Source organism: Protobothrops mucrosquamatus, unplaced genomic scaffold (assembly GCF_001527695.2).
Source record: "Protobothrops mucrosquamatus isolate PMUCROS unplaced genomic scaffold, P.Mucros_1.0 scaffold1676, whole genome shotgun sequence".
NCBI classification, from domain to species: domain Eukaryota; kingdom Metazoa; phylum Chordata; class Lepidosauria; order Squamata; family Viperidae; genus Protobothrops; species Protobothrops mucrosquamatus.
Genome location: NW_015387832.1, coordinates 1 through 72,089, shown reverse-complemented (window position 1 = coordinate 72,089; position 72,089 = coordinate 1). Strand labels below are relative to the sequence as shown.

At 41.6% G+C, this 72,089-nt stretch overlaps 2 protein-coding genes across 2 annotated transcripts; both read right to left on the bottom strand.

Moving 5' to 3' along the window:
* Positions 1-5,254: 5,254 nt before the first annotated feature.
* On the bottom strand, positions 5,255-19,914 carry CARNS1 (carnosine synthase 1). The gene is made up of 9 exons (XM_015822787.1): positions 19,894-19,914; positions 19,250-19,502; positions 18,528-18,617; positions 16,187-16,674; positions 15,476-15,677; positions 14,418-14,509; positions 13,108-13,339; positions 9,905-10,176; positions 5,255-8,111 (listed from the first exon to the last, which is right to left on the bottom strand). Exons 1-9 carry the CDS (start codon positions 19,894-19,896, stop codon positions 6,879-6,881), a joined length of 2,865 nt encoding a protein of 954 aa, XP_015678273.1. The 5' UTR covers positions 19,897-19,914; the 3' UTR covers positions 5,255-6,878.
* Positions 19,915-62,163: 42,249 nt separating this feature from the next.
* On the bottom strand, positions 62,164-71,185 carry LOC107293624 (carabin). Its single transcript, XM_029285432.1, has 6 exons — positions 71,040-71,185; positions 69,029-69,143; positions 68,359-68,424; positions 66,237-66,426; positions 64,811-64,965; positions 62,164-62,973 (listed from the first exon to the last, which is right to left on the bottom strand). Exons 1-6 carry the CDS (start codon positions 71,183-71,185, stop codon positions 62,560-62,562), a joined length of 1,086 nt encoding a protein of 361 aa, XP_029141265.1. The 3' UTR covers positions 62,164-62,559.
* Positions 71,186-72,089: the final 904 nt, after the last annotated feature.

The window sequence follows — 72,089 nt, the reverse complement described above, 5'->3', positions numbered from 1 at the left end:
AACCTCAGGTCAAAGTTCATGCCACAGAAACAGGAAACAACCTCAAAAGCCCAAGAAGGTATAAAAACCCACCACTCCCTGCTACATGTGGTCAGCTTTCTCAGAGCCCTCTGTCTGTTTCTGCTCTTCAATAAACTACAACCTTCTTTCTAAAGCAGTCTCCATTTTGTTTATTCCTGGCTTAGACTGGACCCTGATGAAGATTTTTCTTTCAAAACTCCTAAGGCTTATTAGAAGTATAATTAGGAGGTGATTTTTTTTTTAAGATTCTTTGCTGCAACTTAAACATCTGTTACAATTAAAAAAAAAAACCAAGAGGATCAATTCGTGAATTGTTACAGGTAGTCCTCAGTTAATAGCCTCTCATTCAGGGACAGATCAAAGTTACAATAGTCCTGAACAAGGGGTACTTACAATGAGTCCTCAAAGTTTGGCTGTCCATTGCCCCTATGGTCAGGTGATTGCAGTCTGGGTGCTTGGCAACCAGCTTGCACTTATGACAGTTGCAGCATCCTGTGCTTACATGATCAATCTTTCCTGCTGGCTTCCCACAAGCAAAGCCACTGGGGAAACTGGCATGAAAGGGTACAAATCACTCTAATAAGTCTCTGCAACCCGGCAGCTACCATCACTGGCTCTGCTGTACTCACGCTGCACCTCACTGGCCTCCCTCACCCAGCAGCCCTCATTTCTAGCCCTATGAAACTCACACTGCAGTGGCCACTTGCATACCCACCCAGCAGTAACTACTTACTTGCCTGCCAACCTGTTTGCAAGCCTCATGGGACTTGCAACTTCTTGCCAGCTTCCCCGCTGACTTTGCTTGTCAGAAGTTGGCAGGAAGTGGTGAGGAGGTCCTTGTTTATTGGCCTTCAATCCTTGCTTAATGACAGCAATGGGAAGTGCTGGTGCTGCCATCCATAAGCAATATCGTCATGAGACATCAGCCTTTACAACTGCATTGCTCAGTGATGGAAATTCCCATCTCAATTACTATAGTTAAGCGAGGAGTATTTGCAATCCTAACAGGGCCACATAATGACCATTACAGATACTGTAAGAATAATAAGAGATAGAAAGAATTCTTAAAATTGATGTTTAGATCAGAAGTATAGTTTATTGTCCAACCTACTTGAGCCAAAAAAGATGTAAGAGTAATATGAAGCACTGTTCCTGAATCATTTTTGTCCCCCTGCCCCTCAGCCCTCACAGCTGTAGCTTTGCCCTTTAATTCCTCTCTCCCCTTTTGGTAATACAACAACAAAAAAATTCTGATGGCTAAATTAATAAAAAAAATCAGGGATGGTGAAAAGCAATAAAACTTGGGGAATGAGGATAACACTAGGAAAAGCATAAAAGTACTGTTGACTCCCGTGGATTTTGTTCTTTAAATAGATGCAAATGTTTGAGTAACTCAATGCAAATCCTGAACCAAATTATTATCTCAACAGGAGGGGATGTTTTTTAGCATGCAAGGTTATGCTACAGGTCGTTCTCGTTTAGAAACCGCTTTGGACAGTGACTGTCATTACAGTCAAGTTAATATGGCATCGCGTATAATCTGCTCTTATTTTCACTTGCTTATTTACCCCACACCAAGATGTCTTCAAAGAGCAAGAGACAGAACCCCAGTTCAGCTGAAGGAAATAGCAAGAAGCAAAGGAAAGCTGAAGTAAAACCGCAAACACAATTGTGGTCACATTATCTTCACTTAGAGTTAGGACTACTGGTACTTGTTTAGAAATAGGTAAGAAACAGAACCCTGTCAATTACATTGTGATACATTCATTTAGTAGTAGTAGCAGCAGCAGAAGAAATTATTTTCTTTTCCTCTCAATTTAAATAAAGTTAAGAAATGAATAGTTGGTTAAAACAAACCTGAAAAACATTTTCATGAGGCCTTTTTACTATTTTTTTTTTTTGTTTAAGAATGCTTTTGTAATAAATGTTTTTTTTTTCAGAATAGACATGCTTTATTCAGGAGCTTTTTACAGGGCACACACATGGCGCTATGATCCAGACTTTATTTTCTTATAACTTCTCAATTCTGTTTTTCTTTTCTCAGGCTATACAAAATCCTACTTTTTAAAAAAATGGTGCGTGGGTATCTGTGTGGTGGTAATATAATATGGTCTTCACTAGATAGATTATGCTCCCAGTTTTTTGAAAAGGCATGGCTTTGCAATACTGTAACATTTTGAATGGAAGAACTAACACAATGTACAATATCTTATTTTGTCACAGGGTCCTTAGTATCTTTTTCCAGTGCCATAAAATACTTTATAAAGTTTGTAAGTGCACATTTATGCACATTTGTGCATATTTGTGCACATATAGCAATTGATTAAAATATGAGAAAATGGTTTTCATATGACATACTTATGAATTTCCCCCTTTCTTATGACATGCATACTACTTTACCTCATCAAACAGAAAATGACCCAAACTATAGTTACAGCTGATGGGGTAATGCTTGAAACTGCTAACTCTGGAAGGACCCAAGTCTTCTTGAATTTAATAGAATTTACTCTTTAGTTAGTGCGCCTTACAATCACAGGTTTTGTAATAGGGTCTTTTTTTAAAATCTGGTTAGGGGTTTCATTTTTTTTTCAAGCATTAAAGCTTGTTTGTTACACAAGCAAACAAAAACTCCCATTCCAGAATTTCTGATCAAGAGACGTGGACCTTTTGAATGTCAGCAGACAAGCCCCACCCTTCCTACTGTATTTTAAAGAAACCTTTTTTTCTCCTTAGTCCATTGCAGAAAAGGGGGTGGGATTGCCTTTAGCCCATGGAACCTTGAGAAGTTCAGTTCCAACCTCTGGTTCCATAGAACACAGTTTGAAAAATCCTAGTCTAGTAGTTCTTATAGAAAGAATTCTGTATTCCTTCAGGCTTCAGCTTACCAAATGATTGTTGCTTGGGTGCTTCTAAATTATGAACCAAGAATAACTATTTATTCAGAATTTTCCCTTGCAGCATCACCAGAGGGATAGTATCAAGATCACATGAAGTGATAGTGCTGCTTTACAATGCCCTGGTGAGACCACGTCTGGAATACTGTGTCCAGTTCTGGTAACCTTGATACAAAGATGCTGAGATCTTAGAAGGAGTACAGAGAGAAACAACAAAAATAATAAGGGGCTGAAGGCTAATCTGTATGATGAATGGTTGACAGAACGGTTGATAGACTAGTCTAATGAAGAGAAGGACTAGGGGTAACATGATAGTGGCCTGCTAGTACTTGAAGGACTCTCACAGAGAAGAGGGGGTTGACGTATTCTCCAAAACATCTAAAGGCAGGACAAGAAGTAATGGGTAGAACATCATTAAAGAGAGATACAACCTAGAACTAAGGAGAAATTTCCTGACAGTGAGAACAATTAATCAGTGGAATGGCTTGTCTTCAGAAATTGTGGGTGCTCCAGCAGTGGAGGTTTTCAAGAAGATATTGCACAACCATTTGTCTGGAATGGTAAGGTCTCCTGCTCAAGCAGGGGATTCGAGAAGACCTTCAAGGCCTCTTCAATCTTGTTGTTCTAATTAGTTCCCAGCTAATCTTTTTAGATCCATAGAGTTTTTGTTACTTTAATTGATACCATCATCCTTAAACTTTGTTCTCATGAGCTATTTTATTTTTGGTTTCCTTGTAGATAGAGGAGGTCGCTGGTGGTCTATCAGAGAAGTTAGTGCTCTTGTTAGTGTTACTGAAGTTTTATGCAAAGCCACCAAGGAGTTTTGACTTAGCATTTTGTATAATTCCCTAGAGCAGCAAAACTCCCAAGGAAACAGTTTATTTTTTTTTCTTATTCCTCTTATATGTGATTTCAGACTCTGAATGGAGAGAATTTAATTTCACCATCCCTGAACTTATTGACCCAGAGCCATATTTTGCAACTAAAAATGCTATCTGGGAAAGGACTATGATTGTGATGTGTCTTCTTTGCATGCATAAGATTCCTGTTTTAATCCCTGGCATCTCCCATCAGTACAGAAACAGAATGTTGCCTGAAACCCAAAGTATTGCTACTTGGTGTAGCAATGATGAGGTAGGCGATGGCTTGACTCCATACAGAATAGCGGCCCATGGCATCTAAAGAATAGGGCAAGATATGTTAAATTTTGACATCCAGTTTGTAAACACTGTTTCTGCCCACAATCTCAGCAAATAACCAATGACTGACATTCTGGAAAGAGTATTGTAGGACCCCATGCAGTTTAAATTTCCAAAGATTTCTGGAGGAAATTACTGAGGATGTAAAGTTCAGTCATTTTTCATGAATAAACAGAAATTGCTTGGCTCTTACTTTTTTTCTCCACAGCCATTCCCAGTGCCAACATATCCCTTTTTGGTTTAAGACTGCCATTCTATTGCCTTCCAACAACTCATTGCTCAAGTGCTTTTCTCACACTACTTAGCAACCCCAGACACTGACAAAATTTTACAAATCCCTGGCAACATGGAGTTCTTCCTTGAGAACAAAACTTGATGCAAATTAAGAAAGTTTGCCTAATTTCTTTCAATCTGCCTTGTCACCTAACCTGATTTACTTCATAATGCAATTTGTATCTTCAGAATTAATAAACACTCTGGTGGAACCAATAAGAAGAAATGGGAAATATTTAGCATAGATCCTGTGAATGAAGCTTGCTTCAGATGGTAAGGCTTGAAAATGTCATATTTCATCCAAATTTGAAAAGATTGAATCTTAAGGTCTATTTAGGTCAGAATTGAAATTGGTGCTTATAAATGACAATTTTCTGTTTGCTTTTAGCTTCTTACAGAATACCTTGCCTGTAATTCAGTCCTGTCATGAATAGTTGAAACAGATGCATCTGCCTGAACATGCAGAACAGGTAAGACAAAGATTCAAAAAGGAAGAACTGTTCTTCCTTTTGGGGACTGAGGGGAAGAGATAAAATCCAGTCCAGATCAAATTTCCTATATAGGTCAGTGCCAAAGGCAGTAGAGTTGGAAGAGAACAACTGATAGGAAGACTTGGAGTCAATGTTAGATTTTCGTAGATGGTGGTCAATCCAAAATCTGGAACATTCTGTCTCGTTTATGGAAACAGGTCACCTGGAAGTCTCTTTGAAACTAACAAGATTGTGAAGGTCATCTCTATATAATTGAAGTCTTCTCCCCCCACCACTCATTAGTTTGTAGGTGAGTCTTCACCAGCTTTTCATGTGTCCACTTCTAAGTGGGAAATGAGGTGTGGTGCAGCTATAAAGAACACTACAGGAGTCTTGATAGTTTTGCATGGCATTTTATTGGGGAGAAACTATTATACCTGCTTGATTACAGAAGTTATGGAAAAATAGGCAGGTAGAGTCACCAACCAGTTAAGAGGACATGCTTAACTAATGCTCCCACTGATAGCCAATTCTGACTACTTTAAAACTCCCAATTCCCAATTCTTTGATCCAAATAGGATCAAGCTGTTAGCTATTTTAAGTTTTATAGGTTCTCAATATTTTCTCAGTTGCCAACTGAGTTTTCCATTTGTTGTGAAAGTAGTAAAAAAAAAACCATGAAAAAAGACAGAAATGCTTTTCAGTTGCACAGATTTACACTATTTTTACATTGTTCTTTACTCTGGTTAGAAGTATGCTTAAGTGTATTATTAGTGTACTAAAGGAACATTACATATTTGGGGATGTTTGGATTATGCATAAAGCATAATGAGTTCACAATTCAGCTTGGTAGCAAAATTATGGCTTGTTACTGCAGAAACCCTATAATGCTAGCATTATGGCTGCTTGGTATTGTAGGAACTTAAGGTCATTAGAGTTCCATTGAAAGGTTGATTATTGGAAGTTAGGGATGCAATCGTTCACTGGAAAATGTTACAATTATAATAGATTATTGTCATGTGCTTGGAAATATTGTTATAGTAATATTCTTTTGTGGAATTCTTGGCACATTACAGAGGTAAGGGGATGTTTATACCCCTTACAAGCACAAATAATATATAGAATAGGTTTTCCCAGCATCAGTTATGAATATGAAGACTCACCACAGCATGTTCTGTTGCCCTCTTACTATTTTATGGTCATTTGATTAGAACAGAGTTGTCCTTGTTAGCTTCTAAAAAGGATCAGAAGGCACTAAACTATTAATTGCAAAGTTTACAAGTGTGGAGCCAGCAGATCTTGTTGAATCTTACATACTATTGCTAAACATCTGTTACTGTATGTTTGCACATGATCCTTTTTTTTTTTTGAGTAGGTTGGTTTGGTTTTTAGATGCTCACCTGTATATGGATGGAGTTTGCATACAACAGTTCCTTTCAGGAAAAAAAACCTGTGCTTTCAGAAATATCACTTACTCGTTCATTGTAGTATGTTGCTGGTGAAATATTGGATGGTACAGCCTCTAAAGATTTGACCCAAGCTTTCTCTTCCATTGATTCTGGAAGTATGCGATAGGTTCTCTCCGGGGCTATCTGAAAAGAACTTCCCCTTTTTCGATGGAAGAAAGAGAAAAGTGAAGAGCCTGGAACTTCACTTTATCTATGGTCAGGAGCATGAGTAATTTGGAAACCAAGGGCTGGGACCAGGAAGATTAATCAAGTACAAATAAAATAGAAGAAAATTGCCTCACACAGAGGGTAGAAAGAAGGGGAGGATTTCAGTTATTAAAATCCTTTCCTAAAAGAAGTGAGCCCTTTCAAAGGGTGAGCACTTCCCAGAGATGGCTCCAAAGAGACTAATAAGTAGGAAGTTTGTGTAATGCAAACTCCAGTGGTGATAACTTAGGAATAAGGAGAGGATAATTTAGAAGGAATAGACAAGTTTCTCTCTCATACACACTCACTCTCTTTCTCACACACATGCAAGTTCAGCTCCAACCTGAGGGAGCTGAATCTCCAAGGCTATTTGAAGTGAGAAAGGAAGTAAGCAACAGGGTAATGCAGGGAGTCAATGCCCAGCACCTGGCAGATGCCTAGTAGCTTGACACAGGCCTCATGGCGACTAGAACTGGCACAAGCCACATTGCAATAAGGCTCCTCATATTCTTTAGACACGATCTCATCTTCAAGCAAGTTGAGGCGGATGACACCACGCTCATGTAGGGCCTGAAGTATCTCTAGGCTAGCTGTGGATTTGAGAGCCTGAAGATGCTGTGACACTAAGCACATCACTCCCACAAGCTTTGTACGGGGATGGGAGGGTGTGGGCAGGACTGGGGCCACTCCACAGGCAACCATGACAGAAGCTAGCATGATGTCTACTCCATAGATCTCCCGAATCCAGTCACGGAGGTAGAAGCCACCCATGCGAGGATTGATTTCAATAAGTTTGGGGCCTGCAGCTGTCAACTTGAGCTCCACATTGAAGACACCATCAGTGAGACCACAACCTAAACAGCACTGATAAGCAGCATGGATAAGTTGTGCTTCACTCTCAGGGGGCAGGCAGGTGGGCATGCAGGCTGCCGTTTCTGTAAAGTTGGGCACCCTGGTGGGCCCATTATCAGACACAAATGCCCCTAGCATCCGTCCCTCATATATCACCAGATCCACGTCATGCTCAGTGCCTGAGACATATTCCATCAATAGCATGTTATTGCCCCAACCCAACCCAATGCCGAAATAATCCGAGTCGTCCTTCAGATCTTGTGTGATCTTGTCAAAGTGCAGATGACATTGCTGGGCATCTTCCACCAGCTTTACCCCTACTGCTCCGGCCCCATACTCAAGCTTCATGACACCTGGGAAATTAATGTGGCTGGCAGCACGCTCCACATCAGCATGGCTCTCCAGGTGACAGCATGGCACAGCATAGAGTGCTGCAGAGGACCAGCGGGACCCCTCCTTGCACCGCCGCAATAAGTGCTGGTGAGTGCGGCTTTTCTGCTTGGCCACTCGCATGGCATTTGAGGAGCTGCAACGCAGACCCAGTCCTTCACATATCAGCGCTGTCAGGACCATGCAGTCATCCCAGTAGGACAGGCAGCCATCCAGATGCAGGCCCCTCTCCTGAATAAGCCCCAGCAGTTTCCGGGCATGCTCTTCATCCCTCGTATGGTCTGTGGTGTCATAGTGGATGAAGGTGTGCACCAGTTGGGAGGCAAAATGGTTGGGATCGGTCTCCACCAGGTGGATCTGGGGATGGGAAAGATGAGAGAAAAAGAGAAGGAAAAGGGAGTAGAAACAGGGTGGGGAAGTGGGAAAGGCAGAGATGCAGAGAAGGAGGGGGGGAAAATCAGAGATGCATCACTATAGGCAGTATCAGAGAAAGCCAATTCCTTGGGGTCAGGGACCATACAGTAATCCCTTAAGAAGAAGGCACTATCAATAGGCAGCTGCTTCCCCAATGAACTGACCATTCCATTCCATCAAGCTGGTTGAGCTTTCTGAGCTTTCTCTAGATCCCCGTTTCTGCAGCAGCAGGGTTTAGAAGGAAGAGCTCCATTGTCCTCTAAGTTTGGGAGGAGGAATTAATGCTGAGGCAATACCCATGTTGGTAGGCAGGCTGGCTAAAAAGCGTTCACAGTCTTGAGAAATCAAAGATGACCCTGTTGCTTGCGTGGGAAGGGCTGTGTGAACAAGGGAACCACATTTTCATTTTCCACTCTTTACTAGACTCTGACTAGATCAGGGAAGTACCAGCACTAGGTTTTGTGAGTTAAGAGCAAGGGTGTGGGGATGGGTCAACATTATTTCTTTCACTGCAGGTGTTTTTTTTATCAGTGAACTCCAGGGACCTGGAGGCTGTTAAGCCTTTAGATAACTTCAGAGCCAAGCCATTTTTCCAGGAGGAACTTGGATAAAGCATAGGATATAGACCATCCCACTTTGAAGGCTGCAGTTGTAGATATAAGACTGTGACACATGTACCCATTGTGCTCAATTCAGGGTCTGAACTGGAGAATGGATCAAGGCTCCAAGAGGGGCAAATTCATCCTTCAGTCGCAGAGGAATAAGCGGACACTAAAGCACTTGAAACCTTCAGGGACAATAGAATGAGCTTTCGGAAACTAAATCTGGACTCTGGCTGAGTTGTCTGTATCCTTCTACACTTGCAGTTAGTTTTCATTTCATTCCAGTCATCTTCCCACCCCGACCTATTTTATACATCCCCTCATCTAATTTCCATACAACATCCAACTTATTTGGAGGGGCCTTCTTTCTGGTTCTAAACAGGCAGTTGCACAAGTGATAAGTAGGCCTCAGAAATAGGGCCTTGAGACTAGCAAACCCAAGATGGCTTCTTCTTGAAATAGTAACAGTACTGTACTGCATTTCTACCTCTTCTAAGGGTGGAAAGCACCAGTGTCTGATAAGACTGTAGGGAACAGTACTTATATCCTGAATTTGGAAAAATCAGGAAAAAGATATTTGGAAAGATGGGGGGGGGGCAGGCCTGCCTGATATTCTGGGAATTCTCAGTGATGAAAAAAAGTTTCAGTTTTTGCCTCTTATGCTGCTACTGAAGACTAGGAACCATCCCAAAATAACAATGGGAGTGGATGGTTCTTGAGAAAAGTGGGAATACACAATCTCCACAGCTAGCTCATTTGTCCTGCCCCATATTTGCATCCTAACATTATTACATGGAGACAGGAAGTGGTGGAAGGCAGCTCTGAAGTCCGCAGAACTTGTTTCCATCCCCAGTGACTCTTCCAACAGGACCTTGCTTCTGGATTGGGCCCTCCAATGCCCCACTTGAAGTACTCCTGAGAGATGGCAAGGCTGGAAATGGGACAGGCCAACTCCTCAGCTTTACGGGCAAAGAGCAAGCCCTTCTGATGGGTAACGTGGTTTACTCCCCTCTCTGTTTAGGTGATGCCCATGACATTGATGGGATACAGATAGGGACTGTGGGGTGGTGCTGCTCTAGCTAGTCCATCCTGCAGCTTGGAAGGGCTGCACAAGTCTGTGTTTCCGCATCTTACTTTTAGCCCGTAGTCCCTGGCAGCCTCCCAGACGAACTTTTTGCTGAATCCGCCGGCCCCAATCACTAGCACATGCTTGCCCTCCATCAGGTGGCACTGTGCACGACGCAGCATTGTCTCCACCAAGGCGCATGCTGTCTCGCCTCCTGGGACCCCCACCATCCGGCCCATGAATTCAAGGGCTGAGCAAGTCTCCAGGCACAACTGTGAGTTCATCTCCAGGGCTACCAATTGCAACACCTGGTCCTTTGAGCTCAGAAGAAAATCCACCCCTGTGAAAAGAAGATGCCAAAGAAAAGTGAACATTTTTAACAAGGCCTTGATGAACACCCATAGAATGGCCACAAAGGCCATCTTTGATCCTAGATATAGTCCCTAACACAAGAGTAAAGGAACAAAGGCATCCCTCTGGTGCAGCAGAATGCTGGATAGGGAATTCTGGAAGTTGAAGTCCACATATCTTAAAATTTCCAACGGTGAGAAACACTGCTCTAGAGGATAGGCACTATGACAAAGAATGCTTGCTTGCTGGGCCCCATCAGGTGACAATGTTCAATCAATGGAACCTAGAGCATGGTGACTCTGCCTAATCACTCACCAAGGCATGTCCATAATTGCCAAAATGCTGCATTCTGGACTAGCTGCAGCTTCTCATTGGTCTACAAGGGCAGCCTCCTGTATAGGGCATTGCAATAATCCAAACATGAGGTGACCAAAGTATGGGTAACTTTCCTTAGAACCTCCCAGTGTAGGAATGAACTCAACTGGCACACAAAATGAATTAGAGCAAAGGCATTCCTGATCATGGCTGCCATCTGGTCTTTCAGCAAGGAGCTGTGAGTGCAAGGAGACCCTCAAATTATACAGTTGTCCTGAAGGGGGAAGTACAGCTCTATTTAGGATTTAAAATGGACCATTTTGAGACCTGAATGGTCCAAATACCCACAGCCAGTCATTCTTGTCAGGGTTAGCTTCTGTTCCTCTCTATCCAGATCTGTGCTTCCTCCAGACACTGAGACATCCCAGGATCACCTGGTCAGCTTGGGGTCAGGATATATAAGTGGGTATCGTCAGCATACTGAAGATATCCAACTGCAAATTAATGGGTGACCTTATCAAGCAGCCTCATGTAGCTATTAAAAAGGGGAGTGAGAGTATTGAGATCTGAAGCACTTCCCCTTTCAATGATCTTGAGATTGATCTCTTCCTCACCCTTCACTGCCAACTGGAATCAACCACAGAGAAAGGAGGAAAACCATTTAGGAGTGGGAGAACCATTTTCTCTCACTCCTAATCCTCACCGAAGGATACCATGATGGCATTAAAAGCTGCTGATGGATCAAGGAAAAACTAGGACATTCCCTCCTTGGCCCTGCCAGAGATCATCAACAAGTCATTCTACTTTTAATTTCATTTCTTTTTTTAATAGTATCTTTATTAAATTTCAACATCAACTATTATAATACAAATTATCATAAAAGAAAAAGGGAAGGGGAATAACATAACAAATTAAAAGTGACAAAAATTGTGTATCAAACTAATACAACAATAATGATCTCCAACTTTCTATTAGATACAAACATCTCAAAGTTTAAACAAATAACACCAATTTATAAAATATCTTAAAATATTAATTATTAACATACTAAAAACCCCCAATATATTTTACTTTCAGTTCTTTCACTTCTTTCATTCCTATTTCCCTCCTACTGTGTTTCCCCAAAAATAAGAGCTACCCCCCAAAAATAAGCCCTAGTTAAGACCCTGCCCACTCCATCACACCTTCTGGTTGCCCGAGATGGGGCGAGGTGCAGACATAAAAATCAAGCTAGAGCTGGGCTGGGGGGTGGAGCTGCCCCATGCGCCCCGCAACCACTTACCTCAGGGCCCCCACAGCCAGGCCTCTCATGCCCCGACACCTGCCTTGCTTCGCGGCGGCGGCACCAACAGCCCCATCCAGGAGGAACCCGCATGGCCGCCGGCAGCCAAATTCTTCTGTAGCCACTTGCCGCCGCTCATGCGCGTAGCCCCCGGCCTCCATTTTGTTGGCAGAGGCCTTCAAAAAAGGCCTCTGCAGCCCAGGAGGGAGCTCCGGGATGAAGCGCACGTCGCCCTCCGGCCTCTGTTTCGCTGGCAGAGGCCTTTTCTGTGGTGAGCAGCCACAGAAGAAGTGAGCCAGTGGCAGCCACGCAGGCTCATGCTGGATGGGGCTGTCAGTGCCACTGGAGTGTGGGAAGACAGTGGAAAAAACATTCCCCCAAAATAAGACCTAATGCCTCTTTTGGAGGCAAAAAAATATTCGACCATGTCTTATTTTGGGGGAAACACGGTTCCCCAATATCCAGCTCTACAAAAAAATGCCCTGACTCATATTCCAAGCCTCTCATAACTAATTCTCTTTCACCATAAGCAGTCACATCAGTCATGCTATTGTGGGGGGGAGGTGAACAATGAAAAAAATAGCAAACCAAGGGTGTGTTTCTGTTCCCCTATTTTTGTTATCAAGTGATAGTTGAAGTTATGTGAGGCAAAGAAGATGTCAATAATGAGTAAGGAGGCTGGGACAAGTTTGCTCAGCACATAGTAGTATAATGAAAAATAGATAATTTAGCATGAAAAATCAGACTTGTGAATTTCAGATAAAGTGAGATAGTGATATCAAGTTTAATTCACTGGTGGCAACCAAGTTTGGTTCTTTTTCTTAATTGGTTGTTTTTAAGGGAAAAATTGCACCAGAACCTACTGCTCAACTACACCCTCAGAGGCTGGAATCAATTGACATACTCAAAAAATAAACTAATCCAAATCAATACAGTGTGGTTTGAAGACCCTAATTTGCCTCTATTCCAAGAAGGCAGGCAGCAGCAATGTTTAAAATAAATGAAATATCCTGCAGTTCTTTTTTTATTAGAGACTTGTAGTCTCACTATCAGGCAAGCAGCTGCTAACATAAACATAAAAATAGACATTGTGCAAGCCTATTTCTAGAACAGAGAACCTGGAAAGGAATTTCTTTAATGCTGTGGGATGCTATTTGGTCCTGTTACTATAATCAGTAAAGCCACTTCACACTACTGCCCCATGCTTTGCTAAAAGTGCAGTTCAGCTGCTCTGACAGCCCCAGTTTCATTGTGCAATCAAACTGCAGTACCCCACAATATCTTATAAACAATAAGATATAATGACTGATGCTACAAGCTTACCAATAATGTCAGTTTGTGCTTGGTGACCACCTTTCTGCTCAACTGATAGACTAGTCTCCATATCCATGAAGGCTTTCATGGCAGCCTCTGCTTTTTGCTTAATCTGGGCATGGATTGCAGCAATTTGGATCTCATCTTTTATGCCCCAGTGCTGTAGGCTTCTTTCCAGAGTCTGAGGCACTGTGGTCTGGTGCTTCAGTGGCTTATTTGCTGGACCTACACCACATATTACCTGAAAAGAACCAAAAGGTTTAAGATCTTTTTGAACTCCCTAAAGCAAAAAGATTTTGGGTTAAAATACATTTATGGTTGGAAAAAATGACTAAAAAACAAACAGACTTTAAACCAGAATTATTTTTGTTAGGAATAATAGGAGCTAATTATAAGAAAGATTGCAGATATTTAATATTTGCCCAACATTGAAAAAATGAAAATTTACCAGATGAAGAAGTACTAATTAAGAAAATTCTAGAGTGTGCAGAAATGGATAGATTGACTTTAAAGATAAAAGAGAAAGAAGACTCAGTGTACTTTAGAACATGGGATAATTTCTACCAATGGCTAGAAAAATGAGGTAGAGAGAAAGGAATGTGATATGGAATTTTGAATATATATTAGCAAGAAGAAGGCTATTGAGTGATTAATTAACATATTGTTTATGATAATTAACTATTATCTATTATTGTTTGTTAAACACATGAACCCAGACATTATGCTGTTTGCTAAATATTGAGAATGTTATTTGGAAAAACCCCAATCCCAACCCGAACCCTAATCCTAACCCTAACCCTAACCCAAATCCCAACCCCGACCCCACCTTATTCCTAACCCTATAAAAACTAATAAAATCTATACGAAAAAAGATCTTTTTGAACTATTGTCAACTTGTCTTATTAATATCTCCATTTGAACAGTCCTAAGTGTTGGGTTCACTTTATTGGATTATGACTATTTCTGTATAATACAGAAAGGTCTCCAGTTCTGTTTGATTTATAGAGATTAGAGTATTTCTACCCAGCAGGAGGGTAAAAATTGTCAATCTGATGACTGATTATAGTAACTTAGCTTATTTCTTAACGAGACATTATTTTGGCATGAAAGGTTTGCTGTATCTGTAAGCATCAATAATTGTGAGCTCAATTATTTTTACACTGTTCCATAGAAAAGTACAAAGTGGGACACCAATATTGCTGTGAATATACTAATCACCTCTTGTGCTATATATGGCTCTTCTATGGTCTGTGGCTTTTCTACCAGTGATACGTTCCTTGTTTTCTTTTAATTTCAGTTGGGCACAGAGTCCCCTTTACCTTGCTTAGCAGAGGCTGATCTTTTCGGGATCTGCATACAACAGCACAAATTCGGATTGCCAGATTGGACTGCAGAGATATGTTGCCTGGAACTGGAGATGTAGAGCAGAAAGAAAAATAGGAAAGAGAAATGGAAGATATCAGAAAAACAAATTAATAGGATCTGAATATATGGAGGAAAATGAAAAGAACAAGACAGGTCTGATAAAAAGCTTATATTACTCTGCAGTACTATTAGTCAAGTAATTTTGGAGAATTGTGGATCTGAATATGGTAACCTTACAATCACTACTAGTATTGTGAGCTTTGCAGGTTCTACTACATCACAAATCATCATAACAAAGCTTATCTTCAAAAATGCTCAAGCCCTGGTACATACAAGAGATGCTAACAAAATGAAGCAAAGCAAGTAGAAGAAACAATAGTTTATGGAATAACTGAGTCTTCACTGTGCTGGTACTTTTAGATATGAAGGATTTACAAATCCTAGAATTCCCAATTGTTGCTATAGGTAGTTTGGGAGTTGTATTCCAGCATGTATGGGACTTGGAAGGGTAGATTAAACTATACTTTACAGCAGACATGTCAAACACAAGGCCCAGGGGCTGGATGCGGCCCGCGAAGTGGTTTCATGTGGCCCACGAAGCCATTCTGGAAACAGTGAGGGAACAACCCCCGCTGCCTTGGGCCTGGCCCAGGCCAGCCGGGAGCCAATGTACAATTTTGTGGTGGCCATCTTGGCACTTGCCCCGGTGGACCATGCCTTGGCTCTTGCCCCAGTCCCATCCCCTTCTTCCAGAGACTCTCAGATCTGTCCCACTCCTGCCCAGGCCCCCATAGGCACCCTTGACACGAATGATGTAGAACTGGCCACGCCCACCCAGTAGCCACACCCACTCCATCCACGCCCACCCAGTAGGCTGCACCCACTCTGGCCACACCCACCCAGCCCCCCCAGGGCAACTGCAATGCTGATGCGGCCCTCAGTGAAATTGAGTTTGACACCTCTGCTTTACAGGTACTGAGCTGAAGGATAATTAGCTTTGTGACAAACTTACCTGGGGAGTTGTTTGTAACTAGACGCCCAGATTGGAGGATTTGAGCAGTAGGAATGAAAGGCTCCAGCAAAATGCTCTCGTCTTCCTCTAGAGTCTCCAGCAAGGTAAGGACAACCTGCAGGACGCTTCCATGTTCTGACTTGTCATGAAACGATACAGCTTGGGCTCCATTGCAGCGCCAGCCTGAGGGCTTCACCACCACCTGTGGAAGTATAATACCTGTAGCAGCAAGGCTTAAGCATCCCAGCTCTTTTCTCAAAATTCTGTATTCTGTTTCCAACTCTCATGCTATGTTCTCATCTGAATAGAAAGAACTGCAGTGCTCTTGCTCTATAATGCCCTTGTCTTCACCTGGTATCTGTCTTGCTTTCTAACAACAGAACAGAATAACAGAGTTGGAAGGGACCTTGGAGGCTTTCTAGACCAAACCCCTGCTCAAGCAGGAGACCCTATACCATTGCAGAAAAATGACTGTCCAATCATTTCTTTAAAATCTCCAACGATGGAGCACCCACAGCTTCTGGAGGCAAGTTGTTCCACTGATTAATTGTTCTAATTGTCAGGAAATTTCTCCTTAGTTCTAGATTGGTTTCTCTCCTTGATTATTTCCATTCATTGCTTCTTGTCTTGCCTTCTGATGCTTTGGAAAATAGGTTGACCCTCTCTTCTTTGTGGCAGCCCCTCAATTCAGTTCAGTTCAGCAACTCTTACCTGTTTGTAGGACTCCATTGCACCACCTTGCAAGAAGGCTGTAATTTCCTCCTGCAGGAGGTTGTCTTGTCCTTCCCGGCCACTCAATTCAACCATGTGGATGCGTTGCTCTTCTGTCACATTGCGCAGGAGCATTGGGCGCTTGAAGGTGAAGGCCAGGGTGGGGGGCACAGCTACTTCCCCCTTCTGATCCATGAGCTGCCGGGTCAGCAACTTGTCCTCTAGAAGGCGAGTCAACTCTCCCGAACCTCCCGTGGGGCAATCAAGATCTCGGGCCAATTCTGCTGCTGACTGGCCCTGCAACTTGCAGGGCTCAAAGCTCCCTGTGAAGTAGCTGACCCGACGTGGGGAAGAAAATTCTTCCAGCACTGTGCGACCACCAAGCTCAAACGTCACAGCCTTCAGTACATATAAAGATGACTCTCCGGGATGAGTTTCTGATGGAACCTTGGAGAGCCAGGCTGGTGACAAGCACAGCAGCATGTTACCTATGGAGAGGGAAGATGGGAAATCCAGCCTGTGAATATATCTGAGAAACTAAGGAAGTTGTGAAAAATTAAACAAACCAAAATGTAGAGATGTATTGCCTGTGTAATAACCAGTAACAGAACAAAAAACAGCAAGGCAATTTGCTGGTTCCCAGGCCATTGCCAGGGCAAGTAATCAGGGATTGGTAGTACAAAACAGTGAAAAACATACTGTGTGCCACCAGCACCCTGATTACTGGCTCTGACAATGGCTCTGGAACCAGCAAATTGCCTTCCAGTTTCTGTAATGTGCTATCCTGACATATTTCCCACATGACACCACTGAACCTAGTGAGACCAAACTAGGAAAATAGAATAATCTCTCAGGATATCATTAGCACATCGTCACTCTGTTTTTTTTATTATTTTTATTATGCATTAGCCAGTCCTTCTATTATAATGGGTTGTTCACTGTTTGGGCGATAGCCTTTCAAGATTTATGAAAAATATTGTAGGAAAAAATGCCCGCCTACACTTTGGAGGAGAGTACCACAAGCCCTGACTTAATAACGTCATATCCAACCCCTATTGCAATATGCAGAAGGCATTCTGAAAGCTAAACATGCAATTTTTAAGCTGCCAACATCAATTCCCCAAAGGTACAAGCAACACATTTATAATTAAAGGCGTGTAGATAGGCCTTCCTAATTTGTGTCTACTTATTTCATTTTTTTTTTCATTTTATTTGTTGGAAAGGATGTGCTTGTTTGTTTTTGAAAGGATGTTGGGATAAGACAACAGAAAAAACAAAGAAGCAAAAATGGCTTGTGAGTTGCCAGCTCATTTCTCTCCGCCCGGAAAGCAGCTCAGTTCCCTTTTGGAGGAAAGTCTTTGGTTTGCCTCCCAATTCAAAAAGACAGTCTCCTTATTCAAATGAATGGGGGGGGGGGGGGAAAGCACACCAAGGTTGCCTGTTTGAAAACATTGAGACAAAAGTTACTGCATAGGCAAAGAATGGGAAATTGTAGCCCTCGTTCCTAATTGGACTTCAGCTCTCATCAGCACTGATCATTAGTTGTGCTGCTTGGACTATCATGGAAGGAGAAGACAAACTGGTTTTTTTCTCAAACTGATGGACCCCAAAAATGTTGAAGGGGGATAAGAAAGAGCTGGTTCTTTGTGTTATCCTTGCAGTTAGGAATTGCCTTGCTTTCCTTAGAAAACAGATTTAACCCTCTAAATTGGAACACCAAAAACTGTTCCAGTTTAATATACAACTTTGAATTCCTTAACCATTCAAAATGGTGACCAAATCTGATTTTAGCCTCTACTCCTGAAACAAAGAAATAGTAAAAAGATCTAATCAGAAACAAATTAAGACAAAGAGGATTCAGGCAGCTCTTCACAAATAGTGTTTCCCAATATCTAGTTTAATTGTCACTGCTGTTCAAAAACTCTTCCACTTAATCCTTCTTTTCAGGCAGTTTCCAAGAAATATGACATGATTGAACAGAAAAAGAAAAAAAATGATTAGCATCTTCAGAATCAGAATTATCATATGATTAAGAGGATGCTACCTTTTATCATCTTAGAAAATCACAGCTGATTTTCAAAGGCATCCTTGGCAAGGAAAGGGCATCTATCTTCTGGCACTTCTGGCATATGGGAAGACACTAGCTTGAAGAGCACTGACATAGCTCATTTGTAACAATATGTTTGGGGTGAAACAAAATTTTGAGGATTAATTGATAGTAGTGAGTTTTCACATATAATTTATCAAGTGGAAGAGCATACGGGTCATCAGTAGCTTAGCACTTCTGAGCAAACCTTAAGAATAGGCTAAGCTCAAGCAAAATGCTAGTTTAAGAACTTACCAGGACACTGGCTGCCACCTTCCAGAAGCACTGACAGATATGAAGCAGGGGAACCCAAGACACACATGGTTATATCTGAGGGTCCAAATCCTAAATAAGACAAGAACAAAATCAGTGGTTCATTTACCTGGAAGCCTCATTTTTTTCTTTCTTTGCAATCTGGTCATTTCCTAGGTCCTGAAGGCAGAATCTCTGTAAATATCTTTTTACAGGTATAGAGGCAGTTGAAGTGCTCAAATACAAGGATTACTCCATCACAGGATGACAGATTATTATCCTATATGTTTCCTTTTATTCTATTCATTCCATCAGCTTTCAGGCACAAAAGCTCTGTATTTTTCTTCATAGGTGGCAGCCCATCAGAGTTGAACTTTAAAAAAAAGCTAAATAGGTTGGACATGGTTAGTACTTGGACTGAGGTATTTTTATAGACTAAACTGGTAAATGATTTTTTAAAATCCCCTATCATTGTCCAGAAAGCTACATGAATACATTCATGAGCCATCAACTTCGTTCAAGGAGTCTTTATCTTTTTTAGGTTTGTATTTTACATCCCGATTCCAAACATAAGGATAAGCCATTATGGTTTAAACGTATGCACAAATCAGGCGACTAAATATATAATTATTCAATAAATTATGGTTAAAAACATTTGACTTTGTATTATGTGTACATTAAGCCAATCAGTATTCTACATGTGACCAATATGATGTGACACCCACCTGATCGGGGCTCCTTGGTGAGATCAATGGTTTCTGGGAGCCCTTGCTGCTGTAAGCTGCACTGCAACAAGTCATAGTAATAGGCAGTCCAGGCCTTAGCTTGTGCATCCTCAGGGCTAATTTTGCTATCCAGGAGTGTATCTCGGTGCCGGGCACTGCGCAACGGACTCATTGGGGGAAGAAAGCTCTGTTCTACCCAATCCAATTCCTTGGGTGTTTGGGGTGGTTCAGTGTGGATCTGGTCCAGAGACAGCTGCAGTCAAAGTATTGAAAAATATGCCAAGAAAAAGGCAAAGAGATGCACTTTAGAATCCATCCAAGGTCAGAGAGATACTTATTTTGAGAGCTTTACCCTGTCTCAGCTGCTGGTCCATAGAGGACTCAAGATGAGAACAATCTCCATTGCAAAAAGGAAGAAGATACCAGCCACCACCTATTAGAAATCAGTTTCTACTTGTTAACAAATCTTCATTTCAGAAATAATCTCAAATGGGATATTCTTAACAATTCTTAAAAGATTCTTAAAAATATGCACACATATTGTCTTTAAGAATATATGTCTCTGTGTGTGCATGCATGAAACAGCAACACATACAAAAGCCAGAAAAGGCAGGAAAAGAAGAGATGCAATGAAAATAACTTACCATTGTTCAAGATGAAGATACTGCAAAGGAAAAAAAAGAAAGAAATCAAGTTTTATTTATGAGATAAATATTTATCTCATCCCTAAACCCAGACACAAATCTCTTAAAAAAAAGATGAGGATGTTCTTCCACAACCTTACAATTAACTTTAAGGGACATTGAAGCAACTTAGGCAGAGCAGGTGCCCTCACCAAACTCTTGAATAAGAGCATATCTGGCTTTCTGAGGTTTTCTGTGCTTCTCTCCTGGCTACTCTTTGGAACAGCATTCCCCCGAGAGCCATAGGACTCTAACCTTGATTGATTTAATGTCTACAGCCGCCCATAAGGATGTTCAGCGAGTATCAGTTAAAAAAAAATGGTTCTTCTCATAGGCCTTGGTGGTTGGACCTCTGAGGATGCTTTGTTGTTTTGTCTTCTGTATGCTTATGACTTGTCTTTCTTTTATTGCAGAGGCCCCCAACCTTTTAGGCACCGGGGACTGGTTCCGTGGGGAGAGGTGTTTTCACGGACTGGAGGGGGTGTGGTTTCATGTACTGCCTGCATCCCATGGATTGGGCTTCACTTGTTTGCGCGGCCCGGTTTCTGGCAGGCTGCGGCCCGGTACCGGTCCACGGCCCGGGGATCTCTGTTTTATTGTATTTTAATTGCTCAGAATCATTTGGAGTGAAGTAGCCACTAAATATAAATATCTTTTTCTTCTTCTGTTATCTTGAAATCATGCCTAACTATTTCATTTTGAAAACAAAGACATGTTTGATCTCATGCTTCTTCGAAACTATTGTTATGCCGCATGCATTCTGATGCTCATTTTGCAACTCTCTCCAGATTCTACCTAGGGCAACCTACTGCTGACAGGCTGAAATAGATTTTGTGGAAAAGGGACAAACAAGGACAAATATTTGGAGATAGCATTTTCAAGATCAGTTGATCTCATTTAAAGTTGGTTACATCCATATTTTCCTTGCCTTCTTACAAAGATATCAGAGCAGCATTTGAAATTCTCATAGAACTAGGCAGTAAATTCCATCACAGTGCTACTTAGTCCTTATAGTGGTGTTTTTAAAGCACTGGCAGAAATTAAATTGTGCAACATTCATGATCATTATTAAAGAGATTCAAAGATCCATCTACCCACCCAAAAAAAAACAATGCAAAGTTTGAGGATTTTCAGATGTCTTCAGCAACAAAATACTACAAAAAAGCAAAAACGATGAGACAAAGTAGGGGAAAAATCTGATTAGATATGGATTGCAATAATATTGCGTTGGGGAAGTATATGTTTACTCTCATTATGTAAGGGAAGATGACTCAGAATACTTAGAAAAAATTCCAGTATACGTGTTCCTTGAGCTCTGTGCTAGCTTGGTCTTTTAGTTTTGCTAGACAGTTCCCCTCACAGATTGAAGTCATTTTATAAGAATAAATCAGAGTAAAAGGTGAAAGATTTATATGATCTGAAGAGAAACCAACAAGAATGAATTTTACCCAACCCTGGATGAAAGATACAATTCCAACAATATGAAGACTTAAGGAAGAATGCTAAATAATTTAAGCAAGAATGTTCTCATATATACAATACATCATGCAGCATCACTTACAGTCTGGTTTCTAAGAGGACCTACATTTCTACCATGTAAATTAGCAGATGTATAAAAAGAGAGAAGTTAGAAACTCCAACCCCCACTTTTTCCTTTTTCTTTCTTTTTTTTTGGGGGGGGGGCATTTTAACACATGCTTTACACATAGACACAGACAAACAGACACACACACATTCCCCTGGTATATTTAATTCTGGATGAAAAAAAATCAAATAAACTTATGCTTATAATATTGACATCCTAAACTATAATGAATACTGATAAAATATTTCTCTTCCTTTCTTTATTTCCAATAGTTATCTAAACAATAGAACATCAATAATTTTCTATTAATACTGTATAAATATCATTGCATCAAAACAATACAATGTATTAAAAGAAAAAGAAGAATAAAACGAAGCAAATGTTAGAATTAAATTTAGATAATTCAGCATACTCCCAGTCTCTTTGGCAAGCTCTGAAAATTCACGCAAGGCTCTTATTGACTGAATCAGTGGCTAGCTGGCCTCACCAGATAATAGTTCTAATGAGCTGAAAGGGATTGGTGGAAAGATGCACCAATTATTATTTATAGTAACAATAGTATACTATAGTATAATATTATTATAGTAATAAATGGACAAGTACCTGGAACTCCAAAACATTTAAAAGTTATATGGTAAAATTATTGTTACCCATGATGTAAGCCCTGGTGGCGTAGTTGTTAGAATACAGTATTGAGGCTAATTCTGCTGACTGCCGATTGCCAGCAGTTTGGCAGTTTGATCCTCACCGGCTCAAGGTTGACTCAGCCTTCCACCCTTCCGAGGTCGGTAAAATAAGGACCCAGATTGTTGGGAGCAATGTGCTGACTCTGTAAATCGCTTAGAGAAGGCTGTAAAGCACTGTGAAGTGGTATATAAGTCTAAGTGCTATTGCTATTTGTCTTAAGCATTTTGAATTCTTGTAGCCTTTTGCAAATCAAAATGCTAGAGATGGCATCAATCATGTTTCCCCCCACAAACATCAAGAAATTGTATGAATTTTGTCTGAAGATTTGTATCTACTTATATCTTTTTACATGCTTCCAAATAGAGAAGCTGGGAAATACTATGACTATGACCATCCCAAAGAGCAGCTTTCAGTGCAACCAAAGCTATCAGCAGTTACTGAAAAGGTCTGAGCAGGACCTCACTAGTAAGGGAAATATACTTCTTCCTGCAGCAAGAATCTGATGGCTCCCCAGAGCACATATTTCTATATACTGTTGTGTATAAATGTTTTGTAAATTCCAGTGTTCCTTTCGTTGTGTTAAAAAAAATCAGTTCTGCTTAACTGCTCCAAACTTCCGACTGCATATCCCCAATGAAATTCACAACATAAAATCTATTTACAAAACACAATCCATTTACCCAATCAAAATTTGGAATTAATTACTATAAACAGGACTGCAGATTTCAACTCCATTTTTAACCTGCCATCTTCTCCAGTTCTAGCAATATGCCATTCTGCAATATTATATCACACTAGTCTCTCTCCAGAGCTTTCCATGGGACAAACAAAATCCACTTACTCTTTTCAGTTGGTAATGCATACCCCTAGCACCTACACTGAGGTAATGCATCCAATACATTTTAATCAATAATTGAATAGCAGTCTGTGTATCCTAGCAGCCTGTGTATCCTACATTTTCTGTTTAGGAAACTAAGAAATAGAGTACTTCAACTGCTAGAAATGAAGCTCATTAGACACTTGAGCTTCCAAATGTCAGCTCACTGAATTTATTTAAATAACCACTGAAAAGTTGACATCTTTTGGTCTAAATAGTAACTATCCCATCAGCCTAATATTTGGTTATACAGGTAATCCTTGTTTAGTGACCACAATTGAGAATGGCAGTTTTGTCATTAAGCAAAGCAGCCACTAAATGAGAAGTCATATGACTATGACTATGTTTTCCTTTTCCCACTCCCCCAACTCTTTGGAATGCTCACTTTGATGCTGGGATAATTAGCAAGAAGGGAATTAATGTTTGCATTTACATACATTGGAGAGGAAGAGATTTCAAGAGAATAAGCAGGCACACAATTAGGAATATTCATTGGAAGCAGTGCACTGGCACTCAAGTGAACAAGCTATGCAAACAGCCAGGTGTATTCTCCATTCTCTTGTAATCTGTGCCTGTCTATTCTCTTGTAGTCCCTTACTCTCCAGTTCCTCCACTCTGCAGAGGGAGGGGAAGAAACAAGTGATTTCTATTGACAATCTCTTCTGTGCCTGACCCGTTTCCTCCTTCACAGAGGTCGTGAGGGCTTCACTTAATGACCCACATGATCCAGAGTTACAATGGCAAATGAGACTGCTGGGATTTTTCTCTCTAAATAATGTGGTCATGTGATGTCATGCTTTATGACTGTACCAATTGCTCTCATAGCACAAGGACTATCTGTAATAACCACCTTGATAATTAAAATTAAAGTAGCCATGTGTACAAAATTTGGACACAAGGGCATCACAATCATTTAAATAAAGCTTGGGTGTATCTATTTGTGATATGAATTGCAGGAGCTGCTTTCACTTCTGTCCCAGAATAAATATCTGAATTCCAGTCCAATCTATTCCGATAGCCTTTCCTTTTTCAGGACAAAGGATAGCTGAACCAGCACGCAGGAAAAAGTGCCACCCCACCCCAAAGCACTACACTTTCTTTCAGCCTGGCATGTTTAACTTCATCTTTTCATCCATTTATTTTGTTCCATATATCTGGGTGGAACTAAATTAAACAGTTCCATTTTCCATAATTAAATATCTGTAATAAAATCACCTCTGGTTAGAGAGGGAGTTGACATGGAGAGAGGCTGCTACCGTATTACAGCAAGCAAAAGTATGGCGGAACAGCATCCACTTTTTTTTTTTACCTCCTTGGATAGAGTGAGGGCAAATCAAGTCAGCCAATTGTAGCTCAAAGCGCTCAGCATCGATCCACTGGCAGGTCTCTTGATTCCTTGATCCTTCCAGCTGCACTGTCATTTATCCTAAGATGGAACCTAGAAAGGGCATAGAAGTCAATTTACTACTTGTTTTTTGATCTAATCAAAGTATTCACACTTTGGTAGCAGTTCTAACAAAATGTTCCTTGCACTCAATAAAGATTTGGCATACATAACTTTCTGGCTTCTGTTCCTAGTCCCAGCTTCATGAACTTCTCAACCAGGAGTGCTATTGTTGAAACCCTTAGCTAATACTGTCATAACTTTTTAAAATTATTCTTTCATAACAATCAGTTTATAATTAGTATAAGCATGAAATCTGAGATTATTAAAGCAGGGTTTTGATTGAGTAGCCCAGTAACTTTAATATTAGCTAAGTGGTCACCTGATCAATTCTTTTCTTTTTTTCTAAAGAGTTTTATTTATTCTTACTTCTCTTATGCCACTGTTGGATTAAAGCAGGCTACCTGGAGAGGCACCCATATTCCCAGATGCCCCTTCTCTTTCCAGCCTTGGAATTTCCAGCTGGTCCAGCCCCAGAGGCACATTCTCTCCAGCTGTTTTTGGGTGCCAGGCGTATGCTCTACTTCCCTAGTGCTCATCGTAATGCCTGGTGAGAAAAGCCCACTTGTAAGGTCCACAGAGAAATGAGATTTTATTTGTTCTACAGGTAGTCCACAACTGAGCCCAGAATTACGGTTGCAAACCATGGTGGTCATTAAGTGGGTCTGACTGCGCCCAACTTTATGAGCTTTTTTGCTGCAATTGTTAAGTGAATAGAGCAGTCATTAAGCCAGCCTGTTTTCACCAATGGATGTTTTTGCTGGAAATCAGAAGTAAATGCTGGAAACTGACCCCCCCCCCCCCCAAAAAAAAAAGGCCCACTGAAAATTGTGATCACGTGATGCTGCAAATGGCCCTAAATGAGAGCCAGTTTCCAAGCACCCCAAATGTGATCACATGACTGCAGGGATGTGTGTGAGGCCATTGCAACTTTGAACATGTGTCATAAGTAACTCTAGGGACGTCTCTTGTAACTTCGAATAGTCACTAAATAACTGGCCATTAAGCAAGCACTACCTGTCCTTGGCAATTGTAAAGGTAACATTCAGAACAGAAATAAATCCTTTCTCAAATTTATGAATTTGTAAACCCTGGAGTGACTTCAACAAAGGTTCCTATTCCAGATATGCCTGCTGTCCATATGCTCTGATACTCTAACTTGGGTTTGTTGTTTTCAAACCGGGATCCCTTGAAGGGGTTCTGTATGGAAACTGTGGGGGGAAAACACCTTGACTCTCTCCACTCCCTGCTGATTTCCGCTGTCCCTTCATAAGCACATGCCCAAAACTTGACATCCAGCCTGACCCCAAACTCTGAACAGCATTTCCCCCAGCAGGTCATGTTTTCTAAAGGACAGCTGAAACCAGAGTGAACTTGAAATCCGTTGGAGGGAGTTTCTAAGATTGCAGCACAAGAGTGATAGCCGGTGAGTCCCTATAATGGTATGTGGGAATGACCTTGGGTGATAGGAGGAGGAGACAGACTAGACAACTGTCATGCAAAAGATACCTCAGTCCACAGTAGCCGAGCAGGAATGGGAAGTGTTTGAGCAGGGTCCCTCTCTAGTTTTCTCAAGAATAAAAAGGAGGGGAGAAATACTTTTACCATAAAAATAAAGCTAGTACCCCTGGTGGTGCTTCTTATTTGGACCACCTTGAAGGGCTAGCAGTCCCTCCCTATTCACTGCCCAAAATGCTTTTCCCCTTGTGGTTATTACTGTGTCTTAACATTCAGCAAAGAGAGACAGAATGATTTTAAAAGGTCAAAACAGAAGCGCTGCACATTCCTGGAAATGTATCTCTTTTATATTGCAGAGTAACATTTGTATGTACAGGTAGTTCTCAACTGAAGACCACAATTGAGCCCAAAATTTATATTGTTAAGTGAGAAAGTTGTTAAGTGAGTTTTGCCCTATTTTACAACTTTTCTTGCCCTATTTGTTAAGTGAATCATTGCAGTTGTTAAATTAGTAACACGGTTGTTAAGGGAATCTGGTTCCCCCACTGACTTTGCTTGTCAGAAGGTCACAAAAGGGGATCACATGACTCTGGGACACTGCAACTGTTATAACTGTGAGTCAGTTGTCAATGTAAATCACATGACCATGGGGATGCTACAATGGTCTTAAGTGTGAAAAATGGTCATAAGTCCTTTTTCAGTGCCGTTGTCACTTCAAATGGTCACTAAATGAACTGTTGAAAATCGAGGACTACCTTTATGTATGTTTGTGTCTTCAAGGCACCATCCTTGATTTACCAGTTGCGTCCTTTTCTGGACCGGGACGCTTTGCGCACAGTCACTCAAGCTCTCGTCACCTCCCGCCTGGACTACTGTAATGCTCTCTACATGGGGCTCCCTTTGAGGAGCACCCGGAGACTTCAACTGGTCCAGAATGCGGCCGCGCGGGCNCTAATATTTGGCTTTTAATTTGGTTTTAGAGGGGTTTTTATTCTGGTATTTTATTGTTATTTGTTTTAATATGCTGTGCACCGCCCTGAGTCCTTCGGGAGAAGGGCGGTATATAAATTAAATTAATAATAATAATAATAATAATCCATTGCATACCTATTTAAGGATAAACTGTATTGGAATTAAAAAAAGGAAGTTTAGGATTTCATAGCTGAGCTGCAGAGCATGTGTGCCTCAAATCCCTTCGGAGTGAGACTTTCTCCAGAATAAACACGTGTTAGAATTGCATTTGCAAAAGTAGGCAGGCAGGAGGTAGAGAGATGCTTAGGTGGCTTCTGCCTGGCATGCACAATGGGGGGAAAAAATCCAGTTTAATTTCACCATCTTAATCCATTATTTTTCTGTACAATTATTATGCTGCATGTCATCAGCAATCCTCACTAAGTAATTCATTCTAAGACAGGGGTCCCCAACCCCCGGGCCACGGCCCACTTGTGGGCTGCAGCCTGTTCAGAACCGGGCCACGTGAGTTGTGGGCGCTTGCACTCACATGCAAAGCTCCATTTGTGTGAGAGGCAGGCTCACACACCTGCTACATGCACAAATGGAGCTCCCTGCTGCTTACACAGAACCAGCCCCTCTCCCCCTGAGGGCCACCAAGCCAGAAAGGTTGGGGACCGCTGTTCTAAGAGACTTCCCAAATGGTGATTTTCCTGGAAAATTGTTCAGTTTCACCATATTAAACAATCATACACCCCAGTGGTGGGATTCAGCCGGTTTGCACCACTTCGGCAGAACCCGGTAGCTAATTTTTTGTTGCTCAGGCCCAGAATGGACTTCCGGAAGTGGCATCCACACAGAGAACCGGTTGTTCGCATATTTGAATCCCACCATTGATACACCCCACACACAGAGAGTTATATCCTTACATATTATGTCTATTCTGTTTTTTTAACTCGGCCTAGCAAGTAGTTATGTAACGTGAATATTACATAACTGAGGAATCTATTTTTGTGAAATTCAGATACGTTCAATTTCTGCAGTAATAAATCACAATAAGCCCACACTGTATTTCTTTTCAAATTTTTCATTACTAGGGCTTTGCCTCTCAAACAGGGCATCTTGGAACTTTGTTTTGTTTTAAACCAGTGGTTCTCAACCTTTTTAATGCCGCGACCCCCAACCGGTCGTAAGTCGAGGACTAAACCGGTCGTAAGTCAAGGACTAAACCGGTCGTAAATCGAGGACTACCCAACCGGTCGTAAGTCGAGGACTTTCCCTGCCCGGGAGTGCCGCGCATGCGTGGTTCCGCCCCCTGTGCCGGCCGAGGCATAGCTGGCAAGCGGCAGAGACGGAGCAGGCCGACCACCAGCTGGCCCAGCCCAAGGGAGGTAAGGCACCCGCCGGAAAAGGGGAAAAAAATGGCGGACAGCCTTGCTTGGCGACCCCCGTGAAATGGTCGATCGACCCCAAATGGGGTCGCGACCCATAGGTTGAGAACCGCTGTTTTAAACTAACAGGTTTGGGTGGCCAGGAAATGGTTGGAAGCCCCTGCTCTAATCCATTCCCATGTTTGAAGAAGCCCTGAAGTGGAGAGTAGAGCCTTTGTGGGTGGCCACTTCCTTTGCCGAAGACCAAGCAAACCCCAACCTTTATTCAGAATGTAGAATAACAGGTTTGGAAGGGACCTTGGAGGTCTTCTAGTCCAACCCCTTGTTCGAGCAGGAGACCCTACACCATTTCGAACCAATGGTTATCCCATCTCTTCTTGAAACCCTGCAGTGATGGAGCACCCACAACAATGTAGAAAACCAGCTGCCAACTAAGCTCTTTGGTGTTTCCCCAGCGCTTCTCTTTTAGTCAAGGAGGAAGTAGTATTTCTGTGGCTTCTCCCTATTCTTTCCTAGCCTGTTCCTGCGAGGGAGGAATGCGACTGGACAGTCCGAGCAAAGGCCAAAGAGGGCAGATCCAGAAGTGTGCGGGGAGGCGCACTCAGCTACTCCAATTTAAGCAGCCAGAAGAAGAAGAAGGCGGCGATGGTTCCTTGCCGGGGGATGCTTCTACGGCAAAAGCAAGCAGGATCCTAGTCAGGTCAGGACAGCGATGGCCTCTTATCCATCCTTTCCTGGATGGAACTTGGCGCCTTTATTTCCCAGCGCGCACACGGGTCGGCGGGGGCACAGCGGGAGGCTCCGGGGGTGGAGTTCAGATGAAAGAGGGTCCCCCCGGGCAGCTTGACAAGCCCCCCCCCTTTTTTTCCCATGCCCCCCACAGCAGGCAGGGTCAGAGCTGCCACCCACGTAGCCCCAGCCGCGACACCGGGAGCGGTTAAGGTGGAAGCTGCCCGAACGAACCCTCAGCCTCGTCTAAGACTCCCGGTCGCAATTCGCAGGCGCGCCTATCAGCAGGTCGCAAACACACCCGGGTCGAGTCGCCACAGAAACGACAGCTTCGCCTGCAACCCAGAGACAAAAAGCGCGGTTCCCCCCCCCCTCCGCCCCGTCAAGCACCCATTAACACTTTTCCAAGCGCAGGCGCCCACGCGGCCGGTGTACCCCCCGCTTCCCGGTCGCACCCCTTTTCTTCGGTACTTCAGGCAACGTTCGCATCCGTGAGCAGCAGCGCCATCCCCCCGATTCTCGAACCGGGCGGGAAACGCTGAAACGGAGGGGGGGGGGAGGAGGAGGGTGGGGGGAAACCCGCCGCTTCTCCTCCAGTCTTCTCCAGCCCGGATTACCTGGAAAAGAGGGGAACGGTGCTAAGGCCAAGCCGCACGATCCGATCCGCTGGCGAGGGCGGGTGGAAAGAGCCCAGAATGACCGCGGATCCGGGCACACAGGCGGGCAGGCAGGCTTTATAGAGAGACGGGAGAGGCATACCCAATGAAGAGCGGCAGTTTAGCAAGCATCGGAGCAAAGCAGGCGGGCGCTTGCTGGGACCAGAGACCGCCCTCCACCATTGACCAGACGAAACGCGATGCCCGGGTCAGGGAGCGAGCGCGCAATGGGATTGCTGCCAGCAGTAGGAAGGGGAAGGGCCCCCCTTCCTACCGTATTCTCGCGGATTGTGGGGAGGGGGAACGTGATGTGAAAGGTCAGAATTTCCTCTTGCTGCAAGGAATGAAACTACGGGTTCCCTTTCTGTGCGTGTTACTATTATGGCCCTTCTCTTTTGAATCAATCTTAGCTCGGGTGATTAGTGAGAATAGCGAGAAGCAACCTGGCACTAAGGAGAAACGCCTTAACAGTGAGAACAATTAACCAGAAGCTGGGGGTGCTTCATCACTGGAGGTTTTTAAGAAGAGACTAGACAGTCACTTGTCTGAAATGGTGTAGGGTCTCTTGCTTTGAGCAGAGGTTTGGATTAGAACAGGGCTTTTCAACCAATGGGTGACATTGTACCACTTTTAGGATATGGCAACATCCGAGTACCACCAGTCGCCTAGCAAGGTGTCAAAAACTTGATGGCCAAAAAAAAAAGGGGGGGGGGAAGTGATACAGTACAGGTAGTCCTCGACTTACAACAGTGACTGTTCGAAGTTACAATGGCACTGAAAAACATGCCCCTAAGCCACAGCCGAGCAAGGCAGCGCCCAGCGGCGCTCTTCCTCCTGTCCAAGATTTTCATTGTTGTGAGCATTTCTGTTGAGGATTGGCAGTGGGGGTGGGATGTTTGGTTTTTATTCCCCCCGTCTTCTGGGTGGTTGCAGCAGGTTTTGGTCACTTCACATGACCCTGGGACACTGTGACCGTCATAAATATGAATCAGTTGCCAAGCATCTGAATGGAAATCACAAGACCCTGGAGATGCTGCAACATTCCAGCTGATTGGCGCTTCTTCTGGGCTCAGCAGAAGCGCCAGGATCAGCGCCGAGCTCCAGCGCCGGGCTCCAGCCCTAACAGCCCCGAAGAAGCACTGATCCTGGCGCTTCCGCTGAGCCCTGACAGCCCTGCAGCTCCAGCCGTCTCTCGCTCAGGCTTGTGCGGTGCTACCACTGGTTCAGCTCATTCCCCTCCCCCGCTACCACTTTTCTAGGATGGTCGCGTACCACCTGCCAGATGCCAATGTACCACAGGTGGTACCCGTACCACTGGCTGAAAAGCCCTGGATTAGAAGACCTCCAAGGTCCCTTCCAGCTCTATTCTGATTGATTGATTGATTGAGTTCTTGACAAGTCCATGCAGTTTTCTTGGCAACTTGTTCAGAAGTGATTTGCCATTGCCATTTGCCCAAAGTCACCCATCTTGCTTTCCTGCTTAAGGAGGACTATAATTTGGGTTTTCCACTCCTAGTGTAGTGCCTTCAATTACTCTGCTAGCGTTTCCCAATTTTGGCAGCTTTAAAATGTGTGGATTTCAATTCCCAGAATTCTCCAGCTAGCATGGTTCTACATTGGTTGGTTGGTTTGTTTTTCATTAAAACTCCTAATGATCTGCCCTAGCTCCTGTTTCAACACAATAAGAACTTAATAGCATATGAACAAGCTTAATCCTTTGTGCCATTTATGGGCTTTCTGGCTCTAATTCCTTTGTCCAGATTCAATAAATGATGCACTAAATCATGTTTGTTCTGAAAGTGCTATGAGATAAATATAGTTGTCAATGGACAATAGTGCAAATATGTTGTTTTTTTCAAAATGAGAAAAATTAAGGATGCCTAAACTGTTTGTGTTTTTTTTAAATCCCTATTGATCTCTTGCATTCTCAGATCCTTTAATGCAGGGGTGTCAAACTGCCGGCCCACGGGCCGGATGCGTCACGCTGAAACCACACCTACCCCATTGCCGGCAATGGAAAAAAAGTTGCGATACATTGCAACACATCACATGATGTTGCAAGTTTGACACCCCTGCTTTAATGAAACAATGCAAAAGGTTGAAACAATGCAAAAGGTCCTTCCATAGCCATATTAATGATATATGCTTGCAATAGTGGTTTTAGTCATCCTTCAATATCACAAGGAGGTTGATGAAAGTTGAAAACACAATCTATAACATCAGGTATTCCACATCTACATAGTTTGTCCCAGAACTTGGTATCAGCCCTTAGAGATAGATCAGATTAAGAAATCAAAATTATGAATGATAAAACTACTTTTGATTATAAGATTACAGTAACAGAATCTTGCAAGTCTGGATGTGCCTCCCTGCCTCCCTTTATCTTCAAGAGAATTAGGGATGGTCAAGCCTGAGATGCGTTCTCAAATTACATTTCTACCTCAGAATCAAATGTCTTTGATCTGTACAGTTTTGGCTGCAGCTCTTCCTCCTATTTCTCAAGGTTATTCTTACAGCTCATTACACCTGGACCTAAAACTCTTAAATATTTTGGATATGTCAGATTAAAGCTGCCATATATGCTCTAGTTGAAGCAAAGCTCTTTATTGTCTAACTGCTGATATACTGTAGCTGAATATGAGGATCAGAAGCAGTAAAGATAACCTACATGGATATGTGAAGCATGAAGCAAGTAAAACTAGAAAGGTCAGAGAATGAAATTGAATGCACCCAAGTTAACTTGTTGGGCATTATTAAGCAAAAATGCATTGGCATTGGGCACTGTGATTCTGATAATTTTATGTTCTTGATTGATTGATTGATTGATTGATTGATCATGTTCCGTCAACTGGTTTTGATTCCTAATGACCACATAGATTTTCTCCAATACAATCTATCTCTAACCTGTTCTTTCATGTCTCCCAATAATGCATTCATCACCACTATATCTGAGTCCATCTTGGTGCTTATCATCCTCTTATTCTCTTTCCTTCCACCTTTTCTAGCATTAGAATCTTTTACAAAGAGCTGTGTCCAAAGTAAGATAATTGGAGCCTGGTCATTTGTGCCCTGAATGAGAACTCTGAGTTGATTTGTCAATGATGTATCAGTTTGTGTTTTTGACTGTCCAGGGTATTCTCAAGAATCTTTTCTAGCGGCATTCATAACCAAGGAAAAGCTTGTAAGAGCTGTAATGCAATGTAATGCAATCAATGAACACTTACACCTTTCTACTGGGTTTTGAGGAATGCCCATTGCAATTGCATTTATTCAGCTATATATGCCAACATCAGAGGCAGAAAAGAGGAAGTTGATTCTATGAATCGTATAAACTGAAATTGAAAGAACACACAAACACAATATACTAATATTTATGAGCAATTAGAATGCAAAAATTGGGAAATAAAAAGAGGTAAAAGTATGGACTCAGCAATAGAAATAAAGTGGAGAATATTTGACTGAATGCTGCAAGACTAACCAACCACTTATTTCTAACACTTTCCAGCTGTACAAGCATTCACTGTACAGGTGGACTTTGCCCAACGTACTGAATAAAAATCAGTTGACTACATCTGTCGAAGTCAACAATGGAAAAGTTCAATAACATTCACAAAGACAAAAGCTGGAGCAGACTGTGGCAAAGATAATCACCTATTAGTGTCCAAATCAGACTAAAGTTGCATCAGAACAAACCTATCATGAATGTCAAAAAATATGATCTTAAAAATATACCCACAGAATTTAAAGGCTCTCTGTAAATTTGCTGCATTGGATACTAGCAAGTATCAGAAGGGATGTCTATGGCGATTCTCAATTATCCAGGTCATGGTTGTCCAAAATGTGCTTTTCAAAAGGCAACTGAACTTTCTTGTTTTTTCCCTTGAAAGCTTCTTGAATGAGAAGCAAAATGTTTTCAAGGAAAAAAATAAGAAACTGTAGTTGCCTTTTGAAAAAGCACCTTTGGGAAATATCAGAAAAGTTATGGGAAGACATTTAAAAAGTGAGCTTGAAGAAATTGGAACACTTTGGCAAAAGCAAAGATGGCCAAAATGGATAATCAGAAAAATTCCTGAAATTGTGCAAAAACAAATATAAGCAAAAAACAGAGAAACAAGAGAGGCAATTGTATAACTGAACCAAAACTTCCAACATACTGCAAGATGAGACAAAGAAAACTACTACAAAAATATTTGCAAGGAAACAAAAATTGAAAATATTGGAGAGACTAAAAGTAACTAAATTGCTTTTCCAAAAGCTGCTAGAATTAAAGATAAAATTCCAGCATTGAGCTAGAAAGCTGAGATGATCAAAAATCCACATTGAATGATGCTGAAAAGATCAAGAAAGGATAAAAAAAAATACATGGATACTCATTACAGGTAGTCCTTATTTAGCAAATACAATTGGGATCAGCAACTTGGTCACTAAATGAAGCAGTTGCTAAGTAAAACCATGACTGTGCTTAGAATCTTATTTCAATAGAAGAAAATACTGTATATGTTATCATAGACCAGTGGTGGCGAACCTATGGCACGGGTGCCAGAGGTGGCACTCAGAGCCCTCTCTGTGGGCACGCGCGCCGTTGCCCCAGTCCTAGGCGTTCAGCTGGGTTTATAAAACCTTTTTGCTTTAGGCCTCCGGGGCTGTGTGCAAAAAAAAAAAAAAAGTTCAATCAGTGAGTCAATTTCAACTTCTTGCAGGAAAAAAAAAGATCTTGCAAAGTTGGAATTGATTGATTGAACTTTTTAGTTCCACCCAATCTGCCGTTACCACCGCAGCCATGGCCACCCAATGGGCCACACCCAGCCAATGGGCCACACCCAGCCAATGGGTCACACCCACCCGGCACCCGACGATGCATAAGTGGGTTTTGGGTTGCAATTTGGGCACTCAGTCTCTAAAAGGTTCGCCATCACTGTCATAGACATATAAAAGAATATATGTCACACACCTGATTTGGTGTTTCTTGTTGGAACAGTGCCTATGTGATCTGGAATTGGTGCGCCTATCCTTGGTCCCCTTGTCATGGTCAGATCATGCCTTGGCCATGAACGTCTCTAGAACTGTACCCCTCCAGAGGGAGGCAGGAGCTATTAGATTGATCTGTCCCCAGTGACTGATGGACATAGATGGGTTTCAGAAGGAGTAGGGGTTATAACCAAAGATTTGCTGCATAGTTCAGCCAAGTCCCTAGTAACTGCCTGAAATAGGACAACAGCTTTGGATAGGATTGTGCAAATGAAACTTCTCTTGACCCATGGTCCTCATTGCCCCCAAAAGGTATACAGAGGAATTAAGAGGGATGAAATATCTAAAGCACCGTTGATGGAAGATGAAGAATTAATTTGACCAAATATGGGTAAGATGTTATTGAAGCCTACCTCATGGCAATTCAGGTGCCAAATTGTAAACACTTCTCCACATTCATTGAGTCAGCAAATAATTGCCCAGCAGCCCTCTTTAAGATGACCCACTTACTTCTGGGGGAGAAAGATACAGAGGTCTACCTGCAGGAGCACCCTGAGGCATTTGCTGATTTTTTTGGGAAAACAAAGTTGCCCGGATTTGTTCCTAGACATGGCTGCTGGTCCATTGGAGGTATCTTAGACAGGTTTTTGCCCAGTTATCCAAGAACAGTTTAATCCTGTTGCACTTGAGGGAGTGGACAGAATCTTAGGGAATGTGAGCACAACAACCTGTGTTTTAGATCTGTGTCCCTCCTGCAGAGAGTTCAGTACTTTCTTCACTTCTATTTAACATCCACATGAAGTCACTACATGGAAGTCATCTGTCACCATGAGGTGAGATATCAGCAGTATGTTGATAATACTCAGCTGTATATCTCAGCTCATGGTGAGTTAAGCAATGTCATGACCTCCCTTTTGCAGTGCCTGCAGGCTATTAAAGTCTGGATGGGGAGCAATGGGCTGAAACTGAACCCTGGCATGATGGAATGGCCCTGGGCTTGGGGCTTTTGGTTCACAGAGACTTGCCACCATTGGTCTTAGATGGGATTGCACTGCCCCAGACTGTGGGCTCAGAGTCAGAGTCAGAGGAAGGGATTGATGATGAGCAGTCAGCTCCAGCTCCAGCTCCAGAAGTTCTGAAAGATGACAAGCAGCCAGCTCCAGTGCCATCAGAGACTGCCGTCTGAGCAGGCAGAGGATATGGGGCAAACCAGCACCCAGCAAACGCAGCTGCTATTGCTCTCTGAAGATGAGGGCACAGAAATATTGCCTCTTCCCAACCCAAGAGCTTGGTGGGCTGCAAAGAAAGTAGAGCAACTGCTTAAATGGAAGGAGTCCAACCCCACTAAATGAGCTACAAAGGGGCTGTTTCTATTAAAACGCAACAGCAAACACAAACTCTCTGTTGATGGCAACCACCTATTAATTCCCACTCTGTGTGCCCTAACTTGTGAATTTCAAAACCCTGACTTTGAGATTCTGGACTACGTGACGAATCTGCTACAAGATTTGATCCTTGAACTCTGCTTTAATTTGCAACTCTTATAAGCCAAACTTGCTGAACTTCGGGGGGAAACATATCTCTATATGGCAAATGTGCATGTTTGCAAGTCTTGTTTATTAAAGGGAACAAAACCACCCCTTTGTATATTTGTGTGTACTTGGCCTGTGACAAGACACAGACAGACCTGGTACATAATCTGGGGGTTCCCCTAGACTCACAACTCCTGCTCAAGGACAGGTGGCAATCGTGGCCAGGAGGACATTTGCAAACATTGCCTGCTTAGGTTTGTTTCCCTATATCTCTTCCCACATAGATAGTAAAGTCTTTACATTCTCTTGGTGACACAGAGTAAGTGGATGTTATCATGTTGCACTGTCCAGGAAGTGCCAGAAAAGAAAGAACATTGTTCCATTCATACAAAGAGAAGCAGCTGGAGTCTGATGAATTCCAACTTCAGTTGGGACTTCCTCAATCTCAGATCATTATTATCCATTAGAGATAATGGCATTACACTGCAAATAAGAGAACAGTATTACATAGCTGAAGGTGTGGTTTAGGTTTTACTACAGTAACCAATGTTCTCTAGTTGAACAAACAAGCTGGCCTTCATTGAGTCATTCAAGATAATTGGCTCGTGGATAGGGGAGACCTGGGTTCAAGTAGTTGCTTAGCTATAATTCATCTCCCTGGGAGACCCTGTGCCCCTTGCCTTCTCATATTGTAACAGAATGCTGGAAGTCACAAAATGGAATATTATCCATGCAGGTCAGACTGAACACATCAGATAAATGGCTTAGAAGGGTAAGATAGGTGGCCTAACAAATCAGTTGTAGTGATATTTCAGACTGTGTACTCAAGTATCTGCCTCTAAGATTTCCACATTGACATCTATTACTGTGCCCTAAATAAAAGAAACAGAACCTTTGACAGAATGCAGTGGCCATGTAAAAAAAAAAAGGATGCCCAAATAGGATATGAAACGTTTGGTTTCCTTTCTTGGGTGCATGTGTTCTATGGCACCATCAGCAGTGAACTGCCTGCTCATTATTATTATTTTTCTTCCTTTTTTATTAGAGTTATGCCCCTGGGGTCTTACAGTGTGGACAAAATTAGAAGAGGGAATGTAGTGTTCCTCCAGGAATATAAAATAGAATACATAACATTCCGTCCTCTTATTTTTCCACACAGTAACAACCTGATAATGATAGACTAAAAGACTGGCTGGCCCCAAGTTATCCAGTGAGTTTCTGTGGCCTTAAATTTATGTCTCCCTGGAACTAGTCTAACACCTTAGCTGCAACACTACACCAACGTACAAATTGGACTTGGTTTTCTTTTGCACTTAAGCTTCGTGAACCAAAAGGTTGTTTAAAAAGCACAAGTTGGCAGGCTTTCTGGAAAAAATGCCAAGAGCCATAGAGGTCATAATGTTGGCAAGTTATCTCCTACCAGGTTCCCTAGTGGGCTTCAAAGTTTGGAAAGTTACTGTGCGGACTATCAGGTGGCAGTCTTGGAAGGAGAGTGAAGGAAAAATCTGTGTTACCATTAAGAAGTGCTGATTCATCCTCTCATAAATATGAATATCCCAATGCTCTCAGTCTCACGGATTTGCTGGGGACTACAATAATTATTGCTGGAAGAGGAGTGATGGCTGGGACTCAAAGAGGAGAAGAACACAGGTTCATAATGTGAGATACATTTCTAGGCAGTTCTCCTTTGTCCTGTTTTTGGCATAGGATAGGAGTGAGTTGTGGAATGTGGTTCTCTTACAGATGATCTGAAAGGCGTTGGATCTGACTCAAGAGATAAAGACTACCTTTTTTCAGTATCCATGTGCAACAAGTTGAAGAAATCCTTTGGTTTCTGTATAGTATATTCATCATACTATATAAAGTAATTCATTATGGTTTAGAGCAGAAAGAATTAATCTGGTTTCATAACAGGCTTTCCAATCCATAAAAACAAGTAAGCATGACTTATTAAGTAAGAATGAGGATCATGAAATATTATCTAGGCTAGGTTTTTTTCATTTTAAAAGGAGTTTCTTCTGATGCTTCCAAACAGACTTGTTTATTTAGTACAACGGAGAGGTAAAAAAAATAAAAGGAATCCATTCACAAAAGGAAGGAAGAAAAAAGGAAGGCAAATATTTGTTTCCAAATGTTCTTTAAACAATTGCCAAATCCTCCTTTCCAGATAAACGAGTCAAGTAAGAGAGAAAATGAGGACTCAAAGACAGAAGTAATCCTTCTCTTAAATAGTATCAAAAAAGTGAATAGAAAGAAGGGAATGGAGCAAAGAGTGAAGTGTTTTAAAAACAAGAAGCTTTAAACTAGTGCTTCTTCCTTATCCTAAAATACACTTCATATTAAAATGTCTACCTTTCTGCTAAAACTTATTGTTTTCATATTAAAGTTTCTATTGTTCAGCTAAAATGCCTCTCAGGATGACCACAGATGAAAAAATGTGTTAAAAATGGAATGCACAGGAGGCAAAATTCCAGAAAATTAGCAAGGTCCCTTTCATTTAGCAAAGACAAAGAAAGCCATATCTAAGTTTCACCCTTCCAATAATGTTTGAACAAAATTAACTATCTGGTTCTTCTCAAACCACCTGCATAGGATGACCATTGGGGGCCAACATCAATGGGTTCTCCCTTGTCCATACAGTGACAAGGTCTTTGTTGTATTTCCTGAGCTTTCTAGCTCAACCACTTCCTATTGGTGATTCTGCTTTTCTTCTGAACCTTTGGGCCAGTTTTGCCCAGGGACAGAAGGCATTTGAATGACCAATGGTGGCTGTGTCGGGGAGATGGAGGCTTCCTGACAACACTTTGCCCAGAACCAGCATATTTATAAAGCAATATTCACTCAAAGGAGCAGAGTTTTTCAATCTCAACACCTTTAAGATAATAATAATAATAATAATAATAATAATAATAATAATAATAATAATAATAATAATAATAATAATAATAATAAAGTTGGAAGGGACCTTGGAGGTCATCTAGTCCAACCCCCTGCTCAGGCAGGAAACCCTATACCATTTCGGATAAATGGCTGTCCAGTCTCTTCTTAAAAACTTCCAGTGTTGGAGCATTCACCACTTCTGGAGGCAGGTTGTTCCACTGGTTAATTGTTCTAACTGTCAGGAAGTTTCTCCTTAGTTCTAGGTTGCTTCTCTCCTTGATTAGTTTCCATCCGTTGCTTCTTGTCCTGCCTTCAGGCGCCTTGGAGAATAGCCTGACTTCCTCTTCTTTGTGGCAGCCCCTGAGATATTGGAACACTGCTATCATGTCCCCCCTCGTCCTTCTCTTCATTAAACTAGACATGCCCAATTCCAGCAGCCTTTCCTTATATGCTTTGGCCTCCAGTCCCCTAATCATCTGGGAGTTGAAGTCCATACATCTTAAAGTTGCCAAGGCTGAGAAACACTGCAATACAGCTTAAACAAAGAATTGTCTGAATTCAAAACAAATTTGTAAACCCCCCCCCCCCATCAGGAAGCCTGCTTTCTACAGGCATGTTCTCATTCACCTGACCAGGACATCTCGTTTCACAGTGACTTGCAGCATCTTCTAGAGTCACCCAGTTATTGTGAGATGATAGAAACCTTATTCTTGTATTGATACAGCAAAGGGTGGATGACTCTGGAAGATGTTCTAAGTCACTTGAAGGGAAATGACCTTTGTCATTTAACTGTAGCATGGACCAAAAGCTTCAGGAAGTAAAAAAAAAAAACCTATTTAGTCTGTGTCTGTGGGGAAAAAACATAATTTTATCCGTAGCTTACAGGGGAAAGTCATTGCTAGGACAGTGTTAACATTTCTCAGTCTGGCTGCACCCCTAAAAAAGAGCAAGAATGGTTAACTGAGGTTATTTCTCCATGTATTTAAGGACAGTGTTGTTTGCTTTTAAGAGGTGGAATGGTAAAATGAAGTTTGTAAAACCCATGAATAGACTTTCATATATGAAAGCCTATATTTGTATCAATTTATCTACAATATGGCTGCAGCCATTCAAATTTCATTGTTCCAGAGCATCTTTGTGTGTGTGTTTGCTTGTGCGCATGTGATTTTGTCAGGCGGAGAAAGGATTTTTAAAGGTAACAAAATCACCACTGGGCTGACTTGTTTTACTTGGGGAGAAGTGATCATTAAGAACAATTAGCACACCTCTATCTTGGAGGCTGTACACAAACACCATGCTAATGAGGCATCATAGCAGTCCCTGGGGCACAGAGGTGTTCATTCTTTTTTCCTTGAAAGAAAAAGCTTGTCAACATGGTGAAATGGCTCAGGATCATTTAGCATTCACAAAGAGTTCTGCAACCTAAAATAGCTCTGCTTTGGGAGATACTATCTCTTGCTAAAGGGAAAAGGATTAGTCTGGGTTTACTTATCCAGCAGTCAGCCCTTTATATACCTCACTTTATAGACATCAGATTGAACTCCAATAGTTTCATTGTAGAGATGCTCCATGATTTCCTAAGAGGGTTTCTCTGCACTTATCCCTGCCTGGGGCTGAATATTTCAGCAAGTATTGCAACCCTTCTATGGAAAGCTTGCTGAATCTTTGCTCCTAAATCAGAAAGACATACACGTCTTGCCAGAAAAACACGGCAACCCTAGAGATGCTGCAGCCATAGAAACAGTGGCGTAGCAAGCAAGAGCGACACTAGTAACCTCATTGCTATTAGTAGCCTTAGAGTATAATGAGTTCCCTTTGGCATTTGTGTGCTTGAGAAGGAGATGGACCTTTTTTCATTGGCACTTGAGACAGTGCCCAAAAGCTGCAGCCTCCATATCCATTCTAGGCTCCCTTGTTCCAGCCGAGAGAACTTTACATGATGTTCTATCTGGTCTCCTTGGAAGAATTTTAGAGTTAATGTAAGAGTTGATATTCTTATTCCTTTCAGTCTAAGGAACCAAAAAGAGGAAATACGTTTTCATCCAAAAGCTACAGAAATAGTACTTTAATTCAGTTACTTGGACTATCTGAAGAAAAAACAAAAACAAATCTTGAGGGTCCTACTGACCTCCCAGCCTGCTGATGGAGTTCCCAGGATCTCCAGTTGTCTATTGTGAGAACAGAATGTTGGGCATAAGAGTCAATTCACCAATTATCTTCAATTTTTTAAGAGCCTGACTACCTTTCATTAGGCATGATAATCAATAAAATAGGACTAGAAGAGGTTTGAGATGATGCTATTGTCCAGGTTTATAGTTCCTTAGATGAAGAATAAGATGGATCGTGGCAACATAGGATATTTGCCATTAAGTAGTTCAAAAGGCATTGTGGAGACACTTTTTCCTCCTTAACATGTCTTTTTGTTTTACTTGTAAGAAGAAAAAAATGAACAGCTGAGAAGGAAAAGTAGGTATGTTACAAATGTAGGGTGTTATTTGCTTGGCATTCTGTAAAATTTGGGGGAAAAAGTTAGAGTAATTGTGCAGTAAGTTTTGAGTGGAACTATCCATAAACTGATGCATTTCCCCGAGCAGAAGACAAGAAGGAGTCAGAGCAATTTTTTTATAGTGAGGGTTCTTTAATGTTTATTTTAGAGGTTGCAAGTAATTTTAAACATTCTATCTGTGGGTCTTCTTTGCAACAAACATGTGTTGAAATGTCCAGTGGCATGAGGACATTAGAAATACTATTTCTTAATGTTGTATTGCTGCTGCCGTGGGGGTGGGGGATTGTTGGAAGGAATTTTTATGAGTTTTTATGTTGTGTATTGTTAATGTTGCAAGCTATTCGGAGTCACTTGTGTGTCCATTCGACGGCCATATATATTTGTTTAATAAATAAATAAATTAGAAAGGATCATGAATTGGAACTGAATGCTGAGATGTGTCTACATCTTTCTCTGACTGCTTCCGTCTTGTAATTCAGAAGTAACATATTTTGCATACCAAAGTCTCCAGAACAGGTAATTTCCAAAAGGATCACACCTGGGGTATTTTGTTTTGTTCCATTTTTCTAAAATGGAACAAATGCTGCCTTTTCCATATTTGGCCACCCTTAGCCAGGCGGCCTTGTCCAATACAAAGAAACTCCTGATATACCTTGTTTATTTGTATCCCCGGTTTCTGGTTGGCCAATGATTATTACTTTCATCACAGAGAGAAGACAAACTCCAATGGGCATAGAGAATGACAGATGGGGAACACAGTGAAGCCTTGTAACGAGATTCCCTTGAGTTGAGCTGTATTCTAAATGCATCATCATAATCCCCCATCTGCAGATAGGATTACCTCTGGGCACAGTGGAAAATCTAAGCGTAAAGGTGAAGTTACCCTCTTCTGCCTGTAGAACTTTGTCCTATAGGACTAGTTGGATGGGAATGTGGTGCTTCTCTACCATAACGTTGCCCAGCTCAAAAGTAATTGCTGGGAAAATGAAGGGATTATTCGGGCCTGATTGACGGACTGCCCTCGCAGCTTCCATGCTGCCTTCCTCTGTTGCTTATACAGAATTTCATTCTCATCACCTTCAGCTACCATGCATACTGTATAACTGGAGATTTGCTCCAATAATTTGGGGGGCGGGGAGGAAATGTCTCCTCTTCCTTGTAAGTCAAGCAGTGTCAATTGGAACAGTTATGAAAAACTGTTTCAGTATGGGATATTCGAATCCACAAGGGATAAGCGGCCATAGCAGAGCTAGACTAAAAAATCTTTAAGCAGGGTCTGTGTTCCATGCATTAACATCCTGTTTGCTATTTCTTTATTCCCTTTGCATTGTCCTGGGAGTTGAGAGCAGAAAGAACTGTCACTTTGGCTTTTATCCCTTGGCAGGTAATGGGAGACTATGTCCCCTGCCTCTCGAGAAAACAGGGAGGAGAGATACTTACCGTCAGCTTGCTTCTTTCTTCCCTGCTAGAAGGAAAAGTTTCCAATTCTTGCTTCCTTTTGCATCTCCCTTCCTTTGGTTTCCAGTCAGGCAGAGATGTAATTTAATATTCCCCACCCTAGCAAGATGCATGCTTCAGATATGCCGAGGTTACAACTTTTGCCATCCTTAACCTAAGGAAGGGTGATACAGCTCTTGTAGGGGGTGTTTAATTTCATGCATTAAAAGCTATCTTGAACATAAGCCTGCAGAATATTACTTCTCTAGCCTGAAGAGCTTGTGCATGGTTTTCAAAGGGGTTGCATTAACTGTGAAAACGGGAGTAATGTGGCTCCATTTCACTGGGGAAGAGTATGGGAATAGCCCATACCATTTTCATAAGTGTGCAGAGCTTTGAAAGATGCAGATGTTTTTTAAGTAATAAATACTGCTATTGTTATATAATAATGATGTGAACCACAGTGCAGAAAAGATTCTGCACTAAGTTACTGAAAACCATGAATCACTCACAGCTACCATTAAGCCTAACTGGGGCTTAGAAAATGGAATTAGCTAGGCAATCCTGGTTCAGATTGCTCCACATTCTTCCCTTAGTTGAACTCCTTTTCGGATTGTCTGCTCGGCCACCCCCTCCTTGCGCTGAGTTCTTGGGAAGCTTCTGCTGCCTCTTGCTGCAAGCCACATGGTGCGGGGGCACCTGAGTCTCTGCAGACAAAGACTGCTCTGTGGGCCCCATTGGCTGGGAATTGCCTTTATTCTTTGTTGGAAGAAACACTTGTCATTTGTTTTTTTTTTAATACACCAGGCTCCTGTTCTGCCCGCCTGTGATTGCTTCTTTCTCGCTTTTGTGCTCTTTTTCCGTCTCTTGCTTTGTAAACAAGCAAGGGGTTTAAAGGGAACCCTTCCTGGGGATAGCCCCATTCCCTTCCCCACACTTGCACTGCCAATGAAGCGGAACCATGTCACCACCACTCGCCCAGTTGATGCAACTCCACCAGAGACAGGTCTTCAAATAACAATACCACCAACAGTTAGCATTCGTATAGAAAGGATTTACATGGTTTTTAATGCATGATCTTAACCATCTCTGCAATAGTGATGTCACCCTTCCCTGACCTGGCTAGCAGATTTGTATAGTTCAGCCTATACAGTATCCCCAAAAGGTGCAGGAACACAGTGTATGAGGGCTGTAAAAAAAACCTTACACTTTTAGGCTATGTATTTCTCTGGTCTCATGCTGCAGCCCTTATCTGAAGACAACATACGCAGCAACCTCCCAGTCCCCCATGCATGTCCATGCTGCCTAGCATAACCTTAAATTCTGTTCATAAAACAGCCAATGTTTTTTCATGTGTGTTTATCACCCTGTGTTTTGATACCAAACAGGAGCATTCCAGCTGGTGTTTTTGCTTGGGTTAATTGTTAATCATCGAATCAGGAAGCAAAAGAAAGGCCAGAAAATAGTTTTATCTGTAAACCACCATCTGAGTCCAGCAGGCTTAAAGAAAAAGAAGGCTTCAAAACCTAAATTTCAAATCCCCCCAATTAACAGCACTTGTTTCTGCAAATACAAAAGATTTGGCAACACAGGACTTGAATAAGGGAATGCAAGAAACTTACACCAGGAAGCAGCTGGGCCACTGAAGGATAAGGGATATCTTTATCAGAGACCAAGCTGGTTATGAAACACATTTGTACTTGGATTGTTATGAGGGAAGGGACAATGGTCTTGACCAAGCCAACTGTTGATTCAGCTTAGAAGAAAGCCTGTTGTGAAAATTTACTGTAGATGACTTCCCATTCTGAGCTGCCTCAGAAGTTCAACAATACTGAGGACTTTTAGGGAACCTCCATTGCAAATAATTGTAGGATGTTAGAATGCATTTATTGGTAAGAGCTAGCATCCTAACAAATCTTATAATGTGAAAGATAAAATTCTGAAGGGCTCTATTAGTCCTAAAGTACGACATAGAGTATGATAATCCTTCCCTACAGAGATCCATCCTATTTCTTCCCACCTAGGTTTCCTGAGTCTAGATAACACTTTGGTCTAGCCAAGGAGTATGAGAAGCTAGAGAAATACCAAGCTCTGAAGGAGGAACTAGGGAGGATGTGAAAAATAAGGATCAAAGTGGAGGACTCGGGCTGTGGCTCCTACAATGGGAGGGTGGCTCCAACAGATCCCAGAAACAACATCAATGAACTGCTAAGATTTGGGGCAGAACTTCTGAAAGAAGATTGAGAAAGACACATAACTACCCATAGGGAGAGAATTTTTAAAACAAACACACACACACACACACACTGACTGTAAAGAGTGTGAGGGAGATGATGCAAAGGTCATAATAAATGGAGGCATTGTTCACAAATTACTTTTTCGGCACTCAAACAGTCGCTGTTTGAAACAGTCACTAAGTGTAATGACAAGTGTAAGCTAGGCTTTAGAAAAAAGACCTAAATGTAATCAAGGCAGAGTTCAAAATTTAGCAGTGATTGTTATGGAGCTCCTAGACTCCTACAGAAACAGCATTTGGCACCTGACACAGCTGAAAACGCACCTGCGTGTCCAGTCCTGCTCTGGATGTGATTCTTAATGGGTAATGAAAGTGGGCTTGGCAATAAGCAGCACCACCAGGAATGAGTGTGACAATCAAGATCCATCAGTATGATACTGAAGAACATCACCTATCAACCTGACCTATCAGCCTGACCTATCAGCGTGACTTCAATACCTGGGAAAATTCTGGAAAAGATAATCAAGCAATGAATCAGCAAACACCTAGAGGCAAACAAAGTCATTACCAAAAGCCAACATGGGTTTGTCGAAAACAGAGCATGCCAGACAAATCTTATTGCATTCTTTGACCAGGCGACAAAATTAGTGGACCAGAGGAATGCTGTGAATATAATTTATTTGGACTTCAGTAAGGCATTTGATAAAGTAGATTACAACCTACTACTTGATAAGATAGAAAAATGTGACAGCATCATCACCAGAGGGATTCGTTGCTGGCTGACCGGCCGTACTCAGAATGTGGCCCTCAATGGAACTGCATCTACATGGAGGGAAGTGTGTAGTGAGGTGCCCCAGGGCTCTGTTCTGGGCCCAGTGCTCTTCAACATCTTCATCAATGATTTGGACAAGGGGATAGATGGGGAACACATCAAATTTACAGATGACACCAAGCTGGCAGCAATAGCTAACACTCCAGAAGACAGGTTTAAGATACAGAAGGATCTTCAGACTTGAACATTGGGCGCTATCTAACAAAATGAAATTCAGTGGTGAAAAAAGTAAGGTTCTACATTTAGGCAAGAAAAACCAAATGTACAGGTATAGTATAGGGGGTACCTTGCTCAATAGTAGTAACTGTGAGAGGGACCTCGGAGTCTTAGTGGACAATCATTTAAATATGAGCCAGCAGTGTGCTGCAGCTGCCAAAAAAGCCAACACAGTGCTAGGCTGCATTAACAGAGGGATAGAATCAAGATCACGTGAAGTGTTAATACCAATTTACAATGCCTTGGTAAGGCCACACTTGGAATACTGCATCCAGTTTTGGTCACCACGATGTAAAACAGATGTTGAGACTCTAGAAAGAGTACAGAGAAGAGCAACAAAGATGATTAGGGGACTGGAGGCTAAAGCATATAAGGAACGGTTGCTGGAACTGGGTATATCTAGTTTAATGAAGAAAAGGACTAGGGGTGACATGATAGCAGTGTTCCAATATCTAAGGCACTGCCACAAAGAAGATGGAGTCACGTTATTCTCCAAAGCACCTGAAGGCAGGACAAGAAGCAATGGATGGAAACTAACCAAAGAGAGAAGCAAACTAGAACTAAGGAGAAATTTCCTGGCAGTTAGAACAATTAATCAGTGGAACAACCTGCCTTCAGAAGCTGTGAATGCTCCAACACCTGAAGTTTTTAAGAACAGACTGGATAGAAAGGCAGCTGGCATGGAAGCTTGCCCAACAGTGAAACTTTGCTGTTTCGGTTCCTTGGGTAGTTCAAAGGCTGGGATGTCTACGAAAATCTCTTTTTAGTCTTTTATACTTTATATTCAAACTGCAGAGGGGAAGAATAAGAATAAAGCCAATGTCTTGTGATTTGGAGGTATTATTATTATTAATAATAATATATATTAATTATGTATTGGTCAGATGTAAAGGTAGACCTACAGTATGAGGTTTAATCAGATCTATTTTAAATTGGGTTTAACTTAAATTTAACTTAAATTAAAAGTAATCTGTTCATTAACAAAGTTTCAACTTTAATTTGTTTTAAGTCAATATCCATATTAAACTCCAAATATAAATGTTTCCACCTTGTTTGACAACTTCTTAAAAATAATTCAATCTTTTGCAAGCAACCAAATTTTGTTTTATTGGGCCAATTTCATTCCACATAGAAAGCTGGCATTTCCACTCATTAAACTAAATGGATATGCCAGTGGTAAATGTCCCAAAAGATTAATAAAATGCCTTCTTGTAATTTAAAGCCACACCGTGCATGGTAACATTAATAGTATTAACTTACCTTGAACAAAATCCTAATCATTTAGATACACTAAAAATTGAAGGGATTTTTTTTAACTACAAAGGTAAACTTTGTAGGGTAGGCAAGGCGGGTTGTATGACGTATGTGAGTTCCGGCACCTTTTTTTTTTTTTTTTTTTTACAAAAAAAGCATTGGAGCTATGGTTGCCATACATTTCCAGATAACATTGAGGTGTAGGTTTTCTTATTATATAAGAATCTTGGGAAATAGCATTGTTTGGAAAAATGAGCACATCAGGAAAGCTCAGTTAAGATGTTTTTTTTTTTTAAAAAAAAATATCCTTCATTTTTTTGTTATAACAATAGCAACTCCTAATAGATTGCTTCCATCTATTTTGGAACAAAAAGATTGAATATGTGTGTTTCAAATTATAGCCTCTTAAGTTTAGAAATGTATAATATATACACGCCCAATTTCTGTGTTTTAAAAAATATATTTTACTGGTCTGTTATATATCATGTCTCAACTTGGTAGATTGTAGAAATATATATTGTGTCATGTGTCTGGTTAACGAAACACTTAAAAGAACTTTCAGGCATTTTTTTAACCTAAAAGCCTTTATTAAGGTTACAGAGATGTCAGTACGGCATGGTGGAATGCTTAGATCTGGTTTTCTTTTCCGTTGCACATACATTCCAGGCATTTTTCCCTCCCCTATTTTGGGGTCATGGTTCACATCTTCCAATTAACTTGGAAGATGTGATTCACTTCCGGTTCCTTTTTCCCGGGCTTTCCTTATTCTCCTCCCCTTTCATTGTTGCCTGATTTAACTATAAAAATACCAGACAGTTCTGCATATTGTCAAAGCAAGAATATACAGTATTTGCAGCGTTGACATCTTGGATGAAAGGCCTTTTGCAATTTTGTAAAAAAAAAATCTGTATTTGGAAATTTACTTCTTGCGGCAGTATTGATCAATGTGTTACAGTCCGAGAACCATTTTACTGGATTTCCTGTTTCCAATTGACCACTTTTGATAGGTGACTCATGATAAGCTCCATAAGGGAAGGGGGGAGAGGTTCAGGCTAGCCATACCATAGAATCTCTCAGGATAGCTTAGAGGTAGTTTAGAAGGTTATAGCTTTAGTTTGGCAATATTCTGTCCATTAGGTATAAGCAAATAAAGAACTAGATTAGATTAGATTTTTGCGGTGTCATTCTGGGCTTGGGCTGGCACCTCCAACTTCCCCTCTGATTCCATTCCTTTTTTCTTTCTTGTGTTGATGTTAATGGAATCTAATTGACACAAGAGTTATGGCAGACGTTGCCCCTCACTGGGACAAAAAATATTATGCCATCCATGCCATTTGCCTCTTAGTCCTTTTTTGGCACGTGTCTCAATTCTATTCTGTGAATGACAGGTAAAGGGAAGGTGGAATTGATCAGTGCACTAATGAAAACTCTTAGATTTCAGTATAATTAGTTGTTTAGAAATAGTACATAATGTATTGTTCCGTGTAATTTCATCCTTTCTTTCTCTGACTTATTGCTGTTGGAACTCTCCTTGTCATTTCTTATAGCCCAGCGGAAAGGACAAGTGATACGAATTCTCCCTCTCAGCTAAAACCCTAAAATGTACTAGGGCCTTTTCCCATTACTGGTGTGAAAATTACTGTCCCACTGCTGACACCCATCCTGTCTTTACTGCCTCCCTTCCTGGCCCTTGCAGCTATTTGATTTACTTCTGATGTACAGCAGTGGGTAACAAGCTTAATAGATTGTATACATCTTGTCCCTGCCCTTGGAGGGAATTGGCATAAGAAGAAAAACCCCTTTAACACCAGTACAGCTAGTAATGACTAAGCCTGCCTCATTCACAGGCTGAGGATCAGAAGGCCATGGGGGGAGAGAGAGAGTCAAGGAAATGTATTGATGGCACCTCTAAGGACAGAGAAGAAGCCCAGGCCTGCGTTCATATACTCCCAGTGTCTCCCCAGTTTCATTTTCTGCTGAACAAGTTATTATTTCTTCTGGGGAAATAAAAAGGAAACAGCCCAGATATGGGAATATATTTCGTATGAGCCATAGTATGAGAAAGAGGTGATCCATGAAAGTGACAGCTTGCTTTATGGTGTGTTCTCATTAGATTTACAATACTTTATTTGGGTTGTAACTTTATCAACTGGGCAGGTGAATTGACATTTTATAGCCTTTGCCTTCCAGCCAGTTCCTTGTCTTGGCTTCTTCCCCTTTTGAAACCTAATTCTGCTGGCCTCCCCAGAATGAGAAGCCCCCCCCACTTCACCCTTACCGTCATCCCTCTGGCTCTGGGCATATTTTCCTAACTCAGCTGACCCCACAAGCACTTCAGGGTTTGGAATGCATAAATGTCATTTCTAAATACACATTTTCATTTTGGAAATGTTAAGCATGGTCCCAGGTTCAGCTTACAGTTACTTGCTCACACAGCCTTGGTCAGCCACTACTCTCAAATCACTTTCAACCCAACTGTTTCTTTGGAATATATGGAGACCCAGGAAATTTAAAATAACAGCAAAACGTCACTGGTTACAATATACACTTTCTATTTCTCACATGCACCCATGCATTCATCTATATTTACCCACACTCTTCTTAACTAGGCTAGCAGGCACTAGCCAGAGGGACAGAAGGCATCAACTCTGGCTCCAAAGATGACTCAAAGAGTGGGCAGGCTTCAGGATGCCTTTTACCCCCCACCCCCCAAATTCCTTGCTTTGTTGATTTTCAAAACTGGCGGCTACTCTTGTTGGTTTTCAAGTCTGTAGTGGTTGTTGGGACTTGGAGAGGAGTTCCCATGTGTTCAGGCCCAATTTCTTTTGGATGGTTCAGGTGACAATTTTCCTTTGTTTCCTTAAGAACTGATTCTTTCTTATCTATCTCCTGAAGGAATATTTTAGAGAAGGTTTCTGGCTCTTTGTGCATCCTACTTATAAGCCAGCCTCAAACCTTAGCAAGGGAAGCTTCCAAAAGTGGAATAAAATGTTTAAGTTTTAACACTACTACATAACAGATAAAAACTTCCTTGGTTCCTTGTAATCGATCATAAAAGGGACATTGGTTCAATATCCTTTGTTTTCATAGCAAAGTATTTCAGTTAGTGTTAAAATTATTTCTCCGTTGAGAAGTACAGTTTGTTAGCAAAGATAGTTTGTGATACTTTGTCACATTGCTGTTGACTGTGAGGCACCTGTATAAGCTTCCAGCTGATTGTGCAGAGCTTGACATGGTCTCCCGTTGGCAGGTATTTAAATCAGTGAATGAAATCTTTTGCTGAAATGGATGGTCGATTCCTTGCTTTATTGATTGAATAAATGAAATCTCTGCCCTTTATTTTCAGATACTTCTGCGATATTTATGTAAAACATGTAGTTAATAAGATGTACTTATGTACCTTTTATGTAATTGTGGAAGTACATATATAGTGTACATGTAGTTCTATAATTAAAGTTTTGATGATCAAATAAGTTGAGAAAAGATACTGAACCAGCTCACAAGGGGTCTAAGATACTTGTTGCTGAAGATTTTCCAGTTCAAACATAACCCAAAAATCAGATGATTGTGGAGATATAACTGCTCAATATTTGCCAACTGAAGATGATTTTTGGAGAAGGATGAGTCAAATCAGCTGATGAAGAGATGTTGAGTGATGCCCGTGAATATGAATGTAATAACACAGTTCAAGGAACTGATGGCATAATCAGAAAAAAACATCTGGATACAAGCGTTTCAGTCCCTAGGAAAGCCATTTGACTTTTACTTTCAGAAAATGGATAAGTTCCCTTTGGAAATGTATTTAGCTAATAGATGTTGGGAAGACAAAAGAACAGTATTTAATGTGTTTCACATAAGGTCTGTAAATTGTATGTTCAGCACCAATTTGGTCCAGTTGTTTGAATTGTTTGAATTAGGATACAGACCCTGGTGCAAATCCTTCTTTTGGCTACAATTCTGAGTGACATAAATCAGCCAGACTCTTTCTCACTTATGCTAATCTGCCTCTTTGATTAGAGGGACAAGTTGTCCCACATCCTGAGATCCGCAAGTCTTCCCAAATACAGTCCCCTTTATCCCTGTGGGATAGCAACCCAGCTCAACATAATGTCCCACAACAAATAAATGTAAAAGTGACTCCCACATTTCAGAGTGTTTACTGAAGTAGCACCATAGGCATTCTGGATGTGTAAATGCCTCTATCAGAACCTTGCAGATCCTGGCAGGATATTTGGGTGGCACTATCTCCCCCAGACATTAGGCTAAGGGTTTAGGTGGCAGTAATAGATTAACACTTGTGTCAGGAGCATTGTGGGGAAATGTAAGTGAAGGCTACTGAATTGGGTGAAGAAGGAGGGGAGATGTTGCTTAAGCCTTAAAGCACGGGGCCTCCAAACTTAGCCGCTTTAAGACTTGTGGACTTCAACTCCCAGAATTCCTCAGTGAGCCATGCTGGCTGAGGAATTCTGGGAGTTGAAGTCCACAAGTCTTAAAGTGGCCAAGTTTGGAGACCCCTGCCTTAAAGGGATCAGTGGTTCCCTTTCTCCATTCATTCTACTGTCCTTCAGGTGCATTACAGTCCTGGCTCAGCTGGAGGATGCAGCTGGATTGTTCTTTGACAAGCAGAAATTCCACAGAGGTTCTCAGTACAGGTAGTCCTTGACTTACAACAGTTCATTTAGTGACTGTTAGAAGTTACAATGCTACTGAAAAAAAGCAAGTTATGACTGTTTTTTCACACTTAGGACCATTGCAGCATCCCCATGGACACATGATCAAAATTCAGTCACTTGGTTATTGACTGATATTTATGACAGTTGCAGTATCCCAAGGTCATGTGATCCCCTTTTGCAACTTTCTGGCAAGCAAGATCAATAAGGAAGCCAGATTTACTTAACAACCGTGTCACTACCTTAACAACTGCAGTGATTCACTTAACAACTGTGGCAAGAAAATGGGGCAAAATTCACTTAACAAATGTCTTGTTTAGCAACAGAAATTTTGGGCTCAGTTCTGATCATAAATTGAGGATTCCCACAACATTGTCAAACTACCTAGTAGGGCTGTATTACTATTATCCTTCTCCTCTTTTCTATTACCTATTCCTTATCTTCTTATGACTATAACTTTGTTGCGTGTATCTTACAATTTATATTGCTTTATTTAGTGTCCTAGTATGATTTATGTTGATTGCTCTTTAGTATACTATGACCATCACTGAGTGTTGTATCTTATGATTTATGAAGAATGTTTTTTTATGATTATAAGCATGATTTATCAATTGTTGCTTGTATGTACACTGAAAGCTTATGCACCAGAGAAAAATTCCTTGTGTGTCCAATTACACTTGGCCAGCAAAGAATTGTATTCTATTCTAAAAAAAAAAAAAAGTTAAGGACTATCTGTTCAGGTAGTTCAGAGAGAAAAAGAAACAAGTTTCACCTCTGGGGAAGAATCTGCAACCCACTTAGAGGTTGAATTACTGATAACCATTTGTGTTTATCACTGGAGCTGATAGCTTAAGGGCGGAAGCACTTGAAGCAAATAGTGGGTCCAAGGCATTTCAAACAGCAGGAAAACTACTTATGGTACAATGTTCTGCAGGTCCTGAGTAGGATGTTTCATTTATATAAGATGAGATATTTAGCTCTGGACTGAACTGGATTCTAAGGTATGGAGTAGCATGAATGGGATATTGGAAGTGCAATATATTCTTGTATGGTAGCACTGTACCATTACAACCTGGGATGAAGGAAAAGAGATTGAAGGTGCAGCAGAGTGTTTTTGTAAGGGGAAGAACGATTCAGAGGAGAAGAAGGGGCAGTTTGGCTAGTCTAAAGAAAAGAAGAAATAGGGGAGACATGATAGCAGTATTCCAATATTTGAGAGGCTGTCACAAAGAAGAGGGGGTCAACTTATTCTCCAAAGCACCAGAGGGCAAGACAAGAAACAATGGTTGGAAACTGACCAAAGAGAGAAGCAACCTGGAATTAAGGAGAACACCAGTGAGGACAATTAACCAGTGAAACAGCTTGCCTTCAGAAATCACGAGTGCTCCATCACTGGAGGTTTTTAAAAAGAGACTGGACAGTCACTTGTCAGAGATGGTATAGGTTCTCCTGCTTGAGGGAAGTGGGCTGGACTAGAAGAGCTCCAAGGTCCCTTCCAGCTCTATTCTATCCAGTCCTTACCAGTCAAATTAAACAATTTTGCAGCACAGTGTCACCTGGTGGCTGATGTGTATATTGCAAGATACTGCATGAACCAAATTTCTTCCAGGGTGGTGGATTGGTTGCTCTTTTTTTCCCTTTGTTGCAGAAGATTACTGTTAATAAGATGTCAGCCCTTTTGGAAAGGGTCCATTTGATGAAAGCATCCATTTCAGCTATCCTTGTTGATATTGGTTCCAGGTGTCAACTGGACACAAATTTCTGGCCTGAAGACAAGAATGAAAATGTAATCATGAAGTCTTTAGCAGCCCAGGATTTTGTGAGGTCTTGGCAGATCAAGTTTCAAATCCCTCTTCAGGCACTGGGCTCTTGGGTGCCTCTGACCTTGTTCCCTCAGTTTAACCTACTCGCAGGGTTGATGGGAGGACAAATAGAAAGCAAAGGACTATTGAGCTTTTTTGAGAAAAAAGCAGGGATATAAATGTAGTCAGCAAACAAAACACCGATTTTTTTTCTTTTACTGCAACTCCTATGTGTCTCTGTTACATAAGTTGCATAAGTACTGTTGTGTCTCTGTTGCATAAGTTAATTAAGCATTTTCTATTTGTTGCATCATCCAGAAGACAAGTGGATTCAGAGTAATGTTTTTGATTCCTTTATTTCCATTTAGACTAGCATCTCTGTGCTGCAAAAATCTGGACAGCCATCAGATGGCAGTGTTGATTTGAATGTTCTCTGGTGTTGTCAGATTTTTTTTTATTTTTTTTGCAGCCCCAATATAATAGCTTGATTTCTGTATTTAAAAAAAAACTCAGTCATTGTCACATGTCTTACATTTGCTTTTCTTCACTCTAAAATCTGCTGGATCATAATTTATTTTATTTAGACACTGCTCAATTCTAAACCAATTCTGTGTGGCTTACAACATAAGAAACAACATGAGGTAAACAAGATAACAAATCTGGCACAAGACACAAAATCCAGTCTGGTCTAGTAGTTAAGCACAGGGGTCTTCAAACTTGGCCCTTTTATGACTTGTGGACTTCAACTCCCAGAATTCCATGCTGGCTGAGGAATTCTGGGAGTTGAAGTCCACAAGTCATAAAAGGGCCAAGTTTGAAGACCCCTGAGTTAAGGGATCAGGATAGAAGCCAGGAGACGGTGAGTTCTAGTCCCACCTTAGGCATGAAAGCCAGCTGGTTGACTAGGCCAGCCTCTCTCTCAGCTCAACCCATATCACAGAGTTGTTGTGGGGAAAATAGGAGAAGGAAGGAGTATTATGTATGTTCACCATCTTGAAATATTTATAAAAATAATAAAGGTGGGATAAAAATAAGTACTCAAAAAATAAACTCTCCACAATTGTGAGGATTCTTAGTTAAGATTTTGAACCAATGATTGCAGAAGGCAACTACATTTTAGGATAAAATATAATAAAAATGTATAGTATTGAAAAGGGGTTGGCTCTCCTTTACTGGGACAGTTAAACAAAAGCTAGGAGTCGTGTATCTGGGAGGCTACATTTGTATCCTTCAGTATATATCCTGCATTAAACAAGGGCTGAACTTTCACATCTGAAATAGATCAATAGTGTAAACTGTTGGTGTGGCATTATTTCAGGATAATGTTCACGTGCTATAATGTTTGATCACCCTATGCTGCTTTCGGAAATACTACCAAACCCACAAAATCTGTTTACAGCTGTGGGAAGTCAGAGCCCCAGAGAAGGAAATATTAAAAGGGCAGAAAAATATATTTCCTCAAAAGTATTTTAAAAAGCAGAAACCAACTTTGGCTCCAAATCTATCTCTCTGTCCCAAGCAAGACCTAGCTCCATACAAATGCAGATGTAAAACCATCAGAAAGTTGAAGCCAGAGCAATCAAGAAGACAAAGAGAAAATCTGCATGCCCCACCCAAACTCTAGGAGTCATTAGCCCCATCACCTGGGAAGCAGGATATGATAATAGGATTAAACCACAGATATCAAGGCCTAGAAAAGCACTCAGAAATAGCCTCAAAGTTCATGCCACAGGAACAGGAAACTATTCCAAACAGGGCTAGAGGGGGTATAAAAACCTTCTACCCATGTGCTCACTCTCTTTCTTCTCTCCTCTGCTCTTTCCTGAAGAACCATCTTTCTGCTTCTGCAATAAACTGTAACCTTCTTCCCAAAGCAGTCGCCATGTTGCTTATTTATCCCTGGCTTGGATGAACCAGGATGAAGACTTACTTCTATCACAGCTGAGGCAAAAATTATATTTGGGCCTTCAGTTTGATTGTACTCTTGTGAGGGGAAAACAACAGTAACACTTTTGTGGGAACAATCCAGAGAAAAGAAATATTTTTGGGAATATTAAAAAGGCAGATATATTTCCCCAAAGGAATAATGGAGAAGATCTTTTAAAAAGGCAGAAACCTCTCCACACACACCCTCCCCCCAGCCAGACAACTCAGCAGAAACCAGCTTTTAGAAATGCAGATGTAATAATCTATTCAGGAAGGTTGGAGCCCTCCAGCTAGAAGCTGAAGAGATCAGGAAGACAAAGATCCTTAAAATCTACATACCCCACCCAAACTCTAAGACAGGACATAATAGGATTAACCCACCACTATCAGAATACCAGAAAGGCACACTCAGACTTAAGGCAAAGTTCATGACACAGGAACAACTCCAAACAAAAGCCCAAGAAGGTATAAAAACCCACTCCCTACTACATGTGGTCTCTTTTCTTCCAGAGCCATCTTTCTGTCTGGCTCTCCTCTTCAATAAACTACAACCTTCTTTCTAAAGCAGTCGCCATGTTGTTTATTCCTAGCTTGGACTGGACCCTAATGAAGACTTTTCCTTCAACACTATCATGTCTGCAGCTGAACTTTGCATTAGTAATGAGCTATGTCCCAATGCTTCTGATCAATATGATGTGTTTTTGAGTTTAGGACAAGCCCTGCTATGGTTTCCTGGAGAGCAAAGGAAAGGATGTAAGGAACAGAGTGCTGGAGAAAAGCCAACTACAAGCAGTCAATTTTTGGAGCTACTATACATTTAGAGAGGAGATGTAATCAATTAGGAACTGGGACCTGTCAATGTGATGCACTCACTGGACAAATTTGGTCTTTATTCTTGGTTAGCTCTCATTTAAATATAACTAGAAGAGCATAAGACTGACCACCTCTCATTGTCTCCACCTGCTGTGGACTCAAATAATTCCAATGTTATGTAAATTTTGGGGTGGACCTAATCCTGTTGGAGCACTACTACGATCTGTAACTGAACAGGTGGAGGTTTCAGGAGAGGCAGAGAAATGGATTAACAGAGACTGCCTTGTCAACATTCTGCAGGATCTCTTTTGTTGTAATCTGACAGGACAGCAAAGCCTTAGCAAGCATGTTAATATTCCTCCAAAGCATGGAAAATGGGTGGAATGGGAGATGAAAATTGCTACTACTTCCAGGAATAATTGTCTTTGTTAAGAGTCAAGACATGCTATTAAAGTAATACTAGATGTGATCTGTTCTAATAATGCATCCATTCAGAATGCACCATTCCTCCAATAGAAAATGTATTTTGTGTAAGAAATTGTTGAACAGGTTAAATAGACAGCATACATTACTTTTACAATAGTATTACTCCCTTCTCTTTTTCCTCACTCTCATACTCAGCAGCAGGAACTAGATGTCTTCCTCAGAGGTTGTCCTGTTTGTGTCTCTGCACAGTTCTGTGTAAATTGTGGGTGAGAATATTTTTTATTTCCCCACAATTCCTGAGAATACAGAAACCACAGTTGTCCTAAAACCTTCCCCCCAGCAGATATTTCTGTTTGCAATGACCTTCATGATTTCTACTTGGTTTTGGATACCACACTTAATTTTTTTTCCTTGGACTTTCATAGCAGATATTAGTCTGATCTAAGGGCCATGCTGGCTTAGAAATTCTGGGAGTTGAAGTCCATGAGTCATAAAAGAGCCAAGGTCGCCTACCCCTGTGCTAAGCCAACACTGAACCAATCACCTTTTTGGTGAGGATCTTTCCCCATTGCTGAGTTAAAATGCTACTTCCTGAGTCAGCAGAAAGCTATATCAGGGGTCTTCAAACTTGGCCCTTTTATGACTTGTGGACTTCAACTCCCAGAATTCCTCAGCCAGGCACATTGGCTGAGGAATTCTGGGAGTTGAAGTCCACAAGTCATAAAAGGGCCAAGTTTGAAGACCCCTGCCTATATGGACACAACATTTGCAATCCCTACTTATGATCCCCATCCTGCCTTTATTACCTCTGCTCTTTATTGGCAACAAATGGTAGTGTCCTGGTTTGTGTATGAGTGTCTCTATGTCTGTGTCTGAGTCATGTTAGGTAAAATGATTACTCTTGTTTTGTTTCTCTCCCTAGGTGACAGCTGACAGCCACCATTCAGGATAGGAATGTGGGTGGGGAAGGGAAGGTTCTGATGATTGTAAGCTGTGTGTTCCAGATGTCTTGGGAGTTTGAGCATGTTGTGGGGGGGGGATTCTGGGAATTGTTTTGTTCTGTTTTTCTGATGGAGTTGAATTAGCATGTTGAGCCAAAGAAGAGGCTTGCCTCTTACTTGCAGCTTTCATACCCTTCAGACTATCCATAAGCAAAGAGTTCCACCACTTACGGCATCATAAATTTCAGCCCAAGTGCCAATGGACTTACGGTTGCTCCCACACATACTTTGCCTTGCTTCCAAACACCTACCCACAGTTATTAGCACATATGTTTTCCATAGATAATCATTCATCATCAGCGAAGCTGATAGTTGGTTCAACTAAACTTCAACCAGCTGGTATTTGCAAAAAGTCTTTTCATCCCCGTTTTCTGCATGTGGTCTTGCTAAAAATTAACCCCTGAAGTTTGTTTATGCATTCTGATGACTGCTTACAGATTCCCTTGCCACACACATGTGCAAAACCAAAACACGTTTTCTGGAATAAATACATCATTGCTGTCAAATTTTACCTTCTCCCCAGCCAGACCATGCTCAAGAGAGTAATTTCTGGTTGTTTTGCCCAATCTGTTGGTGACACCGGCTGAGAAAGGAAACAAAGCCAGAGACTCCACCATTTGCTTTCTTTAATTTATTCCATACTACAAGCAGCATGTATCTCAGCTGTCAGTACCTATCCTTCCATCCCCCTTCCCCACCGTCAGAACTGATGAAGAGAAATGTTTTGTTCTTCTTCCTCAAGGGAAAAACAGTCCAGTTGCCTTTTGAAGAAAAAAAACACACCTTTGAGACAACGATGACCTGGATGACTGAGACTCTCCACAGACATATGAGGGGACAATTTCCCCCTGCCCTTATTACCAGAAGCATCTGAGGGAAGGAGTCAAAAAATTCAAAATAGTGACCATAACATGTGACTGAAGTATCATCCTTTTGCACGTGCATGCACGATTGACGTGTACAAAAAGGAGTGGGGCTCTGATTGTATGACCACAACCGCCATTGTGACTTTTCTGAACCTCTCTGTAGATGCAGCTGCTTGTTACTGAGCTGAATAGATTTCGGTGAGGAACACAGTGAAAAATGTGCTGGCATAATTTTTTCGCTGTCCCCGGGGTTAGAAGAAAGGACCTCAAGTGAGATTCTGATGAGGAATAATCCTAAATCACCAGAGGGAAGGAAAATTAGAGCAGATATACAGTATGTTCCTATTGACCTCTCTCTTACACACATTCATTTCACAGGGATAGCAAAGGTTTCAGTTATTACAGAATATTGGTTTCTTCTGTTATGCTCTTTGTAAAATGAGTATTAGCCATCTGGGAATTGTGATCAGCTTAGCCAAATGGATGGGGCTTTGCAACTTCGTAGGACTTTTATTCCCTGATCCTCACCTCTGACCTCAAGTTCAGTGCTTAATACCACCTTTGCGGCTTTACTTGAGTCCAGAGCAGTAATTCCAAATAAATTGGATAGCCTGCAGATCATTTTCTTTGTGACTAATGGGAGGAAGCCTTGCAGATCAATTCGGCCAGGGATTTCAGATCAGTCTGATTTTTAATTTGGTTGTTGAACAATTGGTTTCTTCTCTAAGTCTCAAAAATATATTTGGGCAAACTGCAGTTATCTCATGGCTATAACCTAGCAGATTTTCAACTGTACTATTGAGCCTTTATCTTAACATTTTTTTTCTGGAATAAGACTTATTGTATTAAGTTCACTTCCTTTTCTGGACTGATTTGGAAAGCAAATGTGTATCATCCCTGAAATCTTGGCAGGTGTTAGGATCTAGGTCAGGGGTGTCAAACTCAATTTCACTGAGGGCCGCATCAGCATTGCGATTGCCCTGGGGGGGGCCTGGGTGGGTATGGCCAGAGTGGGTGCAGCCTACTGGGTGAGCGTGGATGGAGTGGGTGTGGCCTACTGGGTGAGCTTGGCCAGTTCTACATCATTCGCGTCAAGGGTGCCTATGGGGGCCGGCAGGAGTGGGACAGATCTGAGGGTCTCTGGCAGAAGGGGGTGGGACCGGGGCAAGTGCCAAGGCATGGTCCACCGGGGCAAGTGCCAAGATGGCCAACACAAAATTGTACATTGGCTCCTGGCTGGCCTGGGCCAGGGCCATGGCAGTGGGGGCCATTCCCTCACTGTTTCCAGGATGGCTTCGCGGGCCACATGAAACCACTTCGCGGGCTGCATCCGGCCCCCGGGCCTTGTGTTTGACATGTCTGATCTAGGTATATTAAATCAGGATCATGTCCAGCTTTGAAAGCTGCTAGACATATTTGGTTATTAATAGGTAAGCAGTTGTGATTTGATCTCAAATCACATGATAACTTGATGTGGTAGAACTCAGATTTGAAAATAGCAAGGAAGAGGTTCTGTTTGAATACCTGGGCTAAATAATGGCTTAATATTTTAAATCAATTGATTTTCAATGGCTGTTTTAAAATTTTTGAGATATTGTCTTTTGAGTTTGGCTTATCTGCAATATATTCTTGGCAATATACTCAACTAAGATGTATACTAACTAAAAACATGTCCTGAAAACTTTGCCAGCCTCCAAGATACGTGTTATTTTAGCTTCATTAAGAGAGGCTGCAGTCAAATGAATATCAAGAATTCATTTTTATAAGGTAGTAAAAAAATGAAAGAAAAGTGCATTATTTATATATTGGATCTATGGAAGGAAAAATTAGAATATCCAGTTTTGGAAAATCAATGGGTCCATGTATTAAAAATGGTAAATACACTTCTTACTACGGTATTTAAAGATGAAACTAATTAATCATTTGATATTATGATAGGTCTATTGGACCTATCTAGGAATGTTTAATAAAGTTAAATTCTTTAACTCACATGACTTTATCTTGTTCTATTGTAGCTTTGGGGGGGTTTCACATTAACACATATGTTAATGTAATCTTGGGAAGAAGTAGTTAAGGATCTCAGTGTGATTTTGAACTATATTTGTAAAATATTGAATTAGTCATTTTATGAGGAACTTTGGGTCTATAAAGCTGGTAGTACAACAAAGGGGATACTGGTACATACTGTAAGTGGAAAGAAAGTCATTGTAATTTTAAAGAATGGATCCAGGATATCAGTTTGTTATTTGTTTTTGAAGAGTATTTGTGCTTTAAAAATGAAAAAAGAATGACACATTTTGTTGCTAAATGGTAATTAGATTTAATGATAAACTCAACAATTTAAATTAACTCCTTATAAATATTTATACTGATCATGTGGATCTTTTACTTTTGTTATTGGTTTTTTTAAAAAATGTAATTGTTATAATTAGTTCCTTTAAACACTAATTGATTCAGCCCTTTTCTATTTTCTTTAATTTGTTCATTTAAAGCAGTCTTTTCCTGGAAGCAAATAATTATATACCACCATCACCCTTTTACCACACTGAATCAAAGCAACTTTCTATTTTTTTTTATGGATATAGGAAAATCACATTGTTGGTATTTTACTAAGTTAGATTCTGTGAATCTATTTTATGTATACATGTGCAATAAATTTTACCCCCTTAGAATCAAGGTGCCAAATACCTCAAAGCCTGGAGCAATAGTAAACACAATGTATTTCAAATTAGGTTTCATTCATCCAAGATCTTAGAGTTCTTCCTCTTTTTCCCCCCTCATTGCCAGGCCTAGACTTTAGATTGCAACATCCACAGCAAAAATAGATGGAAATGTGTAGCACACAAGTAATCCTTGTTAAGTGACCAGAACTGGGACCAGCAAATTGGTCGTTAAGCAAAGCAGTCACTAAGTAAAACATCACAATTTTACTTCAGCTTTCCTTTGCTTTACAGATTCTGCAAAGATTCCCACACAATTAACTTTTTCATCACCACTTTCTGTCCAAGGCAGTTGCTAAATGAGAGCTACCATGTTTCCAAATTATCAAGGGTTCGCCTTCTGACACTATGCCAAAATGAGTGGGGTGGAGGTGGTGGGAGCTGAGTGATGGGAAGAAGGGTACTTAGTGAAATTCATTTGCTCTGCCCTTTGAAATTCACCAAGCTTATTATAGCTAAATCGTGTCTACACACACACCAATATCTGTAACTCATAGCTTTATGTACATCCCAAAACACATGTAGGATGGGACTACCCATCTCTTATTTTAATTCAAGCAGGGTTATAGGTGAAGGCTTCGGAAAGAGGAAGCTCCTAAATTAGGAAACCCACCCATTTATTTGTTTTGCTAGAAATTTAGGATTGCCTTCAACTCAGGCTATGTCGAAGCTTCTGAATTCATCCATTAACCAAAGCAGGGCAGTGAGAAAATGCTGCATGATGTTGTCCCAGAGTTCCATGTCTTCTCTGCCCTGAGTGAGAATCATGCCTCCAAGTAAAAAGACGACTTGCACTTTGAGGCTTCTGGTTCTAGCTTTCTCTCCCTTCTACCCCTGGGATGCTCAAAGACATGGAAAGTCTTTCCCCGTGTGTCCGGCTTCTTCCTTTTCTGCTCTTTTTTCTGACCTTGCATCTCCGAGGCCCTCTTCTGCTCCTCTGGGGACGACGGGGGCGGGTCTACCTTGATTTTGGGGATGTGGAAAGTATGTGAGTGAATTTCCTTCTCTGTCTTATTGTTCTGTGCATCCTCCAGTTGCTGAACGTCAAAGATGGCCCTTGCACCAGAAAGGCGCTGCTTTGAGCTATACTGGAATTTAGGCTGAGTTTTGCACAGTTTTCCCAGTTGGATTCTACATTCACGTCCCAGGTCACTCTCCGAGATGGGCACATCATGGACCTACCAAAGGTGAAGAAAGCAACAAGGACAAGTTTAGGTGCGAGGCCCAAGGAGGAAAATAGGAATTTAGAATTACTTGCATTGCAGTAAATGGACTTCTAAGAAAGGAGGGGTGAAACCTGTCGATCTGTATGTGGCCATAAATTCCTTCTTTTATGGCTCTTATGGCTTCAATAAGGGGCATTTCTAAATTTGGGCTGCAAACTCCCTGAAGAAAAAAAACTCATTTGGAGGAGCAAAATAATTAAAAGCGGGTACATAAGGTTTCGCTTAAATTTAACACAGTAGGAATAACAAGAAGCAGCCCAGCAATACAATAAAATCAAAACCCCTACCTTGGAATGGGACCTAGGCCCTTGAGTGAAGTTACTTCTTTGCTTAATATCACTCAAGGGCAGTTCTCAGCTCTCGAATTTCCCCACCTCTGCAACAGGGATGAGGAAAGGGCGTTGGTGAATGTCGCAGGCTTATAGCTGGTCTCTCTGTATGATAGATTGGGACTGCTGGATAGATTTCTGGGTGCCTAGCAGCCAATCAGTGAAGGCTCCCATGGGTAAACTAACCTCCTGATTTCTTAAAAAAAATGCCTCTGGAATTCAGTGGCAAAATAGCTGATTTCAAGCAAGGCGCTTTTCAGCAACCACCACCACCATGAAAAGGCCAAAATAAAGGAGAGAAGCCAAATTCTATGTGTTGGATACTTACAAAGTATCCTATATAACATGACACAGAATTAAATCACAAAATGGATTCTACTCATTAGAGCCATGCGTCTTACTACCCCTTGAGAGCCACTACCCTACCAGATACATAGGAAGTATATGGGACTTGGATCAGGTGGCTGGCCTTTTCTGCAGTGGCCCCTGACTTCTGAAATACACTTTTTCCGGACATGTATGTGTAGCATCTCCCTCCTTGCATTCTGCAAACCAGCAGAATCTTTTTCTTATTCTATCATGTTTTGGTCCTAATTGGCTGTTTGATGGCATTTATCTTGGTATGTAGATAGTGTATTTTATTGTACTGTATTGTATTGGTTCTATCTAATTGTAAACTGCCCATGTCTTATAACTGTGATAGTCAATAAATATTGCAAACAAAGAAAATCCATGCATATGCATTAAGTCTCCATGTCCTTCCATTGAGCAGTCCATTTGCGTCTGAAAGAAAAGGGGGTCACTCTTTTGAAGACAGCAAAGTTTATATTCTGGACAGAGAGGATGATAGTTTGAAAGAGGGTTCAAAGAGGCCATCTATGTTAAAACTGAAAAGCCCTCCCTCAACCATGGGGAAGGGACATGACACCACCTATCTCCTGTTTACTACACAGTCCTTTCAGTGGTCCCAAGAAGGTTCCACACCCGTTTACACTCTGATTCGGGTGATTCTAAAGATACAGATAATCCCCCAAGTGGCCTCAATGACCCTCAGAGAGCTAAGGACAGATCTTCAAAAGGCTAATGATCAGATGACTGCAAAGAATATAATCTCCATTCCCCTCCAGTCAGTTAGAACTGAAGAAGCTTCTTGGATGAGGAAAAAAAAACAAGAAAATCCAGTTGCTTTTGGGAAAAAGCACCTTTGGAACATACATTCCTTTCTGTCTTTTAACATCCCACTCTTTACACAAAGACACATTGTATGCCTTCCTTGTGTACCGTTAAACACCAGAGGCAAATACTTGCGAGCTCCTACACTTTCACAAAAACTCCCAATTATCACTGTAATCATCTTTTGCAGGTCTCATATGCCTGCACACCAAAAATAGTTGATTGTGGCTAGAAAGAAACACAAAAGGGAGCTGCTTCACCAGACAGGAAGTTTTTGTAGTTTCTACCTCAGCCATGAAGCTGTCTTCTTGCAGAAACTGAGGTGGGATGTTGCGTAGCTTCTCCAGTGTCTCCACCAATCCTGAACAGTCACGTAGTTTTTCAGAGGAGCCCAGGGCTAGGCGGACTAACAGCAGACCGACACGAAACAACACCTTGACCCCTATAGGAGAAAGCCAGGACAGGATCCAGAGCAGCTGAGCTCATGACAAGCACTCTTATACACTCTTCCCCAATCATCTAGCCAGGCCTATTTGGATAAGCAGCATCATTTTTCAGGTTTCATGTTGGCTGGAAGTGTTGGGATTCAAATTGGGTGTTCTTCCATTGAACAATAGTGATTCTTATGGTTTCTGGATAATCTGAGAACTCCAGGAAAGCAGAATTAGTGTTTCAAATTTCTTCCCCAAAATGCTGGTAAATGAATTTACTGAAGTCATTCTTTGATACCAAGCTATCCTGCTTACTCAGAGTATTGCAGCTAATGTAGAACTATAATTCCCAAAATTCCCACTCTTTGCCCACACTCACAGAGAATTCTGGGAGTTACAGTCTCAGAACCTATAGAAGGCTGGGGATGACTGCCCCTCTAAAATAAGATTGAGTAATTTGATAAAAAAAAAATCAGGATCTCAAGTATGTCCTTCAACTATAGCTCCTGAAAATCAGCATATGTTTCCTATTATTTTGAAGTGGAAACACTTAAAAAATGTAGTACAAGCCCTAAAATAACATAAAAATGAGAAAACCTCAAAAAAGTCCCTGCATAACATTGGATTTTTGGTGACTTCTTGGACTTGTCCATAAGCTTTTCTTGGCAATCATATGGCATAGCTAACAATATGCTAGTATCTTTTTCCTGAATGTTTTTTCAACTCCCCATTTTATCTATTTTACAGCCCTCGAATTCCCTAGTAGTTCTTCATCTAAATAATTATCACACATGATCTTGCTTAATGATTTTGGAATAACTCCATTCCAAAATGTAGAAAAAAACAGAATGTCCTGGCTCTGTGAAAACACAAGAGCAAAACTCTGCCTACTGAGCAACATCTCTAATTTGCTCTTACAAAAGATCTTAAGTGTGAGTCCATCATAATATTGTCCATCTTGGTTCCAAATCATGACCATCCCTGTATCCCTGTCCTTCTCCGTCCAATATCCTATTTCTTCTTAAATTTACTTCAGAAAGATTTTAATTTCTTCCTTTATCCCTAGAAGATACCTCTTCCTAAAAGGAAGGTTGTTCCGACTCGCCTGCCATTGTTTTCCATTTTAGCCTCCTGCATCTGTAGGGTTAAACTCTAGCAATTCATTCTCCCAGTCACCTCATACCATCAGTTGCCGCCTTGCAAAGTTCTGCAATATGATTCTGCTTCTTGTCTCAGTTCAGACTTACAAATCCCCAAGTGCTCATTGCCCTCACTCACTCACCCTCACTCAGGAAGGCGTCCCAGACTCTCAACACTGTGGGGAAGGGCAGCGTGCGGGCAAAGAGGCACAGGAACCACTCAGGCATGTACATCAAAGGCCCCACTCCATGCTTCTGCAAGTGCTTAAAGGCCTTGGGACACACACGATGGAGGAGAGCCGTAAAAATTTCACTGTCTAGCACCAGCGCCTCCTGCAGGAAAAAAATGCAGCTACATCATCTAATCAAACAGTCTCCTCTTCTGTTACTCTCACCTTCCTACTCTCACCCGTCCTTGACTTATAACTATTTGTTTACAATCGATAAAAATTATGACAGTGTGAAAGCAAGCTGGGTATTAAAACACTGAATTACTTTTTCTTTATTCTTCTGTAAATGATAGAATAGGATGTTTAAACTTCAGCCTGCATATAGCCTTCTGGATGGACATGGAGATTTTAATTAGACTCTTCTTGCCTCTGTAAACTTACGTTGCAATATAAACCACGTGATAGGGAAAACACATCATTTGTAGCAGACCAGTGATATCTTATGATCTGACTTGAGTACTGCATTTTCATTTGTCATTTTTTTTTGGCAGCTGTGATATCAGGCTTTAAATAGTGGCCGTTCAACTATTTTCATTTTAATATCTAAAACTGAAGATTTTATTTAAAATAAATTTTATTTCCTTTATGACTTGTGAAAATGGCCTATTTATCAAGCAATGGCTGAATCTTCAAGTCACGTGCCTCCATGCTATAGTCAGGAAGTGGCAGTATGGAAATTATTTTACTTTATGCATTGTGATCTTTCTATCATCAGAAAGAGAACAAGACTGAGAAAGCCCAGTTAAGGTTACAGGAAGTGTTAAGAGAAGAATAATTTGTGAAATGGCCCCTGGAAGATAGTGTAGTAGCAGTAGGAACTACTAAGCCATTATCCCAGAACAGAATAGACAGAGTGTGAAGGCCAGGGTATGAAGACACAAAGCACTTCCAGGAGGGGAATTCTGAGACTTCCATCCTTCCATCCTGCAGTTTCATCCATCCACTACAGTAGGGGGTCTCAAAACGTGGCAGCTTTGAGACTTGTGGACTTCAATTCCCAGGGTTCCTCAGCCAACTATGCTGCCTGGGGAACTCTGGGATTTAAAGTCCACAAGTCTTAAAGTTGCCAAGTTTGGAGACCCCTGCATTACAGTCTTGCTTGCCATCCTCACCTGGCACAATTCTTGAGCTTTAGGCTTTAATTTCATGGGTGAATCTTCCTTTATGTGAGTCAAATATGAAGTTGTACCACCTGAACTTTTGCCTTTAATCTAGCTATTTAAAGGCTCAAAATACTCAAAATAATAAATAAAAATGCAGTCCTATGCCCCCCCTTGGTCCTCAGGCACTCTCTTCCACTATGTGGAACAAGATGCGAACAGCTGATCAGCAGGCTTGTTGAGATGCCAGATCTGGAAAGAGCTGCTCTTTCAAAGTCCCATACTTCCAAAAGTCTTCTAATTACATGCCTGTTTTGCTTAATTAAAACCAGAGAGAGATTGAAAGAGGGATATGTTAGGGGTTCCATTCTTCTCCCCAATCAGTGGTAATTAATATCATCTCCAGCTGGAGAACATTCTGCCTAGGATGTTGCTTTCAACAAAGGAACCTAACAAATCATTTTTTTCTAACAACTGCCATCCTGGAACCTTATGGAAAACATCATAAGAAGCTAAGTGGATTCTTCTCAACAAGAGTTGAAGGGCCAGATTGTTAAAAGCTGATCAGCATTTGATGAACCAGCACAAGCCAGCAGGTAGCAAATGTCAAATCCTCACTCCTGCCCATCATCGTTTTCCTGGCTGCTGCTATTGTTGAGAAGGAAAGATGGGTACCAAAGTCTGAACCCATGACTTCGTTTTCAAAACCCTGCAGATATTTTGATTAAAAGGATGGTACCATTTGGCAACAAGCTAGAATAGAGGCTGTGGAAGAAGGATAAGCATTAGCAGTGGGGACAGAAAAAATTATCTCAATATAGTTTCTGCTATTAAAAATTGGTGGATGGAACGTTAACTCAACCCTAAAGAGAGGCCTTAAGAATTGGTGTCCCACTCCAGTTTGTTGGATTTCCCTTCTTCCCTAAATGTCTCACCATTTCGGGGCTGTAGTAACCAGGCAGATAGTGGTCGCAGATCTGTACCAGGCACCAGAAAGCTTGCTGGAAAAAATAAATAGGCAGCCATCAGGGAAGACAAACAGTAGCAGCTGATAGAGAGGATCTAGCATGGAATAACTCTGATGTAGGAAAGATAAAAAGGGTGAAAAATCTGATCCTGCCCGTCTTGCCTGGAAAATCAGAGGGATGCCACCTGGTCCCTCTCAGGGATCTTCAAAGGGTACATTAAAAAAAATGTCAAGATGCAGTCAGGAGGTCACGATGGTGCAGTCAAATTTCTGCCAATTTTTATTTGTGGCAATGCATATAAAAACAGACCGATCCAAAACTGCACCCTCTGGACTAGCTGCATCTTGACTCGACTGCTATGGGGACTTTTTTGACCCCAACTGCAGACACCACTGTCATTTATCTTTTAACTTGTTGAAGGGCAGTAGAAGCAATCTGGTTTCTCAGGAGCTTTGGGAATTGGGTTCAACGCCATCAATTTTCTATTTGGGAAGTATTTTAATGTTATATGGTCTTACACCCTACCCAGATTTTTTTCAGATTGGACTGGATCATATATTTTGTTTGATCATTTAGTCAATCAATCCAATAACCATAGTGATAAGTGTAAGGGTGAATGGCTTTGCCTGAGACTCACCTCTGGTGGCATGTGCATGAGAAGCAGGGCGCCCACTGGTCCTTGAGCTTGACAATAACCTTCTTGGGGCCGATAGACAGTGTAGGCTTTCAGCAGCTGCAATAGCCCCTGCTGTCTATAAGGGAATAGAGATCACAGAAGGCTTGAGGAAGCCATGGTCACGTCCTTGCCTTGGGTTCACCAGATCCTATCCAATTCAATAAGAGCAATCCAGCTCAGCTTTGTTCTGCTTTTAAGTGGAACTCTGTGCTGTGCCTTTGCCAGTGGGATTCAACCTGTTGCTCAGTCTCGGAATATGTAAATGGGCTTTCCCTTCCCCAACACTCTTCCATGGGGCAAATGATCAGTCTACATGGCAGGATTGTCCACTTTCCATAGATTCATGGGCTTCCCATATAAACTAGGTACCAACCAACTGGCTGGGATTATTCAAATAGTATCCCAGTACATCTGGAAAATTCTAACTTGGGGTTAGCCAAGTTAAAGTTAGAAATGGAACCAGTCATGCAAATTATAAAGAATTATAGCCTGTAATCATGCAACACGCTCAGTGTGGTTACTGAGTTAATTCATTTTCTAGGGTCACACAACACGTTGAACTATTCACCACACAAAGACTGAGTTTGGATAACCCATTAAGCCTTACATACACACAACCCAGAGTTAGGATCACGAGTCTTTATCCATGCTGCATAGTTTTTCAGAAGATGTGGTGAAGGGTTGTGGGGACACAGTTAGGGAAAGGTTCACTTCAGTCATCAAAACAATCATCCAACTGAAAGCACCACTGGCAGATTATTATCCAGCCTCTACATGAAAATATTCAGTGAAGGAAGTCTTGCTTCTTGTATCAATCCACAATCCTTTCCCTTCCTTAGATAGAGGTAGGTACACTTTACAAGGCAGTGACCATATATAATTTTTGGAGCATGCAGAGTGCACTATTATAATAAGATGAGCATGGGAGAATTTGACTTTTCACCAAATGAGTGCCATAATACTATGTTCTGCATGGGAAATTGCTCCCCATCATCTGAATCTTCCCAATTCTGACTTCTTTTGGTCTTTTTCCTGGTCAGGTGGGTATTTTTCCAAGCAAGCAATAGCCCAGTGGTGGCAAACCTATGGCACAAGTGCCAGAGGTGGCACTCGGAGCCCTCTCTGTGGGCACATGTGCCATTGCCCCAGCCTCGCCTCCCACCACGGTCCCCTCCACACCAGCAGCCCCCCCGGAGGAGAGTCGCCCCCAGGCACGGCCCGCCTGGAGCAGCGCAGCCAAGGACATGGCAGCCGGGCAGTGGGGACAAGACTCCACCCTTGTGCCCCATTGCAAACAGATGATGCTGCGGGGGCACGGGTGGAGGCTGTGGCCACCATGGTGCTGCTGGGCCACCTGGGCGATCTGCAGCAGGCCGTGGAGATGGTGGGTGGCCCTGCGGGTGGGTGGGGGCGGGGCAGGGGTGGAGCGGGGGCAGTGCGGTGTGGGGGTGGGGCAGTTTTTGGGCACTCGGTCTCTAAAAGATTCACCATCACTGCAATAGCCCATCGCTACCCACTGCTTTTATTTTCTATAAATGCTATTGGGATCTAGAGAGGCTGGCCCTTTGTTCCGCAGAATGCTAACTTCCTTTTAATTTTTAAAAAATTAAAGTTAAATTTGAGCGAAGCAGGGAGCCTTGTAATTCTCAAAAAAAAAAACCTATTCACGGACCTGATGCTATTATACAACATATAGAACAACACATAAGCATGTTACAATTTAGATTTGGAATTGTTTTGATTTTTTTTTTTAATCAACGAAACATTAGACATAAAAATAAGAAAAAATTAAAAGAGGCAGTATATGAAGCATTTATATATTTTAGTTAAATATTGTTTATTTTCCATAAAACAAAGATGATGGACTGAAAAGTTCTTCAGACAACTACTCTGTATATTTCAGCCTGTATTATTTCAGAACAAATAATAATTTATTCAAACAATTCCACTCTGCATACTGTATCCCACTCACCCAGGGCCCTCAGGAGACAGGAACATCTCGTGGAAAGGGAATTGCCGGTGAATGTCCTTTGTGATAGTCTCCACCCACTGAGGATCACCAGGTACCTCAAGCAATTCCTGCAACAGCAACCAGGCCTCTATCAGTAGTGGCCCCATATTTGTATAACTCTTTCCCAACAATACCCCCTTCTTTATATGTTGTTAAAGAAAACCCCCACAGATAAACACAATAAAGCGATTGATAATACAGTGCCAGATGATGTGCTCTTCAGGTGCTCAACATCTACTAAGCGACAGCTGAAGATTTTTCAGTATATTAATAGTGTTTATGATATCATGTGGCTAAATTAAAGCCTTCCAGACATCTAGTTGCTGATGTTGACATGCGGGGGTGGGGGGGAATCAAATGCTGAAAAACAGAATCACTGTACTTTGCAACACGGAATGTAAAAAGCATGAAAACAGAAAAATGAAAGTAAAAATGGACTGCACATTGTCATCTTCTGCATCAGCTAATTGAAATGGACTGGAATTAAACACTTTCAACCGAAAAATCATATCGTTTACTACAAGATATAAAAACCAAGGAAGGAATGATGTTATAGTCAGGAAGGATACAGCAAAGGTAGTACTTGGGTACAATGACTCGTCGCTCCCAGGTAACGCCGCTGCTGCGTGAGCTGCACTGGCTGCCTGTGACTCGTCGCTCCCAGGTAACGCCGCTGCTGCGCGAGCTGCACTGGCTGCCTGTGGCCTTCCGAGTGCGCTTCAAGGTGCTGATTATCACCTTTAAAGCGCGCCATGGCATCGGACCTGGTTACCTCCGAGACCGCCTCCTGCCACAGATTACCTCCCACCGGTCGATACGCTCCCACAGAGAGGGCCTCCTCAGGGTGCCGCCAACCAGACAGTGTCGGTTGGCGACCCCCAGGGGGAGAGCCTTCTCTGTCGGAGTGCCCACCCTCTGGAACGAGCTGCCCCCAGAGATCCGGGTGATTCCGGATCTCCCCTCCTTCCGCCGCGCCCTCAAGACTTGGCTGTTTCAGCAGGCAGGACTGGC

What these genes read in the sequence shown, in the direction of transcription:
- CARNS1 (XM_015822787.1), bottom strand. An exon ending in AGCACAAACTGACATTATTG is followed by an intron (nt 10,177 to 13,107) that starts GTAAGCTTGTAG and finishes TTCTTTTCACAG; the next exon opens with GGGTGGATTTTCTTCTGAGC. An exon ending in CCAGGGACTACGGGCTAAAA is followed by an intron (nt 8,112 to 9,904) that starts GTAAGATGCGGA and finishes TCCCATCCCCAG; the next exon opens with ATCCACCTGGTGGAGACCGA.
- LOC107293624 (XM_029285432.1), bottom strand. Translation starts at nt 71,185, where the DNA reads ATGGGGCCACTACTGATAGAGGCCTGGTTGCTGTTGCAGGAATTGCTT. An exon ending in CTGTCTCCTGAGGGCCCTGG is followed by an intron (nt 69,144 to 71,039) that starts GTGAGTGGGATA and finishes ATTCCCTTATAG; the next exon opens with ACAGCAGGGGCTATTGCAGC. An exon ending in AAGACAGCTTCATGGCTGAG is followed by an intron (nt 62,974 to 64,810) that starts GTAGAAACTACA and finishes CACCTTTGGTAG; the next exon opens with GTCCATGATGTGCCCATCTC.